Below are 72,089 nucleotides of genomic sequence, written 5' to 3'. Positions count from 1 at the left end.
ACCACAATGCATAGAGAGGCTGGCCAAGAAGATCAATGGTAGCTGCCTGAGTAAAATTAACTTAATAGGCTATTAACTTCACTACAAACTACTATATACTTTCCACAATCATTTTTAAATAAAGAACGCTATAATATATTTGCTTTCCCAAAATAGAATAGAGTACAAATTTTAGAAACATCTCTTTTTTTATTTGAAAAAAAAGAAAAAGTGTTGGTTCACATGTTTTATTTTGGACTTCTGTTTTTGGATGTACTCATCACCAACGTGTTTGAGAAATAGCCAGATTATTTTTTCTAATCTCCTCTCCGCAACAAACTTGGCCCATGACCATGACCTGATTTGATGGGAACTGGTATATATGATAAGATATATATATATATATATAGAGAGAGAGAGACCTAAGCGGCTAAGCCAATTCGATAATGGTGCCAATAAACATGTGACAACTGACAAGGCCATGTACCATTCATAGTTAAGTGTCATCGATATTGAAGACATGAAAGACTTTAATGAAATAAATTTGTATCTTTCCAGTACGATTTCAAATTTTCATGATGTTGATGAGTGTGTACTCGATTCCCAGAAATAACGTGCAACATTATTGGATACGAAAAATAGCTAGCAAACGCTATTTGGATATATGGAGTGGCTTGTGTCTGGCAGTAATTGTCACTAGATAAGTCAAGATACCGACACGTGTTTAAAATCTGAGATATCTGGTGGGAACTGTCACTGAACACAAGCCGCAGCCTTAAATATAAAAAAGATTCGATTAATGTGTGCCTTAAGGACACACATTAAGCTATTTATATATGGTAAAATTTTCTCGAGAATTGAAAAAATTGTTAATATTTTTTCAATTCTCAAGAAATTTTTTTGTTAAAAATGAATAATTTTTGTATACCCTCGTAATACACGTTAACAAATTTTATATAAAATTACACGTTAACAAATTTTATATAAAATTATGGAACCTTGGCGATCCATTGTAATTATTTATGATTGAAAAGGCAAAGTAACACGCCAAAACTCTACATTTTTGGCAGCCTTCGTTCTTAGTCAGTGGAATATGACTAGTTTCACCTTTTTTGAAAGCTGGGATTTTTTGTTTGCACCATGTAAAACTTAATTTTCTAATTCCTGCTTAAAACACACGTTGGGTTTTTTGTTCCAAAAGGTAAAGATGAGCTTGGACCAGTATCTGTGTAATTTCTTTTCCTCTTAAAAATAGAAAACAAAAGAAAAGAAAGATATGACAACTAGGAGCGCGTTTTACACTGGTTGATAATGAGGGCGTTTGGATAGCCCGTTCAAGTTCAAGTTGTGCGTTTCAGCGTTTTTAATTTTTATTTTTTATTTTTCAAGCCGTAGTTGTTGACTAATTCCTCATGAACAGTGCATCCGTGCACTGTTTATGGATCCACAAATTTCACTTTTCAACAACTTTTTCATTAAAAATGGGTCCTACGGCACTATTCACACATTTAAAAATTATTTTGCTACAGTGTTTTCAGTTTTCGGCAATAAGTTCTATATGCCGGATTCATGACATGATTTTGTACAAATTTGCCCTACATGTTACAACTATAAACAGATAAGATTACATAGATCCAGGATCGATAACACTTGTGGAGAGGAGACTTGAAATGATTGACCCTATGAGGGCGTTTGGATTCCATTGAAAAATGTTGCATTTGCGTTTTCAGTTTTTTTTTTTTTTTTTTTTTCCAGCCGCAATTATTGACCCAGTCTTCTGTGAACAGTGCATTCGTGCACTGTTTACGGACCCACAAATTTCACTTTTCAGCAACTTTTTCATTAAAAATGGGTCACGCGGTACTATTCACACGTTTTAAAATTATTTTGCTACAGTGTTTTCAGTTTTCAGTTTTCAGCAATAAGTTTTATCCAAACAAACCCTATGTATGTCTGATTTGAGGGAAAGGAATGGAAAAGAAAAGAAAAAGGATAGGGGTAAGGGGAAAATGTGGGTTTAAGTGATATATATTTTTCATCAAATTTAGCACATTTTTTTTTTTCTCATGCTCTATCCAAACAGCGGAAAATACTTAATTTCTCTTTATTCCCCTCCTCTTTCCCTCAAACAAATTAAAACATAATGTGAGTATTTCCCTAACTAATGAAGTCTATCTTCTCTGGCTATTAGAACATGCTAATGTTAACCTGAGTTAATGCAAACTCGTGAATTTCTAGATAATATTCGTACCTAAAATTTCTAATCAATTAGTGGCATAATAATATATTTTTCTAATACTATATTAATATTATTCAAAGATATAAAAAAGAGGCTAAGATATAGTTATATCATGTGTAATTCTTACTTGACAATACATCATTTAATAATTTTTTTTAGATTAATATTTTAAAAATCCTATTTTTGGATTACATCTTATCTTTATGTTTTCAAGACACTTCAAATTTCATTTTAATTGAATATTTATTTAATTTAATTCATACACTCATATTTTAAGTACAATTTTAAAGATAAAAATAAATAAATTTAAATATTTCATGTATGGGATGGTTATCGATCTTTAATTTTCTTGATATGTCGCAAAAATGTTAGGTGTAAGAAGATAATATTACCACAAATAGAATTACCTCTCCAATTTTGTCAAAGTACCTGTATCTCCAATGTTATAGCATAATGCAATTTTGCTGAACTTGTTTGTTGATTTCCCGAACACAGATATGATCTTTTCATTAGAAGTTGCTAGGACTCTTGTGGATATTAAATTGATACGTGAGACTTTTGATAATAAAGTCTACTATCCTGAATTCAGATAGCATCTTTAAGATATAATCATTCTGCTCTAATTCTTAATAAAGAAAATAATTGTAAATAATTAAAATAATATAAAATAAACAATTAATATTCCTTTAATTTTATTAAAACTTTTGGGGATAGAGAATAGTAGATTTTATATACTAGTATGAACATGCAAAACTACATCTTGTAAGAAAGTTTTTATTAAACCAAAAATTTATAATAGATTATCAATAAAAAAATAATGCAAGCATGCAAAGTGTGTAGGATAAAATGGGTTGCTTTCTTTGAACATATTATATTGAAAATTTTGTATAAATGGACTTATATTCATTGAACACTCCCATACATGAACTAGTTGCTAACCCGTGCTGTACACGGGAATCTACCTATTTGTGAGGTAGACTAATATAATTTTATAAAATCTTAAATTAATTAAGAAACTACACCATTGCATGATTTGTTTTTGTATGATTTCAATTTGTATTACAATTTGATGAAGAAGTCATTGCTTGAAGATGCAATGGCTTACAAAAAATTTGTCAGACAGTTTCAGATACTGCAAAAAAATAACTCAAAATTTCTGATATTAAAACTTCTGAAAGACCAAAAAATATTAAAGAATCAGATGATTCACTACTTAGAAATTATTGAAAAAAAAAAAAAGACTAAACAATAGAGAAATATAAGAGAAAGATGGATTACATTTAAAAGAATAATCCATGGTTATAACTATTGAAAGGAAGCAAAAGATTTAAAGCTTACAAATTATAGGTAATATATATGTGTGTGTGTGTGTGTAACTACATAAATTCAAATGTTAAAATTTCCAAAATACCAAAAAAGATATATAATTAAAAAATAAGTTATTGAAACAATTCAAAAAATATATGACTATTCAAAAGAGAAATATAAAAAAAGAAAAAAAAGAAAAATGTACACGATCTCATAAAGTAATAAGTTTTTAATTTTAACGGGTCTAAATTTTAAATGAACCTTATCAGCATGTGGACCACGCTAAATAATGTTGAGCAGGAGCCCACATTGAAATAATGAAAGTCATACCTCCTCTTTATATGTCCTATATAAGCTTTCTTCCCAAGAAATTAACATACTTTCATATCATGAGGTGAAACAAAGACATATGCAGTAGTAGCAATCTTAAATTTCAATTATTGCAAACTTTTTTTCTTTGTAAAAAACGGCTAAAGAGGGGAAGAAAATAACAGAATGCTTTTTAAAAAACAGTTTAAAAATACATGAAAAACCATAAAATAAAATAAAAAATTTAACAAAGTAGAGGAGAAGAAAATAACAGAAGAAGAGCTCATACCTCTACTCAGCTTTAACAAGAATATTGGGGTTTGCACTGCTTTTATAGTGTTCTTGATTAACCTTGCAAATTTGGAAATAAATTATCAATGTTTGAGTTTAAGTTGGACTTGTTAGAGAGATAGAGTTTCACTCTTTATTAAGTTTGGACTAAACAAAAATAATTTTATTGAAAAAAAATGATAATAATGTGGCAAATTTTGGAGAGGTTAATAAAAAGTTAAAAGCTTCAATTATATATATATATCTATATATATATATATATATATATATATATATTAGATTGCTTAAGGAAATATATGAAATTTGGTTTATAAAGACTTTTTAATTTTTTTATCAACTGAGAAACTTCTTGAACATTTGGGCCGAGTTTTTAGGCCCATCTTCATAGATTATCTCCCCTTTCAGCAATAAGAGCTTAGAAGGGCAAGTATAACGCATTTATGAGAGAATAACTCTCAATTTTTTTGGGCCGCACTGCATTGGGCCCTAGCCCAATCGTGCTTAAGGGACAACGTTACAAAACATTGAGCCTCTAAACCCAATGGATTTAATTGACAACAACAAATAGCATTGGGCCTCCACGCCCTCTGAATACATGCATGAATTTAACATGTTCTTATTCCAACTTTGGACAAGAAAGCTCAGGTTTTTGTGGCATTGTAATCTAGAGACAATGCACATAGCTGGTATACGATAAAAGTTTTTCAAATTTCATTCATTGAAACTTTGGATAAATCCTTTGGTCATGCTCTTCGTATTCCTCTACGTTAATATTTGGGTGGGGGGAAATACTAGGGATGTGGTTAAATTTTAGGCTAAATTGCAAACTACCGTCCTAAAGTTTAGAAATATTTAGATTTTATACTCTGAAGTTTTAAAATTTGGATTTTATTCTCGAAAGTTCTATTCGGTTTGCATCAGCAATCATTTCGTCCATATTTTTCGTTAAATACCACATAAACTTGTCACATATGTTTAATTCGTCCAATAAAATAATGTTGGATCATTTTTGTAACCTTAAAAGTTTAAATAATTAAAAATGACATGCATGAATTAACGTGCATAAATATATGAGAGAACATTCTATAATTGCCTCAAATTTTATCGAATTCCCAAATTTAAGAGTTTCTACACAATAAACTTATGTATTGTACTTCTCCTAACTCCCAAATCTTAAATTCTCACAAAAGTTTTATTCTACAATTTTATTTTTATACTTCTACTGGTTTGTTTAATTTTCTCTTGAATACAAGTAGAGCTCAAACGTAGCACCAAGCTAAATAATATATTGAATCTTGATCAATTTACTTTTTAGACAAGTTTTTCATTCATGAACTTAATTATAGTAGTGATCATATTCACTAACCTTGTATTTATAACAAAAATACATAATAATTCTCTAATACGAAATGAATTAATTAGATTACAAATAAATGAAAATTAATAATTACATATTTCATAACTTCATCTACAAACTTAGACAATTCATTCTCAAAGCATATATATATATATATAGACATGTGATAACAAACAAGCATGTTAAAAAGGTGAGCAAACAATTAAGAGGCTTAAAAATATGTGAAAAGGAGGTTATGCAGGCAAACATGTGAAGGCAGTATCAAAACAAACAAAAATTAGGGTTTTCTAGGTAACGGCATCACACACGCTAGAACAGGTCTGTGTACGCATGAGTTCAGCTTGCGTGCACAGGCTAGATCACGCGTATGCAGATCCTTACCCTGAAACCCTAATCAACATAGAAACAAAGCAGAAACTTAAAACGTAAAATCTAGCAACCTATCATGCTTAAAGACATAATGAAAACCTAAAAATAACCTAAACAAACATAAGTAAACATAAACTAAACAAAAGAAGCTGATTAGAACAAAGATTAAGGCAGAAAAGAAAAAAAAAAAGGTTTTAAAGTATACCTTAAAGCAAAAGCTCCTAGGCTTGATTTTTTACCGTTCCCCTCAATCAAATCTATCACAATTCAATAAAAGAGTGATTAGTAATCTTAAACTCAAACTATTAGGGCCAGAAAATGTCCTAATCAAATAAAAATGACTTAAGGGTGTTTTGTGAAAAACTCCTTTTTGATTCACTATTTTCTAGTGAATCTTAGGTTTTTTTCTCGTGGATTTCTGTGTGTTTTGAAAATGTACTATATAAGGCTTTATATAGTGGAAAAAATGGGGTTTGGAATGGCTCCCAAACGATGTGGGATTTGTTCCAAACCTCAACCATTATTACAAAAAACTTGTCTTTCTTATACTTCTAAAACATTAGCAGTGTACGTAGGAATGTGCTTGCGTACGCATGTTGTAGCTCGAGCACATAGGTCGCAACCCACATACGCAGGCCGAGGGTTACTTTGGTCATTTTATTTCTAAAAATAGATTTTTGCTCATTAAAAAAGTTATATTTTTCATTTTAACACTCATCAAGTCAACTTAATATCTAATTGGACTCTAAACTAGCCTTGGGCCTTAGAGTTTGAGCATCATTAAGGAATGGGGGCCTAAGTCGTAAGGGGTACAAAATGCGTTGTCTACACTATTGATGAGAGAGTATGGCTCTCTGTTGAAAATGGTTGGGAAAGACCAACCACTGCTATTGGAGAATGGACAACTATCCAAAAAGAAGCAGCAAGCTTTAACAGTAAGGCTATGAATGTAATATTCAATGCTGTTTCTATGGAAGAATTCAAGAGGACCTCAAATGTGGAGATTGCTCACACTGCATGAAACATCTTTCAAACAGTGCATAAAGGCACTAAGGCAGTAAAAATTAATAAGCTGCAGCAGTTGACCTCTAGATTTGAAAGCATTAGAATGTCTGATGATGAGTCTTTTGATGAATTTTATGCTAAATCGAATGATATTGTTTATTCTGCTTTTTAATTTGGGTGAAGTTTATGATCAACCTAAAATTGTTAGGAAAATTCTTAGATCATTAACTGAGGACTTTAGACCAAAAGTGACAGTCATAACTGAAAATAAAGATGTGGACTCCATTTCTGTAGATGAACTTGTACGATGTCTTCAATCCTATGAATCTGACTTACCAAAAACTAACAAATCCAAATCTATAGCTTTAAAATCTGTTGATGATTGTAGATTTGATAATGAACTCTCATCTACTGAGATTGCTTGTCTTACCAAGAACTTTAGAAATTTTTTGAGAAATAATAATAGAATGGCAAGAAATAGAAACAATGTTGACCCTAAGAATGTAAAGAAGAATGATACAACTAAAAATAACAATTCTGAAAAATAAAAAGATAAAGTTGTTCAATCTTTTAACAATTCTTTAGGACAACAGTGTTTTGGTTGTCAGGGGTATGGTCATCTAATATCTGAATGTCCCACATTTTTTAGATCTAAAGGAAAAGTTATGGCTATCACCCTAAGTGATGATGAAGTTTCTGATTATGAGTCTGAAGGTGATAAAAAAGGAAACTTTATGGCTTTCACTGCTACTACTGTAGTAAGTGAAACTAAGACTGCCGATGAAAACCCTTTTAATGGGAAACTCTTTGAGAATGCTGACTTGCAAGAGGCTTATAACAAGCTTTGCATGGTTGCAGCAAAGGATACCATGAGTGTTGATATAGGACTGAAAAAGATAAACATCCTTGAACAAGAAAAGAAAAATATGTTGTTGAAACGGTTTGATGCCAATGAACTCTTAAATCTTGTTAAAATTGAGAACATGTCTTTGATTGAGAGAATTAAAAATTTAGAATTTGAATTATCAGTTGCTAGAGAAAAACTAAATAGGTCTTCTACTTCTAAATTGGATGATGTGCTAAATGTTCAAAAATCTGTTTTTGATAAGACAGGATTAGGGTTTGTTAAGAGTGGTTCTAGTTCTATTTTTCATCGTCCTAAGTTTCTATCTGCTACATCTACTTCTACTGTTCATCCTTCTTTATCTGAAGTTAAGGTGCCTAAGGAAGAAGCTCTAGCTTCTAGAAGAACTAGGGTAGATGTAAGTGAGTCAAGACCTAAGAATCCCAATTAATTTGGAAGTAAGAAACAACACAAACTTTAGTGGTTTTGTCATTTCTATGGTGGAGCTTGGCATACACGACCAGATTGCTTTAAGCTGCAAGCATCCAAATGTCTGTGCCAAAAGTACAAGATCCTATAACACTTATTCATGAATTGGTAAAGGTTCTTAACTTTTATATCAATACTAGAGCTGAGATTAGGGCTAATTCTATTAGAAACCCCAACTCCAAGTTTGCATCTAAAAGAGTGTGGATGCAAAAGACTAAGTCTTAGTGAGTTTGTCTAACATGGTCCTTATGCTAATTCTTTTAATCTCTCGTGACCGAAAATGTTTTTCATTAGGGTTTGCATTTGCATTACATTCATGCATTTCATTCTAGGTTTGCTTTTGATGTTTTTAAGTTTTTATTTTAATAAAAAAAATCAGAAAAAAGGTTTTTGTATTACATATCTTCAAGTTGTGTGATTAAGGTTGGCCTATGAAATTTTCATTTTATGACTGTGTATCTTGTTTAGCTTTGATGAGCTTTATTTTTTTGCACTTTGCTAGTTTGTGCTATGTAGTGCTTAAATTGTGTGAGTTGTTTATGGATTTTAAACACATACTCTTGATTTTGAAGTCACATTCTTTTTATTGTAAAGACTAAAAAATTCTAAGAGAAATACATAAATAACCATATCACCACTGTTACTCGCCAATAATGAATACCTGTGTGCAAATCATAAAAGTCGTGCTTGGTAAGGTGTAACACTTGCAAGTAAGATATCTAAGGTGTTGCTTTCAAAATAAATAAAAGAAGTAAAAAGCAAAAAGAAAAACAAAGAAAAATATGCTTCAAAAGAAAAAAGAAAAGCAAAAGAATTTTTAAAAAAAATGCATGGTTGCAAGCGTGTTTTCTAGGAGATATGAGAGTTCTGTAATGTAACTCTTTACGTGATAGTCACTCTCAAACTTATGTGATTGATAATGTAGAAATTGTGCTTATTTTCCATCTACATATCGCCTTTTGGGTATCTCATATACTTACTAGTTGCACACACCACAAGCAAATCTTTATTTAACTCTGTACATGTGATTGTGTGTTAATTTTTGTGGCCATCCGAGATTTAACTTCTTGATATGTTTAATATGTTTTGGGGGTGTGAGGTATGAAGTGTGTGATGAAATTTGTTTTGGCTTGACAAAGAATTTTTTTAAGGGAAATAATTTTTTGAAACCTTTGGAGTCATTAACATGCATCCCATATCATAAAAATCTATCTTCCAAATGATTTGTAGAAAATTTCCAGGTTTTTCAAAAAATTTTGATTCTTCAAGATTCAATCAATTGAACCTGTTTTTCGATCGATCGAAAAGAAAAAGAAAAAACCTAGTTTTAAGGCCTAAACTCTCGGGTTGTCTCGATTTTTCTTCAATTCCTCTCGATCAGTTGGATCTGTTTTTACATGTTTTTCAATTCCTATCTCGATTCCTCTCGACTGATCGAAAATCATAATTTAAAAACAAATAGGAATCAGATCACAATTCTTTAGAGCTTTTTCTTCTTCTTCTTCGATTCCTCTATCGATCCCTTCTCACTCAATTTTTTTTTTTTTTTTGTCTTTTTATGAGTCAAAGTCTCAAAGGTTTTCTTCTTCAACATCAAGTAAGACTCTTTTACCCCTTCTTTTTGTTTAAATTACATGCATTCTTGTTTTGTTATCAAAATTTTTCAAATTTTTGAACCAAAGAGATTTTAGGGTTTTTGATGATTTTTAGTGTTTTGATCCAATTTGTTGGATGAGTTTTTGTTCATGCATCATATTAACATGATCCTTAGGCTTTAATTCAAAATTTTCATGATTTCTTCAAAATTTCAAGATTAGGGTTTATGTGTTCTTGAGAAAATTGAGGATTTTGTTCAATTGGGCTAAATTGATTGAAATTGACTCTTGACATTGCTTAATTGAGTGATTGTAACATGTTTTATACTTTTTTTTTGTTCAATTGATCAATATAAGATTTTTTGAAAAATTAGGATTTTTAAAATTGGGGATTTTGCTAAATTTATAATGTTCTTGGTTAATTTTCAAAATTGAGATGAAATTGAACTGTTTAGAGCATTAGATCATGCATCATCTGTGTACTAGTATCATGCAACATATAGTTTTTCAAAAATTTCATGTTATCTTGTCTCTAACTCTATCTGATGCAGTCTACCTTAAATATCGCCCTATGGTTGGTAGGAAATTCAAAACCAAAGCAAATAGAAACCCTGCTTCTTCTTCTTCTGCCTCTCCTTTGGTTGATAGGGTTAGGTTTCTTTCTGCTAAGACTGAGGAAATCTATGAGACCTTAACCAAGTATAGGTCTATATGGAGAGAGAGAGAGAGAGATTGTTCTAGATGAGTTAGATCCTTCTATATGTAGGAATCTAGTGTCTAGGAATTGGGTTTCTTTGTGTGATGTTTCTGATCCTCATGCTGCTGTTTTGATTAAATAGTTTTACTCAAATCTCTCTATTTATCTTGAGGTTACAAGTGGTCATTATTTGACTACTTAGATTAGAGGTAAAGGGTTTAGGATTACTGAATAGATAGTTTTAGAAACTCTAGGTGTACCTTTAGTTCGTAAACTCATATATCCATACAATGAGTTTCCTCTAGTAGATGATATCATGTCTTTGCTTTGTGGTAGGTCAGTTTCTTAGGGATCTGAACCAAGAATAAACTCATGTGAGTTTACTGAGCTTAACTATTTTATTTAAGGATATCATGCCATAATATATCCCTATCTCTCATGTTCATAATGTTCCTATAGATAGGTCTGCATTCCTTTATGCTCTTATCACATATGGATCAATGTGTTTTCCTTCCCTATTCATTCAAACTATTGTTGATATTTATAGGAGTAAGTCAAAAGCACAAAAACTGTTTTTTCCTGTTTATATATATATATATATATATATATATATATATAGGGTGTTGAACTTTTTAGAATTATCAAAATTTCCTCCTCTAGAGTTAGTCTGTATCACTGCCTTTATAGGAGCCACTTTTCTCAGATAGTGACAGGCTCAGATGAAGCGTGTTGAACCAAGCACTGGGACTTCAAAGGGATCAAGAGGTGAAACTACTACTGCAGCTCCTTCCTCTGGTGATATGCTTGCTACTGAAGAGGTACATGTGGATCCCACTGCAGCTGTGGATCCTTCTAAAGATGATGATACTGTTGACCCTACAGTTACCCCTCCTCTCTCACTCTGTGCCATGATGGAGTCCTTTATGACTACTTAGGCAGCTCATGGACAACTTATTTATGAGTTACTTACTGAGGTGGCTGTCTTGAGATTTGATTTTGTCTAGTATGGGAGTGCTTTTCCACCTCCTCCACCCTTTGATGCTTGATGGTTGTCTTTGGCAATTCGTAACAAAAAAGGGGAGTAGGTTTTAGGTTTGGGTGAGGGCTCTTGTATTTAGGGGGAGTAGAGAGTTTTTGTATTTAGGGGGAATTGCTTTTGAGATGAGAGATTTTGATGTATCTCTTTTATTTTCATGTATATTTGTTTTGTTTTATTGTTCTTGTTTTACAAACATTGTTGGTTCATTGACTATGATAGTATATTTGATGTTTATTCATTTAATATTCTGTCTATTTCCATGTTTTTGTGAATTCAAGTTCAGTTTTTATTTATTGGATTTGTATTGTATTTTCCACACGTGTGTTTATGGTTTGTTTTCAGTGTTGCAGGAATTTATAGTTGTGATAGAATTGTATTAGGGCAATACTTTATAATTGGGCTGATGTTTGATTTGAGCAATTCATCTTATATGTGTTTTGTCATGGATTGCCAAAGGAGGAAATTATTAGGTTTTAAAGATTTAGGATAAAATGTTTAGAATTATATTTTGTATGTGTTGTCAAACCAAGAACAAAACATGTCTAGTCTATGTGTTAGACAGTGCTTAAAGGTGTAAGTTTCAAGTTCGAGCTAATTGTAGAAAAGAAGAGTTAGAATCTTCCAAGCTCAATCGATTGAAAATTAGGTTTGACTGATTGAAAATCACAGAAATCAGATTCTGCAAAATTTTAAACAAGGCCTAAGCCCGCAAAAACGTTTAGGGTTTCAATCTAACTTGTCCACATATAAAAGGGAAACCGTAGCTACATTTTGGAGACTTTTTGAAGACTTGTGTGTTACTCTTTGTGATATCTAAGAGGTTTTGTACATTTTAACTACACAAGCGTCTACCAAAGCAAGATTTACAATCAAGCATTGGTAGAACCTTGTTGCTGCTACAAAGATCAATAAGTGAAGGTGATCTAAAACTTTTGAGTGGAATCTCAAAGTCACAAGCGTGGATACTTGTGTTGCAGTAAGTCCAAGAAGAGAAGGAGTTCGTAAATTAGGAGCTTGCACGTGGTAGTGTCAGTAAGTTACTAGTTGAGGTAGCAATAGATTTATGGTTAAATCTGATTATAAAAACTTCAATTCTCTTATAATGAATTTGCTTTATCTTGAGGATTGCTAGGTTAAATCCTCTCCAGGTTTTTATCTTGAAACGGTTCGTTTCATCAGTTTTCATGGGTCATCATATCGTAGTGTTATTTACTTTCCGCTACTTTGCATGATATGATTTATTATTGTTTAACCTAAATCTGAATAATTAACCTAAGTAATCACTTGGCTAATATATTAGGTTAAACAATCTAGTTTAAGGGGTCTAAACAAAGAAACATCATATATTCATGAATGCCTCATCTACTGGAAGTTGCTATTTTTGATAATCAAATCAAAGTTGTTGCTATTAATATTGTTCTATCTATTATATATGTTTTAGGGGCAAAATTGGTAAATATCATTAATTTTAAAACTATTTAGCAAAATATCTATATTTTCAAACTATTTAGCAAAATGCCCCTGTTTTGGAACTCAATTTTAACAAAATCGAGTTCTATGTAAAACTCGATATTCTCAAAATCGATTCTATGTGTATTTTTAAGTAGAACTTGACATTAGTAATATCGAGTTCCACTTAAATTTTCAAAAAAATTTAAGTGGCAAAATACGCATTGACCTCAACATTGCTAATGTCGAGTTCCAAAAACAAAAGTATTTTGCTAAATACTTTGGAAATGGATATTTTGCTACATAGTCTGCCACGTAGATGGTTATAGAACAAATTGTGTCATTTTATGTGATCTTATAATTTTTCTATGTTTTATGGACATTAAGGGAAGTAATCCCACAAAAAACTAGCTGACGTGGATTGGTGTCTAGTACACACCAACATGTGGTTGCCGTAAAATTTAAAAAAAAAAAAGAAAAGAAAAAAGAAAAGAAGGAATTGAGAGATATTGCAACTGATGCAATTCCATTCAATGGTTGATACTGAAGGTTGAAAAAAGCAACTTTCAATCTCAACCATTAGTTAAAGAAAGTTATGAAAAAAAGTTAAGAGAAGTAAAAAGTGATAATAATTTATAAGAGGGAATGAAGGAAATGCATCAAGTACTACACCTAATCTCAATCCAAAAAATAGTTGACACTAACACTCTAGAATAAGGAAAACTTTAGGAATTTAAGATGGTTATTAGATAGTTGGATATTACACTCTTTTATATAGATGTGGCAAACGGGTGGGTTGGGTCGGGTTTGGGTTGGGTCAATTGGGTTGCAAGTCGAGTCAGGTTGACTCGTACTTTTCACATGATTTTTTTTTTTAAGAAAACAATATGTATTTGCCATTTGGAAAGTCACGCAACAAATTACTTAATGTAAAATACATTACTTTGAATTCACCACTCATATCAACAATGAGATTAGCTAAACAAATTATTACTTGTTCAATAATTTTAAAATTATACAAATTCCAACATTACTAACCAAAACAAAATAGCACAAGTAAAAAAAAATACACAAATTTTATTTCTACACAATATCAACATCCCAAAATATAAAACAAAATTACAAATGACTTATTGGATAACTCATTTGACAAAGAATAAAAACATATAAGAAATTTATAATCTTAAAAGTTAATTTTATAATCTATTATCAATTGTGGTTGACACTTTATTTCAATTTGAGAACCTACATTAAAGTTTGATTGTTTACTTATTTATTGATGGTCTCTTTTATGATGACCATGTCATTATTAAGCAACACATATTTTAGGAAATGTCATAATTTATTTTTCAAAGCCGTTTATTTTGGACATGAGTTGTTAAAAATAATAGGCCTAAACATTCATAATTTATGCTAATTTCATGGATGTTTTGGTTTCATCACTCTTTTCACACTTATGAATGTTTCTCACACATATCTACAATTTTAAATATATGTTTTTAATATACTATAATAAGATTATCTTGGTATGTACTTTATTATTTGATATCTAAAAATCTTTACTCGTTACAGAATGCCTCAACCATTCATCTTTTAATTCATTGCATGCAGTTATGTAAACGTTTCAATTGTTTTCTTAAAACTCACAGCAAACAATTAAACCAAGATTGTCTTTATTTTTTTTGTTTACCCAAAAAAAAAGTTTTAAAAAATGGTTCGGGTCACGAGTCAGGTCAGGTCGTGGATTGGGTTGACTTGCAAAAAAAAAAAAAAAAGCCAAACAAACAAACATGTCAGTTACGGGTCAACTCGTTTTTGCTTCGAGTAAAAAAAAATTCGAATTCGGATTTGGTATTTTTTGGGTTGGGTCAGATCAAGTAAGCAAATTTTGACTCGTTTTAACATGGCTACTTTTATACTAGAAATTGATTTGCTTTAGGAATCGCTATATACTCCTATGAGAAAATTGATTAATGAAGTTTATGGAAATAGGAAATGAAATTGCAGCTTATGCTGCATTTTTTATTTTTTATTTGAATGAACAAATTTTGAAATATGTTAGACAATCGCACAGGCAACATCCTAGGGCTGCGTAGCTATACATTGACTTTGGGGGTAATGCCCACCCCCCACCCAAATTTTTTTCTTTTCAAAAAAAATATTAGTGTATATATATATATAGAGGGCTGCGGAGCTATACATTGACTTTGGGGGTAATGCCCACCCTCCACCCAAATTTTTTTCTTTTCACAAAAAAATATTAGTGTCTATACATACATACATACATACATATATATATATATATATATATATATATATATATATATATATTAATTTTAGTAATTTTATTCTATAAAATTAAATTTTACCTCCTAAACAATACTATTGAATTGTTTAAGAGTAATGTTACAGCCACAAACTTATCTATAACATTTTTACAAATTTTTGAGGTACACATTCTTACTGGTTCGTATTTGGGCCCACCATTTATATCACGTTTTTACCTATTAATAACAACTCATCATATTAACAATCTGTAAAAAAAAAAAAAAATTGTAACTCAAGCATTTTCCTTATTTTAAAGGCCATAAAAAAATTATACATCTAAAATGTAAAACAAAATATACAAGCTGAAAAATTAACCCAACAACAAAAATTACCAATAGCAAAAATAAAAATAATTAAGCTTAATTAATCAATTTTACCTAAAACAAACAACTAGTCTTTTAAAAAATAATTTTGTCTTAACCAACAGCAGACACACATTTAAAAAAAAAAAAAAAGTAGCCTCTTAACTTCAAGTTTTGGCTTCATCTCTGCACCATCTCAACTAGTGTTCACTAGTTAAGAATGATCATCTATTCCCCTGTCAGCCCATGGATCATATGGCTTCTAATCATGCTCTGATATTGTAATTATCTCTTTAAAAAAAATTTAATCATGCTCTGATGACACAGTCATGATTCATCCACCATACTTAGGTTACTGTGTCTCTTTAGTGATCAAGGACACAGAAAGATTCTGATCTAACTATAAGTAGTACCGTGTTCATAAATGCGTCACCCACTAAAAATGTTAGTACCCCCATAGAAAACTGGTTGTCGTGGACCTAAATTGAAACACTCATACACACGAAATCGAATTGTTTTAAAATCACGACCTACATGAAATTTGGTTAATAAGCTTTTTCTCAATTGAGAAACGTCTCAAACTACTCAGCTGAGTTTTTAGGACATCTTTTCAGCTTATCCTCATAATCCACATAGACTAACTCAAAGCCAATAGTGTATCTGTGGGCCCATTCAAAATTGTCCAACAATATGACCAAGCAAAGTATACAAGGGTGGCTTCACATAGAAGCCAGGGCGGCCACATGATCATTATGACCTAGAAAAAATAATTATTATATATAAATCTTTTAAAAAAAAGTTATGATTTTTCACCCTTAAAACAAATTTGTGACTATCCTAAATTTTTAGGTCTAACATAATTAAACTTTGGACAAATTTAGGCAATAAATTAACTTAGTTGTAAACTAAAACTACAACTCCAATCAATTTTATTTTTTAGTGAATTTTGACAAAACTATCGTTGGATTTTATTTTCTTCGTATATCCTTCATGTTAGCAAATTTTTAAGAATATCATTAATTAATAACTATATCATCAATAAAATATTTAAATTTTGAATTTTTGTAGTCTGAAATTATAGATAAAAAATAAGTTTATAATCGAATAATAAATAACATCAGATTAACATAAAATTTGACATATATTTTAAGAACATAAAAAATATATAATTTAATAGTTAAATTTTCAAATAGCAATGACTTTTTTACTAGTTCCGTCCCTGCCTACTTATATATTGTCGGTCGATCTGTAGTGCAGTAATGTTTTATGGACCCATAGACAACTGATCAGTTGTCGTGGAGTGGTGTCCATCACACACCAACTTGTGGTTTGGTTGCCCTAGACCATAAAAAATTAGCAGACATCAATGTCCATCGTCATCGACTATGGTACTAATCATCATCATCGACTATGGTACTATCACAATTTTTTTTTTGAAAGGTACTATCACAATTAATACAATAGTAATAATTCATAGCCTACTTTCATGAATCCCATTTATTGGTTTCGAAAAAAACAGAGAGTAAAAGCTCTTGCTCATAATGCCCATGAAAAAGGTCTTGGGCTGCATTCGTACAAGTTTGTACAAAATTGTTTTATTTATTTTAATTTAAGATCTCACTTTTAGACACAAAAATATATATATATATATAAATTCTATGTCTTTTTTTATAATATCGGATGTGAGTGTTATTAAGGTGGGAAAAAAACATTCAATGTAAAATTAGTATCTATATATAGTACATTTTTATAATATAAAATAAAAATTTTAATTTAAGTGTATATGTGTCTAAAATTTCATCCTAAAAATTTAAATCCATCTATTACCTCTCACCTTCTATAAACCTTCTATAAATACTTATCCTTGTGAAGTAATATAGCTGCAAGCTGCTTAAAGGTCCATTGAAATCGTCAAATCAAAGAATTTTGAAACTTTATTGGTAGTAATTTTCCATATGGAGAGCTCAAACTCAAAGCCTCATGTAGTACTAGTCGCTAGTCCCGGCGTGGGCCACCTTGTCCGTGTCCTCGAGCTCAGCAACCGCCTTGCTGCCAATCAAAACTTGCACGTGACCACCTTCGTCGTCGTGGAATCTCACTCCACAGCCACTGCCGGCACCACCGGCGAATCCCAACTAGTCCAATCCGCCAAGGCTCGGAGACTGAAAAACCAAGACATCATAGAGTTACCACCAGTAACCCATAATACAAATGCTCCCATCTTCACAAGGCTCAGTGCCCTCATGCATGAGATACTTCCAACCCTCCGATCTTCCATCTCAGCCCTGAAGCACAATCCAACGGCCCTCGTTGTTGATATTTTTGGAACACCGTTACTTGAGGTGGCAGACCACTTTCACATGCTGAAGTACGTGTTTGTTTCCTCTGCATGGTCAAATGCATTGCTCTTATACTTTCCAGTGCTTGACAAAGAAGCACAAGGAGTTGAATTGGGTGAGCTGAAAGAACCAATCAAAATGCCTGGTTGCAAACCAGTTCGACCTGCTGATTTGCTCGACTCGATGATGGACCGGACAAAGAGCGATTACAAGATGTTGTTACAAATAGGGTTGAAGATGAGAAACAGTGATGGAATTTTGGTGAATTCTTGGGAAGAATTGGATGCCACAACGCTTAAAGCATTGAGAGAGGAAGATGGTTATGGAAAAGTACCGGTGTACACAGTTGGGCCAGTGACTAGACCCTTTGATAATGATCATGGCCATGGTCATGATCATCCATTGTTGCATTGGTTAGATGAGCAACCAGCTGAGTCAGTGCTTTACATTTCATTTGGGAGTCTTGGGGTTCTTTCACCTCAGCAAATCATTGAGTTAGCTTTTGGTTTAGAGCAAAGCCAACAGAGATTCATTTGGGTACTACGCACACCCAGAAACTGCACTAGCACTATGGAGGGTTTGGATTACTTGCCAGATGGATTTTTGGAAAGGACCCAAAAGGTGGGCCAGGTATTCACAAAGTGGGCTCCACAATCGGACATATTGGCACACGGATCAATAGGAGGGTTCTTAACTCATTGTGGGTGGAACTCGTCTTTGGAGAGTATACTAAATGGAGTGCCAATGATAGCTTGGCCTTTGTTTGCAGAGCAAAAAATGAATGCTACACAGTTAGCTGAAGATTATGGTGTGGCTGTGAGGCCCAAAGTTGCGCCAAGTAAAGAAATAGTGGGAAAGGAGGAGATTGAAATGATGGCGAGGAATGTTATGGAAGGGAATGGTAAGGCAATGAGGGCTAGAGTTAAGGAGCTTAAGAAAAGTGGGGAAAAAGCTTTGGCTGAGGGTGGTTCTACTTTCAACACTTTGTCTCAATTGGCAAACCAATTCCAATTGAACTGTCAACGCCAGAAAAGTTAAGGCTCCATTACCCAATTGCTGGTGGCAGTGTTTAATTAATTTGTTTTTTCTAGCTACTTTTGTTTTGTGTGTCCTGTATGAGCACTTGGAATGCATAAGTTTTAATTTGGTTCCTCAAAAAATAAAAATAATAAGTAAGTTTTAAATTTTCAATAAGATCAGTTCAGCAAAGAGAGAAAGCATGGGAGTCTTGCTTGTCTTACATATATAACTTTGAGATTGAATTCCCTAAATATGTAGATGAAGTTATAAAAATGTATAATTATTATCTTTAATTTGTTTGTATTCTAAATAATTAATCATGTGGTGGAAAATTATATATGATTTGTTATAGATACCAGGTTAGTGAATTGATTTTCTAAGTTTGATACATGCAAAACAATAAATAGCAAGCACCACGACACATGAAAAATTAACGTAGTTCAACCAACTTCATGCCTACGTACACGGCATTGCTAAGCAAAAAAATATATACTACCAACAATATGGATTATTATGACATTAATCAACACTAACAAACCTCACCAACCTCACCAACATAACTCACAAGCCCAAAGCTCCAGAACACCTAATAAATCTCTCATATTCTTATTGGTTCTCTGGGATCCAGGTATTGTTGTTGTTGTTGTCAGGGGCGTAGCCAGAAATTTTTGCTTGGAGGGGCCAAGGTAAAACTATCATTTTGATTTGCAATTCAACGAAAAACTCAAAGTACAGTATATTTATAACACAGGATTATTGATAGAATTTTTTTGTTGGTGTAATTCTATAGCACTCAAATATCAAAATACTAACAAGTTAATTGACCAATTGAGCATCTTAAGTCTTTTTTTCCTTGTTTCTCCTATTCTTTTGAAAAACCATAAGTCCACAACATTCATAGAAATCAAATGTAAGTATACAACAAAACTGCAGAAAAAGAAGAAAAAGAGGAAGTTGGTATTTCTCAATATTTGCTTAGCTTTAAATAAGAAAACTCTTTGTTAAGGATGGGGGAGAAACTAATGAAAATGTGATTAGATGAGAGCATCCCATGGAAGAGTTAATGAGAGTAACCGAAGAGAGAGCACCAAGTGATGAGGAGAGTCTTTTCAGTGGTTTTTAAGTAGAAGGGGATATTGTAATAGTTTTGAGGAAGTGCAAAATTTAAGTACAATATCCTAAGTATAATACATTAGGTTCTTCAATTAAATTCAAGTACATGTTTAACATGACCAATAAAATACAAACAATGTGCTTCTCAAAAAAAAAAAATACAAATAATGTTATTATTTTTAAGGACAATTAAATTCAATACATATGATTTTAATCAGGTAATCTGATATACTACACCTCAATTTTATCCCTTCACAAAAATTGAATAACTAAATACTAAAAAAATATGGATGTGGCTATCATGCTTTAGAGAAGAATGGAAAAGACAAAAGGAGTTAATTTTTATAATTGCACGGTTGGGATTTGGGGTGAGAAGAATTTTATGAGTGATGTGCTGGAGGGGGGGCCAATCTATTAATTTTGTGGGGGCCAACTCTTAACTCAAAAGAATTCTAGCCTAGTTTTACCTATAATTAGAGAGGTTTTAAAAAAATTTGGGGGGGCCATGCATAAGGTGGCTCCGCCCCTGGTTGTTGTTGTGGTGGTGCTATATCTTTGTTAAGCACTGGTAAGTAATAAGTATAAGATCAATGCATGTGACCATGCAGATGAAACAAACACGCACTTCGGCATGTGAAATTGGTCTGCCACCTCAAGTGCTGGTGTTCCAAACATCTACAATTAGAGCCATCGGATTAGACTTTTTCAGGGCTGAGATGGAAGATCGGAGGGTTGGAATGACTTCATGCATCACAGGATAGAGTCTTGTGAAGGTAGGAGCATCAATATTACAGGTTACTGGTGGTAGTTCAATGATTTCTTCATCTTTGCATTTCCTAGCCTTGGCTGATTGGACAAGTTGGGATTGGCCGGTGGCAACACTGGCCAAGGAATGAGATTCCACCACGACAAAAGTGGTGACATGCAAGTTGTGAAGTAGTAAAATAGAAAAAGTAATTTTTGGTAAATTCATATAGTTAAAATTATGATTCTACTCATGTAAATGTTCTTAAGAAAGAAAAATTTTATAATATTTTTAAAAACTACTTTAATAATTTTTATTTTTATTTTTTTCACTTCAATAGTTAGTAGCATGGTGAACTGTACTAGCTAGTGACTTATCTAGAGGTATATATTATATGGCCTATTCGAATCTTGGCTGCTGCTGCTGCTGCTACTTCTTCTTCTTCTGCTTCTTCTCCTCTGTCTCTCTCTCTGGTCGGCTAACTTTCTCTTTCTCTTTCTCTCTCTCTTTCTCGGTTTTTTTTTGAAACTTTTCTTGGTCGGTCAAACCTCTCGTCTCTGCCCAAGAAAGACTTTTCAGTTTTCATGTGTAAATAGTGTTTGCTTTTTGAGAAAATGTTAGGTCCGGAGCTGGCGTAAAACCAGTGTTTTACGCCAGCCAATGAAACCACGCCACGTCAGAGTTCACTTAAGTCATCAATATAACCTCAGAAAAAAAAAAAAAAAACATTTCACGCTCACAGCTTTCTCTGCTTCCTTCACGCCATTCCTATCTTCTCATCTGTTCCTTCATGCCAAACCTCCACCACCGCCACACAGATCGCCGGAGCAGAACGATTTCGAAGAAGAAAGAGTTCTCGCCGTGCCCTCTGCTTCGTCCTCTGGGGTTGTGCCGTCCTTGCTTGCCCGAACCTCCACCACACCACACCACACCACACAACGAATCACACCGCCACATAGGTCGCCGGAGCTGTGCGTGGAGCTTGTAAACATACCGGAGTGGCCTTGAGCTACGATCCAACGGTTTGTTTTTCATGATTTGTCATTTTTCCCAATTTGGATTTTGAATTATTTTGATGGGTTTTTCTGGGTTTATGGGTTTTGATTAGATTCCTAAGTGTTAGGGCTAAATGAATCTGATTGTTTTTTGAAACTTACTTTTTTTTATGCAAATCATTATATCTTGATGGTTTTTGATTAGATTCCTAAGTATGAAGGTTGTTTTTTGCTTTTTTTTTTTGTTATTTTCGTTTGTGTGTTTTTTTTTTTTTTTTCCTGTATAGGTTACTTTTGTATACTGTTTATGATCTGTATACTTTTTTTCCCTGTGATAAAAGTATTCCATTTTGACATGTATTTGCAAAATTCTATACAGTATCAAACAAGAGCTTGTACAAATGATATTGAAATTCTTAAAACTTAAGAGATTATTGCCATCTCTAGAGATTATGATGAGCAACATGGTGTAATAATCTTTGGTTGGCTAAGTCAGCTTATAATTCATAACACTGTCATAGTAATAAGGATTAAGATGTCAGGAGGGATATATGCATTAGAAGTGAACAATGGTAAGATGATTATTACTCTTCTTAATTATGTGAATACTACATCAATCCATTGCTGTGCAGTAGCCTAAGGAGCAGGGACACTCCCTCCACCACTTAATACACTTCCTAGAGCAATGCCAAATTTTTCAATTTATTAAAATCTCAAAAACACAATTCCTGAAATTATTGATCAAACAATTCAGGCAATGCAATAATAGAAGTCATTTAATCACCAATAAAGAATCTATTCATGATTTCAGCAGAGGCATTGGCAAGTTCAATTTGGTACAAAAGTTATCTAACTTCCTAGGAGACCTCCATATGAACCTGTTAATTAAGCAAAATGCAGGGGATGGAATGATTTTTAACATGAATATATCAAGTGATTTAATGAAATGAGTTTTTCTTTTTGGCATACCTTTAGGTGTTTACAGGAATAAGAAAACCATTTTTTTGTATTGACGTGAAGGGTACTTTGATACTTAATACTATGCCTGAATGACAGTTATAAGTTGCATTCCAAATTTTTAAGCACTTACTGATTTTTTTTTCTGCTTATTATTCATATACTCACCTTATTGGTAGTTGGGTAAAAGAGATTCATGGATCACGATAAATTCATGGATCAAAGGCATTGTCTCTAATCTTCACACTTAGACACTAATTGTCTTATTATACTACTTCCATCACTTTTAAATATATATTGAAATAGTAGAATAACTTTTTAAGAATAATTCAGCCCTTTGCTATGTCTGTTTTTAATGGTGAATTCCTTGCTCTTGTTGTAGGGATGGACAGCTTTGCATTCACAATTGCCCTTTACTATCGGGGGAAGATTAGGAATAATCCATACAACAATGAAGGAGAGGAGGGGAGGTAAAGATATATGAAGATAATAATTATGATGAAATGTCACTTGTTGAGATATGGCTGCTGCAAGTGCGACATCCAGAAGAATTACAAAGTTCTATAAGAATGCACAAGTGCAGAAGTGAACGAAATTTTTTGTAGATAAATGTGCAGAAGTGAAGGCACTTGTGGAGATAATTGTGTATTTGAAATGGATTGAATGCTTAGATATTTTTTGTTATTGTTTGAAACAGTTCAAGGAAATTTAAACATGTTGAAAGGTGGAATATAATATGATGTTTATTGGAAACCTTTATGCAGTTGGCTAGTATCTTGTTCACCATGATTTCTTGGTCTTGAAAACTTGTCTGTTAACCTTCAGCTAGATATTTACTACTCAATAATGCTTATATAATTTTATCAGTGGGAATGTAATTAACGTGAAATGTGAACTGGTGTCCATCAAATATGTAGTGGCTTCATCAAAACCTTCTAAAAGCTGATGTTACAATACGTATACATGACTTTCAGAGTGACTATAAGTCCGTATACATGACTTTTAGTGAGATTTTTATTTGTTTCCATATCGTCTGTGTTGGTGACTAACTAATCATGATGGCTTCTCTATTGAATTAAGCTTCAATAATTTTCTCATTCCGTGAACTGCTAATGCCAAATGCCATACGTATTGATGGTACATGTATGCTTATGATAACAAATTGAAGCTGGAGTAAATTCAAGATGCTGAGAAATGTCTGATAAGCTTGAACTCTAGTGACAAGAATGCAGTCAAAACAGCCATTGAAGTTACTCCATATCAAGAACATTATATAATTTATGTGTTTCAGTTTGTCACCTCACACTTTTCCATCAACAATAAGAATCTTTTTACATAGTATAACAAAACTATTTTGCTATTGCTTTATTTATTGAACTCTGGAGTTAGAGAAGAACCAAAACGATCCTTGAAAAAAAAAATTCAAGTAAACAGTACATAATTGCTTTTGAGATGCACCAAATAAATGTGTGAAGATTTATTTAGAAGACATTATAATTACAACTTCTTGCTTGTAAAATTCCTTCCAAAAGAACAAATTTAAAAATCCATCTCTTCAAGCCTTGTAATCTGCTCCAGAATAATCATTTTTCACCTTATTCTTTTATAGACAACCACAGCCGACATCTCTGAACCATGCTTGGTTTATGTCTTCAGAACTTAACAATGCTTGGTTTATGCCTTCAGAACTTACAAATGTTTGTTGCTCTGCTCCCTAACACCATTATAAGGAAATACACATAAGAAATATTAAACTGTAAAGTCATGGAAGCATAATTGTAAAAACTTGAAGACTCTCTAAATAAAACTCAGATTTTATTGAATGAAAGAGAGATTACAAGTTGTGAGTATAGATTACAAAGACTAACTATCTATATACAATCTAATCGAAGAGGATGAAGCAAAATAATTAGAATTCAATTTAAGAACTGAGTAATATATAGGTTTTAATGAATAATAAAGTGCAGGACAAGAGATACAAGACATATTATCTTGTGGGAATTTCTAACAAAAGCAGATTACTAGTAGCTTTTTTCTCTATCGGTAAAAGAAAAAACATAATTATGCCATATATCCCTATTTTCCAATCTCATAAACTAGTTTTTACATTTGAGAACAAAACCTGCAAAAAAAGATTGTAAAAGAGGATAAAGTTGAAAACGAAAGAGAATATAGAGGAACTAGAAGTTCATGAGCTAGAGCTACTTGGTAATGCTAGGATAAATATCAAAATAAAACCAACCAGGATGTTCACAGCAGAAATCCATAACTCATAAATGGCAACGAACAAACAAATTTTCACTTCTTATATGATAGAATCGCGTACAAATGCAATACATATACAACCCCCACTTTTAACAAAATAGAAGATGATGACATTGCAGAAAGTATCATCCTGCACAATGAAGATAATATATGATGGGGCAGGGAAAGGTATTCAAGATAATGCCCAATGTAAAAAATAAAAAGGTTAAAATGATGCGAGGTTGATCAATTTCAAGACAAGAACATCTGACTATTGCAATGTGATTTTGATGAATGTCCACCAACTTTTTACTAGAATTTTTTTTTTCTCTTTTAAGCTACATCAATCACTGAAACATGCTGAATCTGAGGATCTGTGTGCAAATGTAGGATTACCGCAATTTAAGACAAAGTCTATCTAGTTGAAAATAAAATTGACAATGAATTGAAATCATCTTGATCATTGAAGATCTGTTCACACAAATGTAACATGACCGTGGAAAGAGGAAGAAAGACCTCTTTTAGGCTTCTAGTTTTTCACATCTAGCTTTAATTTTTATCATTGAGCTTTGTGAAAAATCACTAATTTTTACAATTTCAAAAGCATACAAAAGTAACCTATACAGGAAAAAAAAAAAAAAACACACACAAACGAAAATAACAAAAAAAAAAGAGCAAAAACAACCTTCATACTTAGGAATCTAATCAAAAACCATCAAGATATAATGATTTGCATAAAAAAAGTAAGTTTCAAAAAACAATCAGATTCATTTAGCCCTAACACTTAGGAATCTAATCAAAACCCATAAACCCAGAAAAACCCATCAAAATAATTCAAAATCCAAATTGGGAAAAATGACAAATCATGAAAAACAAACCGTTGGATCGTAGCTCAAGGCCACTCCGGTATGTTTACAAGCTCCACGCACAGCTCCGGCGACCTATGTGGCGGTGTGATTCGTTGTGTGGTGTGGTGTGGTGTGGTGGAGGTTCGGGCAAGCAAGGACGGCACAACCCCAGAGGACGAAGCAGAGGGCACGGCGAGAACTCTTTCTTCTTCGAAATCGTTCTGCTCCGGCGATCTGTGTGGCGGTGGTGGAGGTTTGGCATGAAGGAACAGATGAGAAGATAGGAATGGCGTGAAGGAAGCAGAGAAAGCTGTGAGCGTGAAATGTTTTTTTTTTTTTTTTCTGAGGTTATATTGATGACTTAAGTGAACTCTGACGTGGCGTGGTTTCATTGGCTGGCGTAAAACACTGGTTTTACGCCAGCTCCGGACCTAACGTTTTCTCTTGCTTTTTTATTTTCTCAAAGCATCTGATAGTTTGAATTAATTCACAACATTTTGACACGTGGGTTCGGCTTTTATTGAGTTTAGTGAGTGTTTAATTATTTAATAGTTTTTTTTTTGACTTTTCACTTTTATATATTTATGTGGATAATTCCATCCAAAAAAGTATAAATAGTTGCCAAAGTGTTTTTTTTTTTTTTTTAGTGGAGAATGTGCAAAGTGATATATTGAGTTATTATAAATATAACTTTGTATATTGTATAAAATAATAAAAAATAGCGGTAAATTCGAAACAGTATACCGATATTGATCGGTATCAAAAATATATCGTACCGCAAGCCAAATTGGTACAGTCTTCAGTACGGTATTAACTTCCTTGGTGTATCTTATAGAGCAGCTATATAGAGTCACTTCTCATAGGCGTATGGTGCTCACGTGCTATGAGAGAGAGAGGCTACTTACAACCACTATATAAGATAGTTTTTGTATCATGTCAGGGTATACTATGTTATGGTATTATCACTCCAATAACTTGCGTCTCCCATTGGAGCACACGTTAATGTATAGGATTTGCTATAGTTAGCATGATACCATGGTACTAACGTATTGCCTTATGCTACAACTCTAATTTATGAAAACATATATTTTGAAATCAACGAGTGTCTTGGTTACATAAGCACAGGCTTTACCACTCTCAAAATTGAATACATCCTTATTTTTTCATCACTTATCTCTAGTAATACATACTAAATGACTTCGAATTCACTTTCTTTCAAGAAAAAGGCAATGAACGCTGGTTCCAAAATGGAACCATGGTTGGGAACATAGTCACGCACCCTGTGCCACCGTTGATAACCTTAGTTGTACTCACTTTTCGTGTGCACTGAATGTTCTGTTAAATATTTCCTTCCCAACTATTTACTTTAAATATTTTCCTCAACCACCTTATCAGCATTTTGTTGTACTATTTGGTTATAAATATCATTCAACTTTAACATAATGCACATTAGTGGATTTTTTTTTTAATCCATGTGAATTGTGAGTCTTCGTTTCCTCATAATTATCTTCTTCTTTTTTATCATTAACTATTTAATTATGTCTTTCAAGCAAAAATTCGCATAATTATGCTCATCCAAGCATCCTTAACTGCTTCCATCCATGCACCCAACCATGTTATCATAAATTTTTAAAGAATAAAGCTTAGATATGATACCTTAGGTGCAGTACATTAAGTTCCCCAATTAGATTCAAACACTTGGTTATATTGACCAGTAAGATACAAATAATGTTATTTTTTTAATGAAAATTAAATATAAAACAATCAAATGTTTGTATCTAATTGTGGAGCCTAATGTATTGCACTTAGGTATCTAAGTTTTATGGTACAAAAATATATAATATATGCTACACAAAATATAAAACAAGAGAGAAGTGGGATTCTTTTATTTATTAAGATTAATACACAAAATTGAAAAATCATGAATCCAATCACACCAGGCAATAGTTTGTTCAAATGAACATATGAGAGGAAGAATCTCCAATAAAAAATAGAGCTAGGTTGGAAAAAGACAATTTCCTCTCTTATGGCTCAAGAGTCGCAACTTATTTTAGGAGAAACAACTTGAACAAATAGGCAGAGTGCTTGAGGTATCTCCTCAGATTGTTATTAAAATCAACAAAAATAAGACCAAACCGAGCAGTGTAACCACCATCCCATTCAAAGTCGTCAAAGAATGACCAAACATAGTATCCCTTCACATTCACGCCCTCCCTGCCAAAATTTCACTATTAAAATCATTTTTTTTATTATCAAAACAATTATATAAATATATATTCTTTAATTTTGATTCTATTTTGTCTGTCCTCCTATATATTTTTCTACCATAACCAAATTAAAAAATGACACACCAATTTTTTTCATTAGCACTCACTTGATAGCCTTTAAAAGATATGATAAATGTCCATAATGGTATTTTATCCTCAGACTATCTTTGAGGGCATCTTTAATTGGCAAAGATCTATTATTTGCATCAGCCATTCCTACAAAAGAAGAGTGCAATAAATTACTCTAGTAATATTATATAAGACACTGCAAAACATATTCTAATAAAAAAACGATAGAGAAAATTGTAGTACCGTTCTCTGTTATGTATATTACTGGATTGTTGTAATTTTCCTTTATGTATAGCAAAAGCTCTCGAAGTCCCTTAGGATAGATGAATAGCCAGTTCAAAGCTGTCTGGAAAACAATTTGTTGCACCACATTCATTAGGTAATGGCATGCATGCAACGAGACAAAAAATATACATATACATGCACTCGCACATGTACACACAGAAACAAAAAAGTATACATACCGGTGTACCCAGGGACGGAGCTATGCTTTGGCATTGAGGGGCAATGGCCCCCCCAACGTTTTTGAAAATTTGATATATATATATATATAGACACAAGTTTAATATTTGATTCCAAAGTATATACACTTAGCCCCTCTTCAAAATATTTACAAATTACCACATGAAACATCCAAAAAAAATAAAATTAAAAATCAACTGACCTTCCTTTTTGCCCAATTGCCCCAAGAATAATTGAAAAACCTAAGACAAAACCTTAAAACCAGAAAAAAAAAAAAAAAAAAAAAAAAAAAAATTGATAAGCTTACATTAATAACCAGAAAAAAAATTTGATAACCAGAAAAAAAAAAAGTTTGCCCCCACTAGGTTGGAAGTCTGGCTCCGTCCCTGGTGTACCAATAGGAGTTCCATTTTTATCAGCTGTGAAACAAAGTACAAATGTTTCATTGACGAAGAATATAATGCTCAAAGGGAAGAGAAAATAAAATGGTTCTAATTTTTAAGCATACTTGTGAGGGTGGCTTGTCTATCAGAGACATAACTAACATTAACACCATTAGAAGAGGGAGCACTTTCTACATAATTTGTAGTGTAGTAATTTACACCAAGAAAATCGAGGGACCCTTTTAGTAACTTGGATTGAGCTTCAGTGAATCTGGGCAATCGATTACCCACCAAAGATTTCATGCTTTTGGGATAGTCACCATATATGACCGGATGGACAAACCTAAATATACAAATTGTGGATGATTATCAAGCTTTTTTGTGCATATAAATGTATAATAATAAAGTAAAAATTGTCTTGCAAATGAGATGTTTTTAATGTAAAAATTACCATTAGAGGCCTTCAAGAAGAGTTATGAAAGTTTAACTATATAGAAGAATGAATATGATTAACAACTAAGGATGGCCGCTCTGGAAATTAATCTTTGTTGCAATATGTACTCACCAACCAAAAAGGAAATCAAGAACTCTATAGGTAGCCTTTCTGTTGGCAGAAATTTGGTATTTTGGTACAAACCAATGTGACACTATTGTAATCCCAATTTTCCCATGTTGATATGGCTGCAAGCATATTAAGTTAATCACAATTTGTCTAACATCACACATTAACGTTATCAAATTATCATAAAAGCTGAACAAAATACAATTATACTTGGGGAAAAAAAAACTTAGAGAGCATTTTGATTCACATTCTTGATTGCTTATTTAATGAAAGAACGGTAAAATAGATGGGAGACTTTTTTTTTTTTTTTGGTTTGGGCCAACAAAAATAAAATTAAAAACCCAATATGCTGTCTTTTTTTCCCTTTCCAATCAAATACTAATAAGTTGAATAATTTATGGAGTTAATTATTAATTTTTTATTAAATAGTGCAATGATATATCTTTTTTTCTTTTTTCAATCATACAAACCTGGTACTTGTCCTTGTACAACTTCACAGCACCTCCATGAGCAAGAAGTAAGTTATGGGCAACAATATAGGGCTCGGTGGCAGAGTTACCGGCAGTACAATTTCCAACATAATTAGAACATCGTCCTGGTGCAGAAGTACCTAAGGTGTACCCATTGATGCATAGCCCATTTGGTTCGTTCATTGTGACCCATAGCTTAACTTGATCCCCAAATGTTTTGAAACAAAAATCCACGTAATCTAGATAATCCTTCCTATTCATACAACCAAATAGTTAATTATTATATGTGGCACAATGTTTTGAGCATTGGAGGATCTATATTTTGTTCAATTGCTAATACTTACACTATTTTGGGGCTTAAAAGTCCACCATACTCATCTTCAAGTGCTTGTGGAGTGTCAAAATGGAACAAAGTCACTAGGGGCTTGATACCTGCCCACAATGTGAAACTGAAGTTTGGAGAGAACATTGATGCAAAAATGCTAAAAATATCAATTTTTATGTTTTTAGACCATTCTAATAAAACTACTAAAATATATTCCATTAATTTTTTTTTTCAAATTGGGTTGGAAAAATCTTCTCTTTTATATATGTAACAGTTCATAAAATCATTAGCGTACATATTTCTTATTGTGTAGTTAATTATCATTATACTAATAATTAAGGGTGTGCAAAATATTCGTTTGACTTGCCAATCCACCCGCCCCATGCAAGTCATTAAATTAGGCAGTTTGGGTTAGGTGAGCTAGACCCCCAAAATAGCATATTGGGTTGGATAATGGGTTGAAACATTACCATTCCACTACATCTTGACCCACCCGCTTAATCATACATAAATAGAGAAATATATATTAGTTCAAACTTTTTAACCATATATTTTACATTTAAAGTTTATAAATTCACCTAATCAATTTATACAGCTTATCAGTAATCAATTCCTTAAACAAAATATAAAAAGTCAACATTGAAATCCTAAACTAACATCAACCATCGAACACTTTGTATTTAGCTTTCACCTTCAGCCAAAATTGAAGCCTTTTTTTTTTTTTTTAATCCCTTCAATTCTTGACTTTCCATCAGTTGCATACTCTCCTAGACAACCACAAAGGTTTTTTCTTTTCTTTTTTTATTGTTTAATGTTTGTATCTATATATTTATTGAGTATGTTGTTTGTCCTTTTGATTTGGGTCTCATATATTCTTGTAAATCTACAAAATATTTTTTTCTTTTGATCCATTTTTATATATTTTAAAAAAATGTTATGGTCTTACATGTAAAGCCGGCTATACCTACAAACTCAAATCAATCCACTCAAGATGCAAACAAATACAAAACGACATATAACATTAGAATGAAAAGCTAAAGGTCATTTAGTTTCAATAATAGAGTTAATTATATTGTTGTGCATGTGTAGTACTCTTAGTAGTTCTTATGGTTTGTAATATGGGGCACCAATGTTCATTATTCTTGTATCTTAGTATATATACTCTGTAGTTTATCAAAAGAATAATGTCAATCCGCTCAACCTGCATAATTGAAACTGCCAAAATTTGTAACCAATCCGCTGGATTTAGACTTTGGTGAGTCAGTGGCGGATTGGAATTTTCTCAACCTGCTAGTAGCGGATTAGATAGAAATATTGACATTTATCCTCCCAATCCACACACCCCTACTAATGGTTTTGCCCATATATCTTTGACATTACAAAAATTATAGCTGAAAATAAAATGAAGTATAATTTCACCATTCAACAGGAGCTCGTTGATGAGGTTGTTGTAGAATTTAACACCTTGTGGATTTACTCCCCCGCTTATTTTTCCCTCTGCAAACAAAATTGAAATGATTCAACAACAATATCAACTAGTGCGTTTTCTGAATGAACCAACATCAACTCATTGCTGATCCACCATTTTGATCTTCAGATTCGATTGAAGTTTGTCTCAATGGAACCCGTCTTAATGGAACCCATCGTAATTAGAAGCTTAATTACTAGGTAGAGATCGACTTACAATTATAAATGATGAGAATTGGTTCAAGTGAGAAATCTTACTAGGTAATATTCTTGACCATGAAATAGAGAATCTGAAAGAGTCCAATCCAATTTTTCTCATCAGTTTTATGTCCCCCTGTACCAATTCGTAATTATTAAAACAAATAATAACGTTGACCATGTTTGCAAATAGTATGATAGGCTACCTTATAACGATGATAAAAGTCATCAGCTACATCTCCATTGCTACCATCAGCAATTTTTTCTGTAAATTTCACAAAAGATCAAACAAGAGAGAAATTGATATTCAAGGATGAAAAAATTAATCAGTTTGATTTTCATTGTATAGTTAATTAGTTATATAATTAAGGGTTCTCATTCGATACCAATATTTATTTGGTAGTATAAAAATCCAATTACTAGCTTGAGTTTATTTTATTTATTTATTTTGTAGGAGCAATTCAAATTGGTGTACCAGTACCAAAACTGAGAAAGCCTAAAAATATACATAGCCAGTTGAAGTGTGATATGATTGCATCATGATGCCTAAATATTTTGTGTTATTAATTACACATTATTTGTAATATTATAAAATTTTAGTTTTAGACATGCTTCCTATCAGTTTACTACATGGTATTTTCTTTTTCTTCTTCTTCTTCTTTTAATTCAAAATTAATCCAATTATTAAGATATTTTTTCTAATTGAAATTCTATTATCAAAAGTTTAAAATACTATTTAATTACATTTCAACACCAAATATTCTAAAGGAAATTTACTTTTAAACTACTAGTGAAATTCATGTTGAAAAATATGTTGTCAATTGACTCGAGTGCACAGAAATAATGCTAATTAACTACAGCATTTTGCGATTAAAAATGTCAAATTAGGACAAACGATTAAAAATCATATAGCATATGAAAAATTATTTTGTATATTCGACATACTATACCTCCCTCTTGTATAAGAATTGATTATATTATATTACAACCCATGATAGATCCATCTTTATATGAAATGAGAGCATTCAAATGTACTGAATAATTTCACTCTATTCCCTCAACTAGCTGTCATAGACTCATAACTAGTCATATATTCTCATGTCAATTGGGTGCAATTATTTTTCTTGCCATCTTTTTCCTTGGACAAATGATAGTGACAGTGCATAGTTTTATATATAAGCTGTTAAAAACAGAAAGACCTGGATGTTCCCGAGTGAAAGTATCCCATATACTAGGGCCCCTATCATCAATATGTGCTGCGCCTTCAGACTGGCTCAAAAATAAAAATTAAAAAAATTTAAATCAGTAGATTTTTTTTTTTTTTTAAATCTTATTGGCTGGATAAAAGTAAATACATGCTAGTTGAAACATTAAAAAAAGCCCCAACGTTATAGTTTAGTAACATTATCTAGTTCTCTCATGAAAGCAAAGTCATTCTAGCTAGTTAGCACTAGCATTGGGGTATAAAACCCCCAAAATTGCTATTTTAACAACTCATATCCTGAAATTGTGCGTCATCTGGGTGTGGGTTGCAAAAGTTTTTAGCAACTTTCAACAGTATATATACAACCATACTGTAGCTAGATGGTAGCAAAAAATAATATGTTTTATTCTCTCTTTTCCTTTTTTTATGTCTTTTTTTTTTCTCTCTCTTCACGTTCAGACTTCACACTCAAATCACAATCTCAAAATCTGCTTCTCTCTCCTCTTCCCTCTGCCTCCTTCTCTTGCCTCCCTCAACCTCTCTTCATCTGGGTGGTGGCTGTTGTGCTTTAGTTTTTTTTTTTTTTTGCTTTTTACTATGGGATTGAGATGGTAAAATAGATAAAGTAAGTTTTGAGAATGTAAAATAGATAATTCTTAACAAACCCGGATGCTAGTGCTTTTAGATTTGAATTTCATTCCCTATTTGTTATAAGAAAAAGAAAAAAAAAATGAAAGTAAGTAGTCTATAGTGTCATTCATGTATGTACCTGGTAAGCAGCTGAACCAGCTCCAAATATAAAACCATTAGGAAAACAGGTCCTATTAAATGGTTTTGAATGACTTGGTTTTGCAGCTTCAGTGTAAGCAGACAAGCAGGCCAAGCCAAGGAGGCAAAAGAGGAAAGGACCTTGGATCGCCATGGCCAAATTTTCTGCTCAAAGCTTCCTCCAAACTCACCAATATATAATATTATAGGAGGACAGAGTTAATTAATTCAACAGTTAATTCAACAGTAACAGTAAAGTTGTGATTTTCAACTAATTTCTGTAGGCTTTAATTCTGTGACAAATTTGATTATAATTTCTTCAATCATTTCTCTGTATCTATGTGAGTTTATTTGTAAGGGATGAGTGTGAGAGGTTGGTGAAGAATCAAGCTTCAAAGATGGATCAGTGCAATTTGCGACTAGCTTGCAAGAAGAGTAAATCATGAAAGGCCACATGTAAAGCACATGACTAAAAACTGAAGAGTTATGTCAAGTTGTCAAATTCGTGAGAAATGTCATCTCGCGAGGTACCCGCAAAACTCTTTATTTGGCAAAAAGAAAAACTGTTTTACCAAATTCTTTATCGATACTATATATACCATCATTACCCACAAAATGTAAAGAGTGTTTTTCAAAGAGAAAACTCTAGTAAATACACTTGAGAGTTAGAGATTGTTATATCCACAATCATCTACACATTTTCTCTTGGTTTTTCTCTACTTCTACCTCTTCATCTCTACATCCTTGCAGGGCTGGCCCTAGACATTTTGGGGCCTACGGCGAGAATTAAAAATGGTGCCTTTTTTATACTTATATATTAATTAAATTAATATTAATTTAATATTATTATATTATAATATATTTCATTTAAAATCTTTTTTTTTTTTTTACTTTTTGAGATACAAATTGACTAATTAAATGTTTGTGTTCAAGTTCTTCTAACATCTCATTTTCAATCGATACTATAGCTAATCCATTTAATCTTTCTTTGGACATTGTCGATCTTAAATATGATTTTATTAATTTTAATTTTGAAAAACTTCTTTCTACAGTAGCTACTGTAACAGGTATTGTTAGTAAAATCTTATAAGCAATGCATGTATTTGGAAATGAATCTAATCTTTTTATAGAATTTGCAATTGTATCATTTCATTATCTTCTAACTCTTTTTGGTGAATTTCTTGCTTATTTGTGATATTTTCATCTAAATTTTGTGTTATATTTTGTTTATTACTAATAACAAATTTATCCATTGATCCTTTTTGAGACTCAATTAATTTTTCTTTTTCTTTTTTTCTTTTTTTAAGTTTTTCATATCCAAATGCATATTTTCTAGTAGACATTTCTAATCAAACAATATATTTATAAAGACTAATATAAAAAATAAATTTCAAATGTAGAGCAAATGAGAAATAGAACCTGATTTATATAAATAGTATTGTTATAGTTTCACCGAACAATAACAAGTTTTTAGCAATGTCAACCTGCACAAATAAAGACTTATTCAGTATATGGCCACTAACTAATATATATATATAAACTGAAAACACAAGATTAAAAAAAAATAAAAAAATAAGCACAACCATAACAAAAATTTAAGCACAACTATAACACAACAGGGCTTATTAAAAAGACCCATCCACAAAACAAAAAAAAAATACACACACACACACACAAAACACAAAACAAATTAATCCTATATTCCTATCTAATCTTATCAAACAATTTTCCCATACAAAAAAAAAAAATCTTATCAGAGTTTCAGACTTATCACTTATCTATAACCCAATACCCAAGATCCCAAATACAAAAAGACAAAAACCCACAGGCCACAGCTTTATAAAAAATCCTATCTATCTAAGATCTAACCCAAATCCAAAAAGAAGAAAACCCAGGCAGCACCACAGCAGCAAGCTTTATTTATTTAAAAAAAAATTATAAAAAAAAAACCTTGAAGGAAGTTGCTGAACGGCTGAACTGAACGGAACTAAGGAAGAGGAAGAGAAAGGCCGGAGGAACTGAGGAAGCTTGCTGCCAAGGCCGGAGAGTAGATGAGATCAGTGAGAATAGGGGAGAGAATGAGAATCAGAGAGAATGAGAGACAGAGAGGCGGAGAGCAAAGATTAGAGAGAGGTAAATTTTTTAGGGTTTTGAGTTATTTTATTTGCTGTGATTCGTGATTATTTTGTAGTTAATATGTTTGACCAGATTTGTAGTTTATCCGGATGATTTTTGGTTTGTCTGATTTACCAAAATTTTTGTTTTTTGGTTAAAAGGACGTGCCAAAATTTTGTGCTTCAGCTTCACCTTAAACTTTCTTTTTTCCTCCTTACTATGTTAGATTCTTGGTGCTTCCTTGAAACTATTTGGGGCCTCCCTTCTACTTGGGAGCCTTAGGCAACCGCCGAACTCGCCTAAGGGAAGGGTCGGCCCTGCATCCTTGAGAGGTTCTTAGCTCAAACACTTACCACACCCAATCTTAGTGTTGAGTCAAGTTTTGGTATTGTTGGGCAGTATTAGAATGAGCCATTAAGTGGCGGATGCAATCGAGCTGATCGAATTGCGGGATCCAAAAAGCTAATGAAGACAAGACCCCGAGAAGTGCTAGGGCTCAAGTACATGGGGTAGACTAGGTTTGGAGGGTCTTTTGTTATTTGTATACTTCAAATTTATTCACTAGTGGATCAATTTTGACTTGGAGGGTCACAGAGAGGTTTTTCGCTGAATTCTTCAGTTTCCTTTTCGATAACACGCCTTGGTGTTATCTTGTGTTTGCATCTCTCTTCCCTTACTCTTTAAGCTTTACATTTATTGCTGCTTGCTTACTTATGGCTTAGAGAATAGTGTTACTGATTTATTTCACTTTATTTTTTCTTGTTCCGCACTTGGACAAATTAGAATAAAAGCAAGTAGGCTATATTTTTAAATTTGGGGTCTAAACAAGTATTAGTGTTTCACACTAATATGAGTTTTCAGTAACAATTATTATGTTTACTAAATAGTTTGAGCACACTTTTTACTTTATTTTGAGTATAGAATTTAGGAGGTAAAAATGGAGAGAGAGAGAGAGAGAGAGAGAGAGAGAGAGAGAGAGAGAGAGAGAGAGAGAGAGAGAGAGAGAGAGAGAGAGAGAGAGAGAGAGAGTAAACACATGATTAATTCATGTTTATCACCTTCAGTTTTTCTCACCAATATCTAAAGTTAGCTAAAGAAATCTTTAGACAAAAATAGTTAAAAAATGATTAATTTTTATTATTATAAAGAAATGCTTTTATTTATTTTTTAAAAATTATTATAAACATTTAAAAAAAGATCTTTTGTTTCTTTTCTTTATTAAACTTGTCTTCGAATATTTAAATAGTATCCTTTTTATTTTTTTATTTTTATGAATACACTCCCTTGCATCTTATTTAGAGGGTTTCACAATCATGGTGATCATACAATCCACGTACGAGTAACAATAATTTAAAGAGGCTGTAAGGATTTATTGGCAATCCTTAAAAAATTTAAAGTCAACAAAAAGAAAGTATACTAGAATAATCACATGAAAAAAATGTGGAATTTCAAAATTATATGGCCAGATTAGCAGAAGTCAACAAATAATTAAAGACTTTGATGATTTTATATATAATTATATATATATATATATAAATTATATGGCAAGATTAGAAGAAGTCAACAAATAATTATATATAAATCATCAAAGTCTTTAATTATTTGTTGCCTTCTTCCAATCTTGCCATATAATTTTGAAATTCCACATTTTTTTCATGTGATTATTCTAGTATACTATATATATATATATATATATATATATATATATATATATATATATATATATATATATATATATATATATATATATATATATTGTGGGGAGTGAAAGGACCTAAGCGAGTATTTGGGCCTTAGGCTTTGTCAATGGGCGCTAGTTCGTTCTTGACTAAAGGCCTTTAGGACTGCGAGTCGGCTCACAAGCCGAGGGTCTGAGGGTTCATCCGAGGAAGAATCTCTCCTCGAACAAACCCGTGATTACTTGGAGATTCGCTAGAAAGATCAAGGCAGAGTTCTGGAAAGACTGTAGGTTAAAAAGGGGATCCAAGTACCCTCTAGATGCAGAGGTGTAAGAGAAATATCTCAGAAAAAGGCTGCTGCCTCCACATTAAAGACCCTGCACCTACCTCCCTGGCCGCATTAATGGGGAAGTGACCCCTGAACAGTAGAATTCAACCTTCTGGCTATTATTTAAAAATTTCAAGAAGGTGGTAGAAGGAGATTTGGGTGACACGTGGATAAAGGAAAAAGAAGAAGTATTTAAGAAGAGAAGAAAGCAAAGAAAAGGGGGAGAGTTAGCAAAAGAGGGACTAAGAACTATAATCTTCAAGAAAAAAAGAGAGATAATACAGAAATTGTTCTCGGCTTACGTTCGAGGAGGTTCTTTTGTCATAATTGTTTGTTATTAGCAAATACTGTAACACTTAAGCCTGTTCGTCAAGTTTCCAACACCCCTAAAGCTAGACTTCAAATCCACACTTTACAAATTTTATTGTTTAAGGCTCATTGGGCCTGAGCCCACTTTGTCTTTGGGTCTAGGTGCAATTGCGCACTTACATATATATATATATATATATATATATATATATATATATATATATATATATATATATATATATATATATATATATATATCTGTGTGTGTAGACATATTCTTTTTTAGGAATTGTGGTTATTACTACTTTTAAGAGAATATCGGTTTCTGACTTATATTTAGAAAATTCCATTTCCCTATTTGTGTTTGAGTTTTGTTACTTGAAAACCAGATTGTTTTGCCTAGGTATTTATATATCCAAACTATTATTTTGATTTCCAAATTATATGTAAGAGTTTAATTTTGCTCTTAAACTATCAATAATGAAATTTATAGTATTTAAAATTTTGAAAAGGGTTTAGTGTTATCCATTCCTCTACTTTTCATCAAAGTTACAAATTACACTGTGCAATAAAATGAAATAATCAAAAGTGCATCGAATGATATTCTTACAAGAGTTATAAGGAATTGGCAAAAATTCAAAAACAAATGTTGATAGTGTTAAACTTAGGTATGAATTTTTCATATATATATATATATATATATATATATATATATATATTATTGTGATTAATCTTAAGTGCAACCTTATTCATGCAATGAATTACATGCTAGATGGCTAGGACTACAAAAAACTGAGTCTATAGTGGCATTCGTTAAACACCACTAGAAGTCCTAAAAACGCTATAATGGCGTTTTCTATAGTGGTGATTATAAATGACACTTTTATACTGTAATTATAGATCTATAGTGGCGTTAATCATATGCTATAATGACATTTATAAAACACTGCTATAGGTCGAATTTTTTTTAAGATAGGTTATAGCAACGTATCAAAACACCACCGTAGATCCATACTTGATAGTGGCATTTTTAAAATGCTGCTATAGACCTTTATATATATTTTTTTTTTTTAAATTTGGCTATAGCAGCATTTAAAAACAACACTATAGCCAACAACAAAATGAGAGAGAGAGAGAGAGAGAGAGAGAGACAAGGAGAGGAGAAGGGGAGGGGGAAGGGCTAACCGGCAAGGAAGCGGCGTGGATGGCGGTGTGTCAGGCGACAATGGGCTGGGTCGGCAGCGTGACTGGGTTGGCATGGCTGGGTTAGCAGCTTGTGTTGAGGGATGAGAGTAAGAAAGTGACAGATGCGAGTGAGAGAAATATTTCAAATTTTTAAAATTTGTTTTTCAGTGCTAGACTCTTTTATTTAACATTTTTCTTTTTTCTTTTTTGGGCAAATAATACTCCCCTCCCTTGAGGTTTGAGAAAATGACACTCACTCCCAAACTTAAAAGGAAAAAACATTTTCCCCCTTTGACATTCATTTAACTAAATTCTGTTAAATTGGTGATAAAAATGTTGTGTACTAACCTACCATTTAGTTAAGAACATATTTCCAAACTTGCCCTCAACTTATTCTTAAAAGTTTTACAAAACCCAAAATTTTGGCAATCATCCCTTCCCGCAGATCCTTTCCCTCTTCTTTGAAAACCTAGATTGATGTTAAGGACTTTTATTTACAAATTCACAGTAACAAATACACCTCAGCTGGTCTCTTACAACCTCCTATCCCATGGCCCAACAATAATTCCACAGTGAATACGACAAAAGCTAAATAACCAGGTAAATGTTGATAAAGCCCTCAAAATTTCTTGTATTTTAGCATACCTGAGCCATGGATTTTTAGAATTTATGTGTAGATAGATTGTTATGTGCACAATGGTATAATATTCACAAAACAATTTGTAAAGCTTTAATTTTTTTTTTTTTGAAAAAGCTCAATTTTTGTTGTTGTTAATTAAGGGGCTTACTTCAAAGTTCAAAGACATTTCCGTTGATGGATTTTGTTTGAAAATGCTCAAGTTGTTTGTTACACAATGCTTTGGATATTTACTCATGCTCTATTATCTTATTTCTTCTGCATTTTTTTACGAAGATTTTTTATTTGTTGAATGTCCTAAACCAAAATTTTGAAATTAATAGGAGAGTCCGGTTTAGTGGTGGTGCCGGTGTCATTTTGGGGTTCGGTGGCATTGTTGGAATTTTGTGGTGGAGGTGGGGGTAGAAATTCGGTGGTTGTAGTGGTGGTGGGTGGGTGGGGATGATTGGGTGGGGGCGGTAGAGGGAGTGGGTTTGGTGGAATCGTCTTCTTCTTGTCTTCGTCTCTATAGGTGGCTTGGAGGGAATCCATTGTGTTGTTGGGATGTTCAAAGTTAAACCCTTTTTCTCTGAAATTATGTTGTCAATTAACTCGCTTGCACAGACATAATGCTAATTAACTACAGCATTTTGCCAAGGAAAAAAGTAAAAGAGAAAAATATCACATTAGGTCGAATGAATAAAAATCATATAGTATATAAAAGTTATTTTGTATATTCGACATATTATACCTTCCTTTCAAATAAGAATTGATTCTATAAGTACAACTCATGATGGATCTAGCTTTATATAAAATTAGTGTGTAGCCTCGTGCTTATATACCGGTACAATTAAAAACAATTATAATTATACAGTACAAATTATACATTTTTTAAAAGAGATTCAAATTATAAATAGTATTAGCTTAAAATTTATCATACATTTCTAAAATATGTAACGGTTTCTCATATATATCTATATAAAATTTAAAATTTACTTGATTTTAGACTCTTCGGTTTTTGCATTCAATAATTCACTGAACACAAAAATTATAGGTGGACACATAGCAAAAAATTGGACTTCAATTGAAATTATTTTTAGAATCTAATTGGATTTGAATTCTTCGATTTTTACACTCAATAATTTACTTGACACAAAATTAAAAATTACATGGGACACATAGCATGAAATTGAGAATTCAATTAAAATCTAATTGGATTTTCTCTAAACATTGACTATTAATATGTGTCTAAATTATGTAATGGTTTCTCATATATATATATATATATATATATATATATATATATATATATATATATATATATATCATTTAGAATTTACTTGGTTTTAGAATTTTCAGTTTTTGTATCAATAATTCACTTGCCACAAAAATTAAAAATTTAGATGGACATATTCCAATTGAAATCTAATTTGGAATCTAATTGGATTTGAACTCTTCCATTTTTACATTTAATAATTCATTTGATATAAAATTAAAAATTAAATGAGACACATGACATAAAATTGAGAATCCAATTAAAATCTAATTGGATTTTCTCTAAGCATTAGCTATTAATATATAGATGAGAGCATCCAAATATAATAAATCACCTATGTTCACCCGACCTTCAATTCCCTATTACTTTTTAATGCAACTAACTGTCATAAATAGTCATATATCCTCATTTAAATTGGGTGCAATTATTTTTCTTGCCATCTTTTTCCTTGGACAAAATGATAGCGATAGTGCATAGTTTTTTTTTTTAATATGTTTCTAGTTGTGGGTTATAAGAATTCAGATCAAGCTGATCACGCCATGTGTCACGCTTGGTCGAGAATGACAATTGCTGGGCCTAGGAAGCCATGTCCTTGGATTTTGTGATCATGTCCTCAATACGCTATCAAAGGATGCTCTACTGTGCAGAAAAGGCTTTGGGAAGGGAAATGGCAGTGACGGGATTGAAAGGCTAGGTACTGCCACCACATTTAATGCATCCCACCAAACTTTCTGGCCGCATTTATGTGGAGAAGACTCTTAAATTGTGTTTTCTGGACGCATTTATGTGGAGGAGACCTGTGAACAATGTGATCTTGGGCGCCATACCTCTCAGGGGCGTGAAGAAGAGTGAGGAAGGGATTGGAAAAGGTGAGATGATCCGTGCAATGAACAGATGGATGGCTAGGATCATCTGAAAATGTCTATATAAGCTAAAAGATCCTCCATAGGTAGGGGATCGAAGAAAAAAGGAAAAGAGAGGGAAAAAAATTGTAGCTTCAAGAAGAATATATGTAATTTATCATGGAAAGAGAAATAGAAGAATTAATCTCCTCGGCTTGTGTCCAAGGACAAATCTCCACACTTAAACTGATCTATCTCCATCTCACTAGAAATCTTAGTCCATTGCCATCATTAACTCAACTCATTAGAACCTAGAGTGATAGCCCATTCTCTACAAATTTATTGTATTGGACTTTTTGGGCCTACACCCATCTTATCTTGGGTTAAGGTTCGAAACACGACCTTACACTAGCTTTCAAAAATCGCTATCACATTATTTAAAGGAGTAAGTTTTCTTGACAACTTTGTCATAGCTTTCAAAATATACTTGCCTTTCATATGGTGCCAATAATTTCTTCTTTATTTTTTTAGGCCCAATTATATTTTGCTAGTGGAAACTTGAGGAGCAAAATCAAGGACGAATCCAGGACCTGAAGTTAGGGGGCAGCTTAGTTGTTCGCTATGTGTGGCAGCTCTAGCCTTTGACTCACTATTTAATCACTAAGGCACTAAGAAATTTTGTTTAAAACATTTTAAAGGGACAAGTTGTTTATTTTGCGTAAAATAGGCTGATTAGATTTTTTTTTTTTTAGCTTTATTATTGGTATTTTTTGTTGTTGGACTAATTTTTTTGGGCTTATATATTTTGTTATAGATTTAATCTAATAATTTTTATGGCATTTAAAATGTGAAAAATGATAAAACTACAAAAATTTTACAAATTTTCAATGTGATAATTGATTATTAGTAAATAAAAAGTGATACAAGTGTACAAACATATAAGAATTCGCTTCTTTAATAGTTTGTAAAAATGTTGTAGAAAAGTTTATGGTTATAACATTACTCTTAAAAGAATTGATGGCATTGTTAAGGGAAGGGAGGCAAAGTGTAATTTTATTGAACAAAAATGTTAAAATTAATATCTATTAAATATACTAATAATTTTTTATAAAGAAAAATTGGGAGATACCCCAAGTCCATATATAGCTCCGTCCGTGCAATTGTTATATTATTTTAATTCATATTTAATTTTGATAGTGGTTTACAGTTGTTTATGATATATTATTATATGACTAGATTTGATAGTGGTTTACTGTTGTTTATGATATTTTAATTTATTATTTTGTGGTTTACTGTTGTTTATGATATATTATTATATAACTAGATTTGATAGTGGTTTACTGTTGTTTATGATATATTATTATATTATTAGATTTGATATGGTATATGTGTACTTATTTATTAAAGCATTGATACAAATACAAATACAAATACAATTTTAATTGTTTCATTTTAACTCATGTTTAATGTTTCTTGTTTTTTTAATTTTTTTTTTTAGGATGGTACTAGCAAAGATGAAGAGGACAACTCAAACAATAACATAGAGGTTGAAAGCAACTTGAAGGGTGACTCAGAGGAAGACTAATATAGATCTTGTCATAATTGTAGTTGTTTAAGTTTAAAACAAGGTTTAAATTCTGGATTTCTTTGTATATTTTATATTTATAGTTTGAACTTATATGAATTTTATCTTTCGATTGATCAATTTTTAGTAACTATTGGACCAACGTATCAATTTTTAGTAATTATTGTACTATTGTAACATGATAGTTAAACAAAAATGATATAAAATAAATTAAAAATAAATAAATAATAAAATTTTACCATTGATGATATAAAAATTTGGTCATAAATAATTTTATAGTGACGACAAAATCCCTTGCAATTAATAGAAGAGCGACACTCCTTAATGTTGTCCCTATTATTCTTAACTAATTGCGAAGGGGTTAAAATCCTTTGCAAATAAATTTTAGCGACGTCGTTATTTGTCTCGTCGTTAATTTGAAATTTGCAAATAACTAATTGCGAGGATATAAAGATCCTCACAAATAGTTATTAATGACAACTACTTCTCCCTGCTAAAAATAAGTTGCAAAGGGTTAAAAGCCCTCACAAATAAATTTAAGCAATGCCATTATTTGTCACTATTGCAAGGGTATAAAGGTCCTCACAAATAGTTATTAATGATGACTGCTATACCTCGCTAAAAATAAGTTGCGAGGGGTTAAAAGCCCTCACAAATAAATTTTAGCGATGCCATTATTTGTCACCATTACGAGGGTATAAAGGTCCTCAAAAATAGTTATTAACGACAACTGCTTCCCCTCGCTAAAAATAAGTTGCGAGGGGTTAAAAGCCCTCACAAATAAATTTTAGCGATGCTATTATTTTTCACTAAAAAGTATGTTGTCAATTTGGAATTTACAAATAATTAATTGCGAGGGTATAAAGGTCTTCACAAATAGTTGTTAATGACGACTGTTTTCCCTCGCTAAAAATAAGTCGTCGACTTTTCTCTTCGTTTGGTAATATATTTGTAAGAGAAAATTTGTTCAGTAGCGACAGTGGATTGCCTTCGTAAATTTTTTATTTACAAAGGTATGATCGCAAAATCTTTTTTAGCAACAAGAGCAAATACGACGACTTTCAAGGGCCATATGCCCTCGCTAATAACCTTTTGCAACAATATTTGAATATTTGTGAGGGTATTCTATCCTCGCTAATAACCTTTTGCGACGATATTTGAATTTTTGTGAGGGTATTCTATCCTTACTAGTAGACACTTTTTTTGTAACGGTGGCCCAAACAATGTACAATGTTGCAAAATTATGCAACTAGCATTGTGGGCTACCAAATGTGCTACGACTTCAACTACTGAACAATCACGTGCTTAGAATTAACCGAGCTCTTCTGTTGCGAATTAAGGTGCTAAATAATGCACCTAACAATTTTTTATTTTATTTTATTTTCAATTCTTCATCTTGCAGCCCCAGGCTGCCTGTGAATTTCGTTTTTTTTTGGGCTCCAAATATAAATAAATGAGTTATAAAAAAAAATGCCAACAATTCTACTTCTACCCACTAAATGGTGGGACACTAATTAAGTCTCTAATTTATTAAGAGATGTGATCAAGATGACCAAATATTACTTTAATATAGATCAAGAATGTAAAAGAACAAGTTCTTGAAAAGTACTATCTTATGTGAAGTGTAAAGATCTTCCAAATTCCATAGAATTAATATCAAGATCACTACAATTGGAAGATTATCCTTCTCCAATTGGATATCAACTCTATGCAATGGGTACCAAGATCACTTTGTGGTTTTAAATGCTGTAATAGCTTTAAGAATAGTAAAAAAGAAACCAAATAAATCGAAACGAACTGTTAACCACAATGATTATTCTACTACAAACTACTATATTCTTTCCACAATCATTTTTAAACAAAGAATACTATAATATATTTGCTTTCCAGAATTTTTGAGAATGCAAAGGTCAGACATCATTCTTTTTCTTTATTAATAATGAATGTTAGTCTGATTAATCACATCATAGAGCATCTCATTGTTTAATGCGCACTAGTGTGTAACCCTTTGTACCTGCATGGGTACATTTAAAAAAAATCACAATTGCATATATCTGTGAGTTCAAATTAAACTTGGTATAATAATTACAATTTACACATTTTATAAGCCATGAATTTTTAAAATATATAATGGTTTCTCATTTTATATATTGGATCTAAACTCTTAAGTTTTTGCACTCAATAATATACATGCCACAAAAATTTATAAATTAGATGGGATACATAGCGCAAAATTGAACTCCAATTAAAATTTAGTTTAGAATTTAATCAAATTTAGGCTCTTTGATTTTTGCCATAATAATTTTCTCCACACAAAAATTTAAAAATTAAATGAGACATGTGGTGTAAAATTAGACTCCAATTTAGAATTTAATTAGATTTTTTTTCAGATTTACCTATTTATATATATATATATACATATATATATATATATATATATGAGTTCTTAATTGTTTATTTAACTTAATAAATTCTAACTTGGACTTTAATATTTTTTTAATCGTAACAATAAGATTGAAATATATATAGCATCTAATAGTGTCGATTACTCTTTCTTTCTTCTTTTGTGGAAACGAAATTCAAATCTAAGTGCTTTGTTTAATGACAAATAAAATCACCTAAACTTTAATATTATTGATACAACAACAATATGCATATTTCAAAAAAAAAAAAAAATGAAGTACATCACATGGCACCTGCACCTCTAATCATGCATATGTTTCTATTCTATTTATTTAAATAATTTTTTGATGCTCAAGTGTAAATTTTTTATAAATAATAATTAATATTTTGTTATATTGAGAGAGATTGAGACATTCTTTCCTTGCCTATCCTCATTTCTCAATGTCTCTCTGTACATATTAAATAGTCATTTGCTTTGGTATAAATAATCCTTTAAATACTCAATAGAATCCAAATGCCTATCTGACCTACCAAATCTTTTTTTATTTTTATTTATAGAAGTGTGGATTATCTCTTTGAAAGTAACAATTATTATATATATAACAACAGCATCAAACAAGCTTTAATATTCCCAAAATTTGACATCCTTGTCTACCATTGCTAACTATTTATGGCATGCATAATCTATTCTAGTGGGGAAGATGGGCCACCATTAATATTTCTTCTTTCCTTACAGACCAAAATGTGGAAGACTGTAAGGGTTGGTTCACTATCATAGTGACTTGGCGGTAAGAGTTCTTATATTACTACATATGATATTTGACAAGAATTGAGCAGTTTGACTGGTAGCACCTCAATAAATGTGTTGTACCCATTATGATAGTTTTACCAAGACTCCCTCTAATACAAATGGTATTATTTATTGTCATCACTTGACGAAGAGTCGATAAATCCACGCCAAATATTCCTTTCTTTGTTTGGAAAGAAAAAAAAGGTGTTGTCCAAGTGTTTTATTTCAGACTTCTGGACTTCTGTTTTTGGACGTACTCATCGTCAACATGTTTGGGAAAGAGCTAAATTTTTTTTTTAAAGGATTTTATTAACGTATGTCTTAAAGACACACAATAATATACTATTTTTTTTAAAAAAATTATCAGTAATTGAAAAAGTTTTACAACCTTTTTAATTTTTTATAAAATATTTTTAAAAATAAAGGACACACATTAATCGGACCCCTTTTTAATCTCCGCATCAAACTTGGCCCCTGACCTGATTTGATGGGCACTGGTAAAGATATATATGATAAGATATTGACCTAAGCCAATTCGATTATGGAGCCAATAAACATGTGACAACTGACAAGGCCATGTAACATTCATTCATAGTTAAGTGTCATCCACATTGAAGGCATGAAAATTAAATTTACATCTTTCCTGTAAGATTTCAAATTGTCATGATGTTGATGAATGTGTACTCGGTTCCAGAAATAAAGTGCAACATTATTGGATACGAAAAATCGCTAACAAACACTATTTGGATATAAAAACATGGGGCCTAGGGAATCCATTGTAACTATTCATGATTGGTAGCCTTCGTTCTTAATCAATGGAATATTACTAGTTTCACTTTTTTTGAATGTTGGGATTTTTTGTTTGCACATGTAAAACTTCATTTTCCAATTCCTGCTTAAAATGCACTTTGGATTTTTGTTCCGAAAGGTGAAGATGAGCTTGGACCAGTATCTGTGCAATTTCTTTTCCTCCTAAAAATATTCTTGAATATTCGGGAAAAACAAAACAAAAGAAAGATATGACAACTAGGAACACCTTTTACACTGTGGTTGATAATACATGCCGGATTCATAACATGATTTTCAACACATTTGCCCTACATGTTACAACTATAAACAGATAAGATTATACATATCTTGTGGAGAGGAGACTCGAAAGGATTAACCCTATGTTTGGTTTGAGGAAAAAGAATGGAAAAGAAGAGAAAAAGAATAAGGGGAAGAGGAAAATGTGGACTCAAGTAATATATATGTTTTTCGTCAAATTTGGCTCATTTTCTTTTTTCTTGTGCTCTATCTAAACAGTGAAAAAGTCTTAATTTTTCTTTGTTTTTCTTCTCTTTTCCTCAAACAAAACATAATGTAAGTGAGTATTTCCCTAACTAATGAATTCTATCTTCTCTAACTATTAGAACATGCTAATGTTAACCCAAGTTAATGCAAGCTCGAGACTTCCCAAATAATATTCATACCTAAAATTTCTAATCAATTAGTGGTATAATAATATATTTTTCTAATACTATATTATTCAAAGATATATAAAAGAGGCTAAGATATAGTTACATCATGTGTAATTCTTACTTGACAATACATCATTTAATAATTTTTTTTATTAATATTTTGAAAATCCTATTTTGGATTACATCTTATCTTTATGTTTTCAAGAAACTTCAAACTTCAATTTAATTGAATATTTTTTTTATTATTTAATTCATAAACTCATATTTTAAATACAATTTTAAAGTTTAGAAAAAAAGTTTAAATTTAAATATTTCATGTATAGGATGGTTACTAATCTTTGATTTTCTTGATATGTTGTAAAAATGTTAGGTATAAGAAGATAATAAAACCATAAGTAGAATTACCTCTCCAATTTTGTCAAAGCACCTGTTTCTCCAATGTTATAGCATAATGCAATTTTGCTGAACTTGTTTGTTGATTTCTTGGACTCAGATAGGATCTTTTCAATAGAAGTTGCTTCGATTCTTGTGGATATTAAACTAATATGTGAGAATTTTGATAATAAAGTCTACTATCCTGAACTCAGATAGCATCTTTAAGATATAATTACTCTGCTCTAACTCTTTACAATAATAAAAAAAATTTAAATGATTAAAATAATATAAAGTAAACAATTAATATTCCTTTAATTTTATTAAAAATTTTGGGAATAGTGAATAGTAGATTTTATATACTAGTATGAACATGCAAAACTATATCTTGTAAGACAGTTTTTATTAAACCAAAAATTTATAATAGATTATCAATTAAAAATTAAGCAAGCATGCACAGTGTAGGATAAAATGGGTTGCTTTCTTTGAACATTTTGTATAAATGAACTTATATTCATTGAACTCTCCCATATGTGAATTTGTTTTTTTTTTTTTTTGAGAGACTCCCATACATGAAATAAGATTGCTTTAGGAAGTATATGAAATTTGATTTATCAACTGAGAAACTTCTTGAACCATTGGGCCGAGTTTTTAGGCCCATATTCATAGATTATCTCCCTTTCAGCAAAAAGAGTTTAGAAGTGCAAGTATCACACTTTTTTGGGCCACACTACATTGGGCCCTAGCCCAATCGTGCTTAAGGGACAACGTTACAACATTTTGAGTCTCCATACCCAATGGATTTAATTGACAACAACAAATAACATTGGGCCCCCAAGCCCAATGAATATATGCATGAATTAAACATGTTCTTATTCCAACTTTGGACAAGAAAGCTCAGGTTTTTGTGGCATTGTAAATCTAGAGGCAATGCACAGAGCTGGTATACGAAAAATGTTTTTCATATTTCATTCATTGAAACTTTGGATAAAACCTTTGGTCATGTTCTTCGTATTCCTCTAAATAAATATTTTTGTGGGGAAATACTAGGGTGTGGTTAAATTTTAGGCTAAGGCTGCGTTTGGTTGGACGGTAAATCAATTCCAGAAAATATTTTCCGCATTTGCGTATGTTTGGTTCAACGGAAAATTTGGTCAAACTGAAAATCATTTCCACGTTGACCGGAAAATAACCCTTCCCAGCTGTAAATCAATTTTCGTTTCTATTTTACCTTCAAATACAATTTTTCAGACTGAAAATAGAAAAGGAGAGAGAAAGAGAGCAACGGCAATCACACCAGTGAGATCGCGCCCGCGAGCTGGCGCCCGCGAGATCGCGCTGGCAAGCTCGTGCGAACGAGATCGCGCCGTCGACTGCTCTCCCGCGAGACCGCGCCGGCGAGCTCGCGCAAACGAGATCGCGCCCTCGAGACCGCGCCGTGAAATCGCACCGACCGCCGTGAGATCAGACTGGATTTGCGATGTGAGATCTCTTCCTCCTCCCTCTCTTAGTCTTGACCAAATGATTTATGTGGGAATGGTGTTTTTGATTTTTGTTTGTTTAACAGTTGATGTATTGCTTTGTTTGGAAGCTGGGAAAATGATTGAGAAAATGTAAAAACTTAGTAAAAAATTTGTATTTTCAGAATGTTACCAAACACTTGAAATTATTTTCTAATATAATTTATAAAATGCAACCAAACACTCGAAAATATTTTCCTTTCCTGAAAATATTTTCACCTGAAATTATTTTACACCCGGAAATTAATTTACACCGAAACAAACACAGCCTAAATTGCAAACTATACTCCTAAAATTTGGAGATGTTTAGGTTATATATACACTATGAAATTTTATAATTTGAATTTTAGCATCTAAAGTTTTATTAAGTTTGTATCAACAGTCATTCCGCCATATTTTCCGTTAAGTGCCATATAAACTTATCATGCATGTTTAATTTGTCCAATAAAATGATGTTGCATCATTTTTATAACCTAAAAAGTTTAAATAATTAAGTAATTAAAAATGACATGCATGAATTAATCGACATGCATAAATATATGAGAGAACATTCTATAATTGGCTCAAATTTTATTGAATTCCAAAAAGTAAAACACAAATTTAAGAGTTTCTACACAAAAACTATAGTTCGTACAGTTTCCAAAGAAAAAGAAAACGTATGTGTTGTACTTCTCCGAACTCCATCCTAAATCTTAAATTCTCACAAAAATTTTATTCTGCAATTTTATTTTTATACTTCTACTGGTTTGTTTAATTTTCTCTTGAATTAAACGTAGCACCAAGCTAAATACTATATTAAATCTTGATCAATTTACTTTTCAGACAAGTTTTTCATTCATGAACTTATAGAAATGATCATATTCACTAACCTTGTATTTAATACATAATTCTCTAACATGAAATGAATTATTTAGATTACAAATAAATGAAAATTAATAATTACATAGTTCATAACTTCATCTACAAACTTAGACAATTCATTCTCAAAGCGCGCGCGCGCGCGCGCGCGCGCGCACACACACACACACACACACACACACACATATATATATATATATATATATATATATATATATATATATCCACACACACACACAATGAGTAACAAACACGTGCTTCAGCACGTGAAATTGGTCCGCCACCTCAAGTGCTGGTGTTCCAAACATATCTACAATGAGAGCCATCGGGTTAGGCTGCTTCAGGGCAGAGATGGAAGATCGCAGGGTTGGGATGACTTCATGCATTACAAGATTGAGTCTTGTAATGGTATATTGTTACTGGTTATTACTGGTGGTAGTTCAATGATGTCTTCGTTTTTGCAATTCCAAGCCTTGGCTGATTGGACAAGTTAGGATTGGCCGATGGCAACATTGACAGGAATCTCACATTGACAGGAATGAGATTCCATGACGACGAAGGTGGTAACATGCAAGTTGTGATTGGAAGCATGGCAGTTGCGGAGCTCGAGGACTCAGAGTTTAAGATCTCCATATAATTGAAACTTACTATTACTTTAACTACAAAGTGTTTAGTCTTCAAATTTTGTGGTTGGCTTTTGAATTCTCAATAGAATATAATCTAATTATAGTAGATTCGTTTAGCCAGGCTAAAATAGTGTTTTTATTTTTCATGAAGTTTGTATGAAATTCATTTTTCATCCCTAATAAAAAAAAATCTTGAAAATGTTACAATTTTTTCTTTAAAATATTTTTTGATAATTTAGGGGCTAAAGTAAGGACAAACTAATAACTTTTTCAATAATTTAAAGATGAAAAAAAAAATAAGTTGAACAACAGAAAGTGTAACATTTTCAATAGTTGAAGAATGAATTTTAAAAAAAAAAAATTATAATGAAAGTGGAAATTCATGCACACGTTAATACAAAAACAATATTATTGTAACCTACATTTACAATAAAGTGGTTAAAATTTAGAGTGTGATATTTTCCTTAAACTTTTTTTTTTTTTCCAAACTTAAAATATAAGCTTAGAATTAACTGTAAACAAAATACACCTACGAAAAACTAACTAATGAAGTTCATGGAAATAGGAAATGAATTGATGTATTAATTGCAGGTAATGTTGCATTTTTATTTTTTTGGCTAAATGAACAAATTTTAAAGTGTGTTAAGACAACCTCATGGCCATCCCAACTAGTGTTCACTAGCGAAGAGTGATCATCTCTATGCCTTATAAAGTATTAATAAATGCCCCATTAAGTATTAATAACCCATGATTATCACACACCCTTAATTTGATAGTCAAGTTTCTTGGAGTAAGCTTTACACACATATACACTTAGATTATGCTATAATGAAATTTCTCTCTTGTATAAATAATAATAATAATAATAAATAACCCATGGATCATAAGGGATTTGAATCACACGGTCATGATTCATCCATCAGACTTAGGTTCCTATCTCCTTAGTGATCAAGGACACACAAAGTTTCTGATAATCTAAGTTGTCATATATTCATGAATGCTATTTTTGATAATCAAATCAAAGTTGTGAGTATTAAATATATATGTTTTATGGACGTAAAGGGAAGCAATGTTCCCACAGATAACTTGCAGACGTGGATTGGTGTTTAGTACACAACAACGTGTGGTTGCCCTAAAAAATAGGAATTTAGATCGAGAAGTATTGTAGCTGATGCAATTTATCTCAATGGTCGAGATTAAAGGTTGAAAAGAAAAACAATTTTCAATTTCAACAATTAATTTTAAAAAAAGTTAAGAAAAGAAAAAAGTGAAAATTGTAAAAAAAAAAAATTGAGAGGGAAGGAAGGAATTGCATTAAATGCAAACCCTGAATATTGCACTTGATCTCAATCCAAAAAACAGCCGACACTAACAATACTATTGAATCTTTTAAGAGTAATGTCAAAGCCACAAACTTACATATAAGATTTTTAGAAACTGCTAAGGTACACATTCTTACTAGTTCGCATTTAGGTTTACAACTTACATCATATTTTACTTACTAATAACTACTCACCATATCAACAATTTGTAAAAAAAAAAAAATGTAACTCCAGCATTTTCCTTATTTTAATTTCCATAAAAAATTTATACATTTAAAATATAGAACAATATATATATACACACACATAAGCCCAAAAAATTAGCCAAACAACAAAATTACCAATAGCAAAATTTTTATTATAAAAACAAACAGCCCAATTAATCAATTTTCACCAAAAACAAACAACCTGCCCTTTAAAAAACTTTAAACAAAATAATTTTTAATTATCCAATAGCATAAATAGATTAAAAACTAAAAAAACTAAAAAACAAAAAACGTAGCCGACTAGTGTTCACTAGTTAAGAACGATCATCTATTGCCCTATTAGTATTAACCAATAGATCATATGACTTTTAGTGATCAAGGACATAGAAAGATTCTGATCTAACTATAAAGTATCGTGTTCATAAATGCCTCACCCACTAAAGTAGTTGTCATTATAAGAACCTTACCCCACAAGAAGCCTTCAATCTTTTCTTAAAAAAATGCTACAAAACTGAAAAGGCAGCAATTATCAGTTTATCACGCCTATATAAATTCTTTGTTTCAGCTTGCTAGCCCTGTTGTATTGAATCACGTTTTTCTTTTTCTCTAAATTATTTTGTCTGTCACTCACGTTCACTTGCCACATTTGCGGTGAAGAAGGCAAGGGTGCACACAATGTGTGGGTCCCCCGTGCGGTAGGGACACACATTGACTCACGTTTCCAAGTTTGCTTAATAGCTTGGGCCTGTTTTTGAGCCCATGAAAGAAAATGAGACCGTATTCCATTATATAAGCAGCATTTTAGGTTAAAGTGTTTTTTTTAATTTTGTTGAGAGAGAGGAAGCGGCGGCAGCCTATGATGTGGAGAAATGCGCGTGCATCTTTACCCACCAGATCTGTGTATGTTCCAACTTGTTCTCTTCCCTTTTATGTAAGGGTTTCACTTCATGTTCGTACTTGTTCTGTTAGTACTACTTGTGCAACTTTTGCTATTGCTAGTGGTTATAATTTCGAAAACCCAGATCAGTTCATGAATTATTTGAGACTTCGATGCAGAGACTTTGATCATGGTTTAGATCCGTTTGATAAACTGCTTCATATGAACCTTTTGTCTGCAATTATAGATTTCGTTAGTTTATATTTGGCAATTGCAGCAATAAAGTATTATTCGACCGTGATTACTTTGTATAAGGATTTGAATCTAAAATATTGTTCTCAATTTGTCTCGTTCAAATGTGTTGACTAATTATTTCTGCCATCTGAAATAGACCGGTTGTTGCTTTCTCTCCTAGTAAAAATTATGTTGGCCTATACGTATGAGTACTTTTTAGGATGAGATGCGTCAACAGATTAGTTCCATGGAGACTAGGATGGCTCCGCAGTCAGACAAATGTACTCGCAGTGCTGAGAAGGATTTTGGTATTCAACATTATCATTGACAGTTTATATAAGGATAGATTCAAAAAGTTAAAAAAGACTTGGATTTGAAATCCAAGAAAATGATTTGAAAGCCAAGAAAAACTACTATTGGATTATGTCTTTTCTTGAAAAGAAATTTGGAAGCAAGCTGACAAAAAAAAGATCGAAAATGGATGAATCTGCATAGAAGAAATTATGATGCTAGTTGATGATAATTGTTTGTAAAATTGTAATAAAAATATTTTAAGTTTGATTTATAAAAGTGTTCATCTCTTATTTTTCAAGTTTCATGATGTGTTCATCAATGGATATTGTAAGACAAATAATCAATGAGAAAATTAGTCTCTAAGTGAGGTGTACTTGTGTGGTATATTTATTCCAAATATTGCATGCTTGTGTTCCAATGTACATGGTGAGGCTACTCATTTCAAAAATTGGAAAATATTAAGTTGGATCTCAATATTTTAATCTATAATATCCTTGCAGATAGAATGCGCAAAGCGTTAGGAGACTTGAAACTACTGGTAACTATCCTCTACCTTATGAAGTGGAGTAGGACTAGCTGACTAGTAAATGAAGTAGGTCCGACATTGGAGAAAATGGATGACAATGGTTGCTTAGTTGATTGCTTGATAGGTGACATGATAATCTAAAAGATATATTAGAACAACAAGACAACATGGACAATGAAACTTCAGCGGAAAATTTGTTTGATGACTGCGGAAATAAAAAATTTGAGGAATCTCCTCAAAAGCTTTTGTGTAGGCTATCTTAATATAAATAATTGTTATCTTCATTACTGATTGCTCTCTCTTTCCATTTCGTTGGACAAGGTAACAATTTTCATCTTTGTACCTTCTTCTCCTTTGTTGTTGCATTGAAAACCATGTTATATTGTTTGTCTCCCAAACTAAAATTTTTAAAACCTTAACTATTACATCTTAATTGCTTTTACTTAATATTTAAATCAACTAACTAAGCCTTAATCCCAATTAAATTTGGGTTGGCTATGAATTCTTATCAACTAATAATTAAGATATTCAATAGAATCTCACTAGCTACGTCGTTACCCCAAGCTAGTGAAAGAGACACTAGTGATTATCCCCATTATTTAACTAGACAATCTTCCAAGTAGACCCAAAACTTTTGAATTAGTAGTCAAATCTTCTTATGGATGGAAGGTTGATTAACACCAATGCTGCTTTATAGAACCATTGACATATATCTCAATAATGTATGGAATTTTGAAGTTGGTTTAAAAGAAAAAATAAATGAAGTCATGATTGATGGGCTTGCATAGCTATTGAGTCTTATATGTGCTATATTTCTGATTGTTTAGCCTAGAGAGGAAGAGATATGGAAGGGGTAAAGTGGACTGAAAACTTGGTGAGCTAGCCCAAGTATTAGAGTGACCACCCTTAATTTGTAATATCTTAACACAAATGTCCACATGCCCAAACTCCTACCATCATTCAGATAGTGATATGCTCAATGTGTTGTTGAGTACCCCTACTAGCCAAGCTTGAACTAGGCCTGAAAGTTCAATATCTAGACGCTTGGGCTCTGGATCTTTGGCTAGGAATGGGCTACACCTTATAAACCTCAGGAGACAAAGTGACTCCTTTAGGGATGAGCATACATTACTAAAAAATAGAAAAAAGGAATTTGCCGTTATGCTGCATCTCCATAAATTGTCTAGAGTCTAGAGGTTAATAAATAAAGTTCCCAAAAATAGATTGGTTCCAAATTTATTTGATTCAAGAGGTTTGAGTTCCTAATTTTTTTTTTTTATCAAACAAAACTAACTTCAAATCTTGTGCTATCACCTGACAAATAAAATCATTTGCAATTTCAAAAGTGGCTCTTGAGAACCAAGATAAACAGCTAGATTTGATTCATTTGAAATTGAGAGAGATCCAGGTCTTCACCTTCATCTTAGTTCATAAGATAGAGGACTATAACGCTAAGATTGACCCATATAATTGCCCGTTGGACCTCATGCCCTGTAGCATTGGAGAAATTATTAGGTCCACTAAAATAACTGCTAATGTAGTCCTTCCTGACCTCTAAACTAATAAAATGATGTTATTTATGCAAATGTGTATCACCTGGTAATTTTTTAATTTTTTAATTTTTTATTTCTTGTGTTGATTAGGAAGCTCACTCATATATTTACATGAGAGGTGCTACGTCCACAACATTTTTACAACATTTTCACAACAAATCATAGGTGGTTAGTTATTATTGGTTCAAATTTGAACTTAACACTAAGATTACTTTTTTGCCCCAATAATAACAACCAGTAACAATCTGTCACTTAAGATTTATTGTAAAAATGTTGTGGACATATCATTTCTCATATTTACATAGATGGAATAGTCTTATTTCGTTGACTTAAAACCACCTTACTACAGCATTTTTGGTAATCATGTTATTCTATTTTTGGGCTCAATAAATATAGGAACTCAACATTTTTCAGTGTAATTAATAGTGCATTATAAAAATAACATTAATAATGAACCCAAATTAAAGTGACAAAAGAATCAATTCAGCATGTTAACAATTAAAAATTCTTGAAGCAATTCAAACGTCCTTTAGGCAGCTCTTTGAGCACATTTTTTTGGACACCTCAATTGCTTAGGATGGATCGTACTATGGCAATTCTCGCAGACAGCTTCCTATTATAAAGTCATCCAACAATTTCTACAAACAGCATATCACGAACCAGAAAAAACGGCACATACAACCAAAAAAGATGATTATATCATTAATTCCAAGTATGTGTACAATATACTAAGAAATGCCACCAAAAACAGGAATGTCATTCTATCAATTATTTCTCAATTTCCTTGACCATTCCCTTCTTTCTTTTCTATCTTTGAAAAACCCAAATAACATACACAAGGGTATTTCCATTTCCTTTCATTTTCATTTCATTTAATCGAAGAAAAAGAAGAAAAAAAAAAGTAAGCTAAAATGACAATATTAAAAGGTATACTTGTTGGTTGGGGTTACTGGTAAGTGGTTAGGGTCTTCTTTATCTTATCAACTTTTTGTTGTGCGTTTCCACCTTTAGGCAAAAACAGAACCACAGGACAGTGCCATCAAACACACAGCAGCTTGTTCCTCCTCCTTCAACTTCCTCCTCCTCTGGCACCTCTGTTTTTTCTTCATCACTGATGGTAACATTTGCAGCAAGAAATCATTTTCCAAAGCCATTAATTTTGTCTTTAAAGACTCTCAGATTTCTGCCACCATTGCCAACAGCTTTAGCAGTGGGTGTGGTTGTGGCATTGGATTTGGATTTGGTGGTAGTGGCAGTAGCACGAGCATTTGATCTTTTTTTTTTTCCCTACATGATACATGACTCAAACCCACATAGAATTCCTCCTCTTTCTGTCCCTGATCCCACAGGCATTACACATTGACTGAAAAAACAACAAACAAAAAGAACCATTAATCTAAAACCCAAACACAACACAAAATGACAAACAAAGAAGACTAATAAAATTGGAAATATTAAATAAATACCCAAAAATTTAAACAAATGCAACAGAATTGAAAAACATTTTCCCAAAGAAAACCCAAATTGAGGAGACTTAAAAACTCAATAAAAAATTCAGATAAGATATCAGTATAAAAAAAATAAAAATACAAAGCAAACTGAAATGACCAATGGGTCTTGAGGATTGGCTAAAAAAGTATATAATTATAATTCAGCCACTAAGAAAAGAGAAACATCAATGTCACAAACCCAACACAAATTAAAGGTGAAGTCCCAAATGATGATTGAGGAAACTAGAAGGGATAAAATTAGAAACCCTTTAAATCAAAAGCATAAACTCAGAATAATTAGAGTAAAATTACGTGAGTATAGTGATTATTTTGAAATTTTTTTTAAAAAAAAATGTATATGGAACATGCTTGCACTCTTATCCATATGCATGCTAACTAAGTGTCCATTGGGCATAATTAATTTTGCTAGCTTATTTTACTATTCAATTTATTTTTGCTATTATTCATGAATATCACTGCACTTTTGTCACTATTTATGGGTCTACTATATTATTTCAGCTAACTTTTACTTTTATCTACAGTACTTTCAGTACAAAGTTTTCAGTTTCAGCAAAATAAGCTGATCCCAAACAAACCCTAAGCATGAGTTTGGATAGCGGTCAGTGTGCGTTTCCAGCGTTTGCGTTTTTGGCTGGGTCCCGCGGCATTGTTCACGACCCAGCCAAAAACACAAAAATGTGCATACCAATGCATTTTTGGTTCCTGCGGCATTATTCACACAATTAAAACTTATTGTTGAAAACACTATAGCAAAATTATTTTGCTATAGTGTTTTCAACAATAAGTTTTCAGTTTTTAGCAAATAAGCGATATTCAAACACACCCTAAGTGTGCGTTTGGCCTGGATTATTTTTGTCAACTTATTTTTGCTAGTATTCATGGGTCCCACTGCACTTTTTGGTATTTTTCATGGGTCCAACTGTATTATTTCAACTAACTTTTACCTTTATCTACAGTATTTTTAGCAAAAAGTTTTTAATTTTAGCAAAATAAGCGGATCCCAAACGGATCCTACAATAACAAAAAACAAAGGTTTCTTGTAATGGAGCAGATCTCAAATTTTATTTTGCAGTATTAGTGTTAGTATTAGTCAAATTTTATTTTAAGTAATCTTGCAGATGCTTTGTCCCTTTTTCTTTTTCAGGCCATAAAGCAGAAATATTATATTTATTCTCCTTTTTTTTATTTTTTAAATCTTCTCAATGATTTTTAAAGTTTTATTGATGTTCATCCTGCACATTGAGTTATAGCCTTATAGGGTTGGATTTGGTTGAACTCTATTTATTCTTTACTAAAAACCATGATTGATAATTTGAAATCCGTTGCATCATTGTCTCCCAATTAATTCTAGTGCACATTTGAAATTGAAAAATTCTACAGCTACACTTTCTTTTAGGGGAATAGTTATAAAAGTTATCACATCTTCCCAAAACTTGTTAAGGTGGTAAGTTATTATTGGATCAATATCACTTTTATATTAACTCACCATAAACATCATTTTTATGATACATCAATCACAACAAACAACATCAACAATTATTTTTAAAAAATTGTAAAATTTGTTCAGATCTTTAGATTTATCACATGCAAAATCCCTTCAAAATAAGAAGTTATAAAGGAAGTTATGATTGAAGTACATATATAGAAATTGAGCCTTACATTGGCCATCACCAATTAGTCCAGAGAGTGAGAAAATATACAAATGGGTAAAATGGGCTAAAAAACTTGGTGATTTAGCCCAAGTATCAGAGTAGTTGAGCCATCACTAATTTGAAACACCTTATTACAAATGTCCACGGGCCCAAACTCTAACCACCACCCTTTCTATAGTTGGGTGCTTAGTGCTTAGTAGGCTTGAAAGTTTAATATCAAGAAGGGCACATGATTTATGGCTACGAATGGACTACAACTCTTATAGGTTAAAAACTCTCTTAGTCTCCCTCCCTAAGCTAAATGAGGAAAACTTGCAAAATGCCCAAATGAAATTTTCGAAGTACAATTTTGAGTAAATTCTACCTCAAAATTCATCATACCCAAGAGATAGACTTTATGTGTGTATAAAACCTAATTAGAGAAACAAAAAAAAATCTCATAAATGAATGAGAAAATAACATTTTAGCATGGACATGTTTAGAAAAAAGAAATGGTAGTAAGAAGTCATGACATGGATAAGTAAGATTAAAAAATATAAAAGATTAGATAAAAGAGAAAGAAAAGCGTATAACTCTAAGTTGTTGGCAAGCAAGAATATATTTCTTGCTTGCTTGTGTTTTTGTTCTTTCTTTTTGTCCTTTGGAAGAGTGACACTTATCTCATATTCCCTTCACCTTTCTTTTTCTTTTTTCTTTTTTTTTTTTGGGTAGAAAATATTCCTTTCACCTCTTTTTCTTTTTTGGGTAGAAAATATTCCCTTCAAACGGTTAAAAATAAATCTCGGGAGACAAAAGTAACTCCTTTAGGGATGAGTATACATTACTAAAAAAAAAACACGAATTTACTGTTATATTGTATCTCCATAGATTGTCTGGACTCTAGTGGTAAATAAATAAAGTTCTCCAAAATAGATTGGTTCCAAATTTATTTGATTCAAGAGGTTTGAGTTCCTAATACTCTGAAAGAGTGACTCTTATCTCATATTCCCTTTACCTTAGTAGCTAGCAGTCGAAATCAAACTGATTAAATACCTCAAGAGACAAAATCTACTCCTTTATAATCATAGTGGCAAATCTGAAAAAGAATTAAACCATGTGAGAGATGAGTATACACTATAAACTACTAAAAAAATAAAAGAATTTTCTTTTATATTGCATCTCTATAGATTGTCTAGAGGTAAACCAAAATAGATGGGTTCCAAATTTATTTCATTCAAGAGCTTTGACTTCCTAATATTTTTTATCAAACAAGGCTAATTTCACATTTTGTGGTATCACCTGATTTAATAAAATCTTCTACAACTTCAGAAGCGGGTCTAAAATCATCTACAATTGCATTCTTGCACAGTTAATTTATTTTTTTGTTCCTCATGGACTTATCTATGGCCATGATCACCATTGGCAAACCACATCATATTTGTGCATTTGCTCTTTGCAAGAATAGTAACCTCTTTAGACTCAAACTATAGGTGAGGTTGGCATCAGTTTGAAGCTTTTAGTTTTTATGTACAGTTTTTTAAAACTCACAATTTTTTTCCGCATTTTCTCACTTTTTCAAAAAATTTCAGGCTAAAAGTATACTTTATTACACTTCCAACAAAACACTAAATAAGTTGTTTCCAAACAGACCCATATCTCGTACATTCAACTTAACTAAGTTCCAAGCCTCTTTATTTAGAACTTGTGCAGACACAATTAGCGTTATTTTTTAGCCATTATTTATAGTCTTTAAGCAATGGGGGGAGGTTGAGGAACCAATTGGCATTCATTTGGAGCACTGGCTGTAGTATATTATTATACTACAAGCTTTTGGGCATGGTTTTTGAGTGATACATTTGTACAAAATTTGAATTTTATTCTGCCTCCTTATTGTAATTTCCTTTTGGTCATATTCAAATCAATTTGTCCTCCTTGTGAGTTACACTCTCTTCCTTTTTCTCAGACATGCAAATGAAGGTAGATTTTGATTCTCTTGTGAAGTTCATTAATAGTATTTTAATATAGTAGGTGGAAATTTAGAGAAGCAATGTTTTCAACATCTTATCTAGTACCTTCATTCTTACACTCTTCTGTTCTTTAGGAAATATTTTTCTTTTATTTATTTATTTTTACTTTTTGGAGGGTTTTCACTAATTTGAAACACTTTAGGTCCAAAGTTTAACCACCCTTCCTATACTTGGGTGCTTAGTAGGCTTGAAAGTTCAATATCAAGAAGGGCCCATGATTTATGGCTAGGAATGGGCTACAACTCTTATAAGTTAAAAACTCTTTCAGCTCCCTAAGCTAAAGAATTAGCATGGACATGTTTAGAAAATAATAATAATAATAGAAAAAGGAAATGGTAGTAAGAAGTCATGACATGGATAAGTAAGATTAAAAAAATATAAAAGATTAGATAAAAGAGAAAGAAAAAGTATATAACTCTAAGTTGTTGGCAAGCAAGAATATAATTTTGCTTGCTTGTGTTGTTGTTCTTTATTTATTTCCTTTTCTTTTGAGTTGGGGAAGGAATTTATTTTTTGATACAATAGGATACACTATATATAGTAGAAGTCACTAATGAGTTCTTCATGACCATAGTTCTAGCAATATTGAAATTGAGGTTAACTTGGAGGTTTTCCTAGGTGCGTTTTGAAGCCAAAATTGAATTCTTCTTGGTGTAAGTATTAATAGTTGTTTTTGCAAATTTATTCATATATACGTGTGTTGTTCTATTATTATTCATAAACAATAAGTTGCTATATTAGATGTAGTAAATTTTTATTGCACTTGGTTTAATACTATATTTTTGTGAGATATTACCACTAAATAGTTTGGTTTATGTTACTATATTATTGGATCCATGCTTTTATTTAATATTTATTTATAAGTTAATCACATACAAAATTTCAAAATAATAAGTTGCCATTTACTGTTAAATTTATAAGGTTAGCCGTTTACTACTAATTTTTTTGTCAAAAATTTTGTTGGATTGGCTTTGTTGTTTTGAGCTGTACTAATTGACTTGACCTAAATAAAAAGTTGCATAAAAAAGCAAACTTAGTTGCACTTTCTACTTGATACATAGAACAAAGAAAAACTTGGGTGTTTGGTAAAAGAGTTTAAGTAATATTGTTTGGGTATTTTTGATATATATATATATGGGTGAAAAAGTGTGTAGAAATGTGTGAAATGTTATTTAAAATGCTCAAAAGTATGTTTGAGATTATCAACCAAACAGGCCTTATAGATACTTTTTAATGAATTATAAGAAATAAAGAATTGACATAAGCGGAACAAAGTAAAACAAATTATACTTTTTAGTCTCAAGAATTGGGGGAAGAGACATGGTTCAAACTTTTGTTGTGAAAACATTCTTATTATTTATTCCTAACTTTTTCCGTTTATTTCCTTTAAATAAAGAGTCAGAATTTTTTTTTATTTGTTTAAAGAAAAAAAACGATCAAAAAACTCATCTCCAACTCAATAGTTTTAAGTTTAACACTGCTGTCCACTTTTGAGATTGCATAATAAAAAAGCTATAATTTATATCTTTAGCCAGAGGAAGTTATTACAAATTGTATTGCCATATCTTTAGAAGAGATGATTTCATAATCAGTCATTACAGTTTTTTACCACAACCATAAATTTTTTTGTCCCCTCCTGGGCCACGGCAATGCCTCTTAAAGTTCAATCAGGCCCAAATCCAATTTTCATTCAAAAATCCAAATTTCTTTACTTACTTTTATTAGACTCAAAATCAAACTTATTGTACAAGTGCTGCTCATTCGTAAACGTCAACCAAAAGAAGCCTTCAATCTTTTCTTAAATTGAAAAAAATCGGTGTTTAACATCAAAATCGAGCAATAAAAAAAAATGCTACAAAACTGAAAAGGCAGCAATTCTCACGCCTATTGCTCGTTCTCTGTTTCTTTTCGTCTATATATGATGTATAGATTTGGAATCAGCAATTCTCACGCCTATTGCTCTTTCCCTGTTTTTCTTTTTTGGATTCAGCTTTGTTATTTTGTTTGTGACTCTGTGCATGTGATACAAGAAGATGGAGCAACTACAGCTTCTACATTTTTCCCATTCAAAGCATCCCTTGGTCTACCTTCAGCACTTCAGAGGTCGAGCTACTTGTTGTGGGTGCCAAGAACCAGTTTATGGTCCTAGCTACTTTTGTCCAAATTCAGAATGCAGTAGTTGGCACTGTCATCATAAATCATGTGCTGAAGTACCCCTTGGGTTGCACCATCCCTTGCACCCTTTACATCCTCTTATTCTTTTTGACGAAAAAACTGGTTATCTTGAGAAAGAAAACAGCACATGCCAAGTCTGTAATGAATCTCGTAACGAATACACTTATCGCTGTTACCATTGCGACTTCAACCTTCATATCAAATGTGCTATTTTGCAACTTGAAGTCGAATTCCACGATCACCCATTGACTCCCATTGGCAAGACAATCACATTCACTTGCGACATTTGTGGCAAAGAAGGCAAGGGTGTGCCCAATCTATGTACCACATGCTGTTTTTGGATTCATAGAAGCTGCGCCTCTTTCCCACACAGACTCAAGGTTGTACATCACAAGCATCCCCTCCACATCACCCATTCTTCTCTTGAACTCCATGAATCCGACTCTCGATTTTGTCTAGTCTGTGTTCAAAAGGTGGACACACGCTATGGCCTTTACTATTGCTCCAAATGTGATTTTGCTTCCCACCTCAATTGTGCTATAGACTGGAGAAATAGGGAGAACATAAATTTGCTAGAACTTAAAGATGAGGAAAACGAAGATGTAGAACTCGATCAATCTGTTGAGTTAGCAGCCACTGGCGGCTCCACGTAGAGTCCAGGGTGGTCACAAGACCACCCTGACTTGGAAAAAAATTTAATTATTATATGTAAATTTTTAAAATTTTATGATTTTTTATCCTTAAAAAAATATTTAGGACCACCCTAAATTTTTTTAGGCTCAACATAATTACACTTCGGACAAAATTTAGTAACAAACTTGGTTGTAAATTAAGACTACAACTCAACTCAATATTTTTTTATTGGATATAAATTTTGGCAAATCCATCATTGAATTACACTTTCTTCTTAAATCCTTCATGTTTGCAAAATTTCAAAAAGATGAAATATCAATAGCTATATCATCGCTCAAATCTTTAAATTTCAAATTTTTGTTGTCTAAAATTATACATAAAAAATAAGTTTATAGATTAAATAGTAAATAACTTTTAATTAACATGAAATTTGACATGTGTTTTAAGAACATACAATTTAACATTTAAATTTTTAAAATATGTAACCATATTAATTTGTTTAGTGAGAATTGTAGCCTTAGGTTACAGCTTAATTTGTAATCACACTTTTCTTTAAACTTTGATCCCTTAACAATATATTAGGTCCTAAAAAACAAAAAGAAAAAGCCCAAGAAAATTTTTATGGAACTAAAATTTTGAAAAAAAAATGTAATTTGCAGTATTGATAATGAAACTATCATGCAAAATTTTCAAAATAAGAAAATTTAAAAAGAAAATTGTAAGACTCTATGTATTTTTGTGTGTATATGTTTTTTTTTTTTTAATGGCCAATATATGAAGTTCTATTTTTATTAAATTTCTATAATTTACGTTTCTTAATGACCACCTTGGAAAATATTCTTGGAGCCGCCACTGGCTAAATACATGACATTTGATTAATATATAAGCTTTTCTCAATTGAGAAACTTCTTGAACCACTTGGTTGAGTTTTTAGGATATCTTTTCAACCCATCCTCATAATCTACATAGATTAACCCAAAGCGAACAGTGTAACCGTCAGCCCATTCAAAGTTGTCCAACAATGACCAAGCAAAGTATCCTTTCACTTTGACCCCATTCCTACCAAAATCCAAAGTTCAAACATTCAAATCATAGTCATTTATATTGCACACAAATAATAAAATGGCTTAGGAAGGCATAATTATGTTTAAAGACTCACATTATAGCACTTTGTACAAAAGAAAGATGACTACTATGGTAATCAATTCTCATGTTGTCCTCAAGTGATATAGTACCATTATTAATCTCATCGACTCCTGAAAAACCGAGAGAGAGAGAGAGAGAGAAGAAGAAGAAGAAGAAGAAGAAGAAATTACATATAGTAATTCAATGTACGTATCACTATGGATGCCATGTAAAGTAGATAATCTCCTGTTAGATAATACCATTCTCAGTTATATAGATGACTGGGTTGTTGAATTTGTTCTTTGTGTAAAGTAAAAGATCTTGAATTCCTTGCGGATAAATAGAAAGCCACTGGGAAGCAGCCTGCATAGTCAATTAAAATGCAAATCATAAGACTCTAATTCAATGCATTGACACTACTGTATTTCTGTCTTTGTGCAAGTGCAGAATTGATAATGCATTTTTTCTTCCTCTTCTTCATCTGAATAAGAAAAATGTTATCATATGTGACAACATTGGAAATTTCTGGACAATTTATTTGAGCCAAAAGTTGTGTTCATTGATCAAAAGGGAAAGTAATGATGCTTGAAATTGCCTTCAATAGAAGAATGATAGGTCATTTGATATCAAAATTGAAGGGAGAGGAAATTCTGCTTGCTTGTAGGATACAGTATTCCAGATGTGTTGGAGCAGGATTTAATTTTTGGAGGGACAAAATTTATTTCTAACTTACACGTACAAACATGCACACACACGTGTATGTGTGTGTGTACATATAGATATTACCTGATGTCAATCTAAAAAATATGAAATCATTCAATAAAACACTAAAAAAAAAAAAATTTAAAACAAGCCTTGTTTTTTCCAAAGTTAAATCTAATTCAACGTATGAGTGGAAGAATTTTGGTAACAAGATAGATATCAAGTGCAGACTACATTCTCTTTTCTTTTTTTTTTGAACAAATTTTCTATTATTTTGGTTAATATAGACTCATAAAATATCTAGATTGTTACAATTTTAAAATAGCATAAAATATTTTGAGATTCTATATATTATAATAAAATTGGAAAATTTTTCTTTATATTTAAAAATATAAAGTTTGACATATAAAGTGATAATACTGTATTAATCTAGCCATATAGGCGGAGGAAAAGTTAGGTTTGGCAAGGCAGCAGGCAATGCCCACTCGACCTTGGTTCTTCCCTTTTAAGTTCTTTTTTTTTTTTTTAGAAATAAATACACACACGAAAGAGAAAATGTGGCTTTAATATAAAGACACATCATAAATTCTATTAAAAAATTATTTCTATTTTTCATAGACATTTCCAAGTTGTAAAAAAAAATCATTGTATATAAAAAACAAGTTGTAAAAGAATTCATACCTTTGGACCAATGGGAGTCCCATTTCGCTCATCTGTCACATACATATTATATTTCAACTTAACAGTTAACATAGTATAACTCTGTCCAAAATAAAAAGTGCAAACTAACTCAAATAAAACAAACCTCATTAGTAAAACGAACCTGTGATGTTAATGCAAGAGTCTGTGAAGTAGCTAGGCTGTTGGTATTCACAAGGACCATCAGTAGCATAATTTGCACTATAATAGTTTATGCCAATGAAATCAAAAGACCCTTTAACCATAGAAGATTGCTCTTTAGAAAATTGTGGTAGTCGTTCATGGACGTGGGCAACCATTTCAGCTGGGTAGAGACCAGAATTTAGTGGTTCCATAAACCTAGAAAAGTTATAGAAGATCTACAATTAACTGCGTTCCAAAACATTGAACAGTAATTTTTCTTTTTTGGTTTGTGTTTATTATATTAGATAGTATGTATATGAATTTTAAGTTTGTATTTAGAAATTGCTGATTTGTTGAATACCCTATCTTTTACTTACAAATAAAAATACCATAGCCTCTTAATCTAAGTCGGTTTAGAGATGACATCAAATTATTTGTCTGTTCTAATTTTATTAACTTATTTTTAATGAATAAAGTCACACTTTTTTAAAATATAAAACTATAATTTTGTAGAACAATCGGAAAACTACTTACCAATCATACATAAAAGCAAGGGCTCGAGATGCTGCATCATTATCTTCAGTTGACTGGGAAAATGGCAATATCCACGGTGAATTTAGTGTAATCCCAATTTGACCCTTCTGTGACATCTACATAAATCATGTATTCTAAATTTGGATTATTTAGTTGGACTAATTGAGCTCTTCTCAAAACAAAAATAAAAGTTAGACTAATTGATTGAAAATCATACTGATTTTCAATTGATCGGTATCTACTTCATTATGTATATTAAATTCTATAAGAAGGTAGTATGAAACCCAAGTTTTACACTCTTCAATCCTAACATGACGCATTATTACATTACATATTGAAGAATAAATACAACCACACTCAATCAATTCTAATATTCATTTGAAAATCCAACTCAACCATGAGTTTATTGAGAAATTATTAGTTGTGCTAGGATTTATTGAATTTTAAGTAAAAAGCTAATGAGGCAATTTCATGTTAGATGGTGTAATATATGAGTTTTACATTTCATCCTTACTAAATTTAGACTCAAATAAAAATAGTATATATATTAGTACTTTACAAAGATATAAATAAATCAAGCACTACCTTCACCGTGATACATTCTTAATTATTATTAGGTATCACGTTTAAATTCTAGTAGATTATGCTAGTAAATTACAATAATCATACATATACTATAACACTAACCTGGTACTTGTCCTTATAGACTTTGACTGCGGCTGTATGAGCAAGAATTTGGTGATGAGCAACTAGGTAAGGTTCAGTCGCTGAATCACCCTCATCACACTTTGAGGACAACCATTTTGAACATCTACCTGGTGCAAATGCACCATTTCCATACCCCATGGTAGTGAAGGTTTGTGGCTCATTTAAGGTGATCCAATGCTTCACCCTATCACCAAACTCTTTATAGCAAAGCTCAGCATAGTCCCTAAAGTCATTTCTGTTTATGTAACCGGTTGAGATGTGTTAAACTATAATTTGGAATACGGTAATATTACAAACACAATTTTGTTCACATTTTCTCAACTTACGAAGTTGATAACTTGTTATTGATTTTCAAATTGGATCACTATATATAGATATCACTTTATTATCTATCATTCATAAATGTATCTCTCAAGTCTCAACAATAGTGAAAATATTTGTGGACAATGTTTTGTCTATAGAATTGTTATTTGGATTATGTTATATGGATGAGAGTTGGAAGTAGGTAATTATAGCCATTGCTTACACAATTTGGTGATTTAAAAAACCGCCATAGGTGTCTTCAAGTGCCTGTGGAAGGTCCCAGTGGAATAGAGTCACAAATGGCTTCAATCCATTGGATTGAAGCTCATTGATGAGATTGTTGTAATATGTAATGCCTTCCTGATTCACTCCCCCACTTAAGTTTCCACCTAATTAAAATAGAATTCAATAATATAGTTGATTTAAATATATAATTCAATTTGGAATCACTATATACAGGGGTTGATCATCTCAAATTTTATGGTCCAAGTGATTTTAGTGTAATTGAACATAGAAACTAGAATTAAACAAAGCATAAATTCAAATCTAAGGATTAAAAATCTTATTGTGGATTTATAAGGAAAAAAAAAAAGCGTAATTTAGTAATCTTACTCGGTAATAATCTGGACCATGAAATCGAAAATCTGTAAGCATCAAATCCAATGTCCCTCATTATACTCACGTCTTCCTGCCAAGTTATTCAATTCATTATCAATCAGTGCCAAATAATACAAGTAAACGAAAAAGGTATCATTGCTACAAATACATAAATGATTGATCTTCAATAACTTGGTCATATGAATGTAAAAGAAAATCCAAGATACAACAAATGAAATCTGAAATCTGAAATCTTTGGAATCTGTTGTAGCTTGCAACAGATTAAGCAAAAAGTAATAATATGTAAGCAAAGTTTCACTAAGAAAATCATGACAAATTAAAAGCGTGACTAATGTTAAGTTGGGGGTTTGATGTAGCCTTCTACCTAATAATTAATTTCAAAACGACTATAAGAGCAAAATGACCTTAATGACATAATAATAATGAAGACTTTCTTGAGACTACTAGGTTCATGTTAGCTATTTCATACGTTTGGTACTGACAATAATGTTTTTATCTTCTCTTGAATTAGCACATCTGCATTATGATAAAACGTTGCATTATGTCAACAATATATATACCTTGTAACGATGATAGGAATCATCAGCAAGTACTCCATTTTTACCATCCCTTATCTTATCTGCAACACCAAAAAGTTTCGAATAATCAAGTTCTAATTGATATGTTTAAGCAACTAAAGATGGTTGGGTTCAAAAGCTTAGTCTTATGAAAGCATTTTAACGTATTCCATATTAGCAAAACTCTATAAAAAAAATTCTTTAATTAAACAAATACATTACAGGCACTTTATTAGAGTTGTTGAGAGTAGTCATGGATGGCCACCAACATTAGAAGGATAAAACCTAACAACATTAAACCTATTTAAACTTAAGCAGTAATCTAAGAGCAATTATATCTTTCTTTTCACATGAATAATGAACTCATATCATGTAACTATGATACACATATCTCTACACAGAAAGAGAGAGGTGTTACCTGGGTAGCTCTGAGTGAAAGAGTCCCATATACTAGCTCCTCTGCCACCTTCATTTGTTGCACCTTCATACTGCACAATAACATAACAAACTAAATCAACAACCCCTAGTATCATAGACTTTTGCATATACATAAAATCTTTCCAATATGTTAGTTTTGATTGGAAAAACATGTATATATCTTAGATAATTTGATAGCTGCAGAAATGAGAATTTGTACTTTAGATATCTTCATTGAAAATACCAGAAAGTGTCAGTTAAACTACAAAACGGTTTATAGTAATAGTATATTAATTCAAACTCAAACCTGGTAAGAAGATGATGCTGTGCCAAATATGAAACCTTCTGGAAAACTGCTTCTATTAACATAATATTTTGAGTCATAATTCTGAATTGCACCTTCACCCCAAGCCACTGAGCCAGCCATGACAATCAGAAATAGGAGGAAAGGACCTCTATTAATCCCCATGATTGATTGCTTTTGATTCTCTAACATGTCCCCCCTCAAGTATACCTTTATATATATAGGAGAACTTGTCAATGGATTAAGATTTTTTTTTTTTTATTCAATAAAAACTTAAAATGACTCTGTGCCATCAAGCTTTGAGAACTGTTTTGCACTTTCTTTAGGGTATTTTTGGTAACTCAATTAGCCATAACACATCTCATTTTATACTTAGTGCTTATTTGGCATGATCTTGTTGCATGCAATATACGTTGAGAGTACGTGTAATCATCTACTTTCAAAGTATTAGAAGTCACATTTCGTCAAAAACTGTGTGACTCAAATGGGCTTGGGCATCAAGGCATGGGCTTAGTTTAACTTGTGCTTAAGGCATGGGCTTAATGTAGAAGTAGGCTTCATAATATATATATATATATATATATATATATATATATATATATATATATATATATATAATATTACGTTTTTGGTACCTAAATGTTTTCTTATTTTAGTCAATTTTCTATTATTTTTAATTTAATATATTTATTTATTAGATAATTATTAAATTAATTATAATATTATCTTGGTTCGACCTTAGTTAAACCTAAGATCAACTGAAAAAACTTCTTTCTTTTTCGGTTCGTTAAACGGTCCGAATTTAAAAACTCTGAAAAATACTGTAGACATAGTACTTTTCTTAAAATAAAGTACTTTATCAGCTCCCAATAAACCCCTATATCTCCAAAACACTAAGTTGACAGGAAAAGATGAACTAATCAATACTGTATTTTCCAATTAGAGTAGACCAAGCTTTTGTTTTGTTTTTGTTTTTATTTTTTATTGGAAACCAATCTTTTTTGTTTTTT

General features: G+C 31.7%; 3 protein-coding genes and 4 long non-coding RNA genes across 8 annotated transcripts; 4 read left to right on the top strand and 3 right to left on the bottom strand.

The window, feature by feature from the left end:
• The first annotated feature begins 17,466 nt into the window (after nt 1-17,466).
• Nucleotides 17,467-19,254, top strand: LOC142614966 (anthocyanidin 3-O-glucosyltransferase 5-like). The gene has a single exon (XM_075787614.1). It carries the CDS (start codon nt 17,556-17,558, stop codon nt 18,975-18,977), a length of 1,422 nt encoding a protein of 473 aa, XP_075643729.1. The 5' UTR covers nt 17,467-17,555; the 3' UTR covers nt 18,978-19,254.
• Nucleotides 19,255-21,544: 2,290 nt separating this feature from the next.
• On the top strand, nt 21,545-23,522 carry LOC142615142 (uncharacterized). The gene is made up of 2 exons (XR_012840661.1): nt 21,545-21,839; nt 23,152-23,522. It is a non-coding gene; the product is annotated as an uncharacterized LOC142615142 (long non-coding RNA).
• Nucleotides 23,523-24,105: 583 nt separating this feature from the next.
• LOC142614889 (uncharacterized) lies at nt 24,106-26,186 on the bottom strand. Its single transcript, XR_012840584.1, has 2 exons — nt 25,892-26,186; nt 24,106-24,483 (listed from the first exon to the last, which is right to left on the bottom strand). It is a non-coding gene; the product is annotated as an uncharacterized LOC142614889 (long non-coding RNA).
• Nucleotides 26,187-27,734: 1,548 nt separating this feature from the next.
• Nucleotides 27,735-34,213, bottom strand: LOC142617199 (beta-glucosidase 17-like). 2 transcript variants are annotated; one of them, XM_075789964.1, is made up of 13 exons: nt 34,038-34,213; nt 33,264-33,333; nt 32,271-32,329; nt 32,125-32,200; nt 31,819-31,896; nt 30,419-30,506; nt 30,075-30,327; nt 29,608-29,723; nt 29,168-29,385; nt 29,048-29,078; nt 28,441-28,544; nt 28,236-28,344; nt 27,735-28,075 (listed from the first exon to the last, which is right to left on the bottom strand). In XM_075789964.1, the coding sequence occupies exons 1-13, from the start codon at nt 34,188-34,190 to the stop codon at nt 27,907-27,909; spliced, it is 1,524 nt and encodes a 507-aa protein (XP_075646079.1). In that variant the 5' UTR covers nt 34,191-34,213; the 3' UTR covers nt 27,735-27,906. The 2 variants fall into 2 exon arrangements, with proteins under 2 accessions (XP_075646079.1, XP_075646081.1); XM_075789966.1 differs by having other exon boundaries at nt 27,941-28,075; nt 28,236-28,322.
• Nucleotides 34,214-54,162: 19,949 nt separating this feature from the next.
• Nucleotides 54,163-58,599, top strand: LOC142617202 (uncharacterized). The gene is made up of 3 exons (XR_012840938.1): nt 54,163-54,428; nt 55,434-57,130; nt 57,318-58,599. It is a non-coding gene; the product is annotated as an uncharacterized LOC142617202 (long non-coding RNA).
• A 4,159-nt stretch (nt 58,600-62,758) lies between these two features.
• LOC142617203 (uncharacterized) lies at nt 62,759-64,477 on the top strand. The gene is made up of 2 exons (XR_012840939.1): nt 62,759-62,834; nt 64,172-64,477. It is a non-coding gene; the product is annotated as an uncharacterized LOC142617203 (long non-coding RNA).
• A 1,346-nt stretch (nt 64,478-65,823) lies between these two features.
• LOC142617201 (beta-glucosidase 13-like) lies at nt 65,824-71,271 on the bottom strand. Its single transcript, XM_075789967.1, has 12 exons — nt 71,083-71,271; nt 70,777-70,846; nt 70,362-70,420; nt 69,796-69,871; nt 69,407-69,572; nt 68,860-69,115; nt 68,173-68,288; nt 67,640-67,854; nt 67,498-67,529; nt 66,375-66,477; nt 66,149-66,245; nt 65,824-66,048 (listed from the first exon to the last, which is right to left on the bottom strand). Exons 1-12 carry the CDS (start codon nt 71,269-71,271, stop codon nt 65,883-65,885), a joined length of 1,545 nt encoding a protein of 514 aa, XP_075646082.1. The 3' UTR covers nt 65,824-65,882.
• Between the last annotated feature and the right edge of the window lie 818 nt (nt 71,272-72,089).

Source organism: Castanea sativa, chromosome 11, assembly GCF_040712315.1.
Source record: "Castanea sativa cultivar Marrone di Chiusa Pesio chromosome 11, ASM4071231v1".
Lineage (NCBI taxonomy): Eukaryota > Viridiplantae > Streptophyta > Magnoliopsida > Fagales > Fagaceae > Castanea > Castanea sativa.
Note: the sequence above shows the minus strand (reverse complement) of the source record. Positions and strands in the feature narration are given on the sequence as shown.

Coding starts and splice junctions, on each gene's coding strand:
- LOC142614966 (XM_075787614.1), top strand. CDS start 17,556: ATGGAGAGCTCAAACTCAAAGCCTCATGTAGTACTAGTCGCTAGTCCC.
- LOC142617201 (XM_075789967.1), bottom strand. CDS start 71,271: ATGTTAGAGAATCAAAAGCAATCAATCATGGGGATTAATAGAGGTCCT. Junction 70,847..71,082: donor CAGCATCATCTTCTTACCAG/GTTTGAGTTTGA, acceptor GTTATTGTGCAG/TATGAAGGTGCAACAAATGA. Junction 66,246..66,374: donor CATCTATATAACTGAGAATG/GTATTATCTAAC, acceptor TCGGTTTTTCAG/GAGTCGATGAGATTAATAAT.
- LOC142617199 (XM_075789964.1), bottom strand. CDS start 34,190: ATGGCGATCCAAGGTCCTTTCCTCTTTTGCCTCCTTGGCTTGGCCTGC. Junction 29,386..29,607: donor CTTGATTTCCTTTTTGGTTG/GTGAGTACATAT, acceptor TTGTATATTTAG/GTTTGTCCATCCGGTCATAT. Junction 28,545..29,047: donor GGAACTCCTATTGGTACACC/AGGGACGGAGCC, acceptor AATTGTTTTCCA/GACAGCTTTGAACTGGCTAT.